Source organism: Brassica napus, chromosome C2 (genome assembly GCF_020379485.1).
Source record: "Brassica napus cultivar Da-Ae chromosome C2, Da-Ae, whole genome shotgun sequence".
Classification (NCBI taxonomy): domain Eukaryota; kingdom Viridiplantae; phylum Streptophyta; class Magnoliopsida; order Brassicales; family Brassicaceae; genus Brassica; species Brassica napus.
In genome coordinates, this window is record NC_063445.1 from 16,339,375 (window position 1) to 16,403,286 (window position 63,912).

Consider the following 63,912-nt stretch of genomic DNA (forward strand, 5'->3'; position numbering starts at 1 on the left):
TATCCATGAATTTTTTTTTTAACATATCCATGAATTAGTGTCAATAATATACAGTAAAATATGAATATATTTGAATAAAACGTTATTAGCAAATAAATAAGATTTATTTAAGGTAAAATAACAATAATAGAATTTTTAAAAAAGGTTTTCAAACTATACCAGGCAAGAGACCTCATATAAATAGAGCTAGCTCTACATGAAGAACCAGAACATTATATAAAACAATTATATATATTGTTTATTACTAGAAAATATGAGTGCCAGAAAAAAATTTGTTACATTTTTTCTCGTAGTGTTGTTGGCAATATCACTGTCAAAGAACGACGTTTTGGGCTTTGAACGTATGTTGTTTTTTACAAAAATTAATCTTTTTTTTTTGTTATGTAAACAACAACATGACCCTGCAAATATCATATATAATTGATAATAATTATTAGCCATGTACATTCATGTCTATATACTTATAATAATATTTTATTTAATATTAATAAATATATATATATCATATATGATATCATAATACTTATGTTTGATTGTATATGTGTAGAGCCAGAAAACTGCCTTGGTATCCAATGTGGGCCAACTGCGCACGGAAGATACGGAGCGTATGAGTGCCAGAAGGAATGTCAAGGCCGAGGATTCCACAATGGGGCTTGCTCTATTATTTCTACACATAATACTCAATGTTGTTGCAATAAGTGATAAAATAGTCAGTCAATCCCCTAATGATTTGAAGTTTCCGTGCTGAATGCATTTTTACTTTAGAAGATGAATCTCTTATTATGGTCACTTTTCATATTTCTTCATAAATGAATCTAATAAATATAAACTACTTTATTATACTGCTGATTTTATTCAATTGAAAATCTGTTCAATTTTTTTCAACTAGTGTCATGTTAAACTAAAAAAAAAATCATGTATGATTGGATTTCTTGTTTTTTTAACACTGGATAACTATGCTATTACAATTACGAGAAATATTACTGACAATTTTACAGTCGACAATTCTATCTGCCGTATGAGGTTTCACGCCTGATTGCATCACCTGAACCGCCATATGGGATCCATGCTTGACGATATTCCTTGCGCCATACTGCAAATCTCTTGTAAGCTTTTTCTTCCTTAATTCCCAGAATTTCGCATTTTCCGATATTTGGAATCCAGATCTCCTGATGTAGAAGCATCAATGAACCCTTAGTTAAACTACTGAACCAAGGAGGCTTCCAGAAGTGGATTGTTACGAGGTCAATAACAATTTTTATATATTACATCTGCTCTGTACATAGACGCCATTACTGTACATGTAATTATTTCAAATCTTATTATATAAAGGAGTGTTTTGCTCTCTTCTGTGCCTCCACGTCGGATCCAGCCTGGAAAGTCGATTTGTTACCGATTCAGCGAAGTGGGCTTTCGATTGTTCATATTTTGTATGGGCTTTCTGTTGCTGAGTATGTTCATTTTTTGGCCCAACAAACATAAACCGTCTCTGACCTAATGTTCTTCGGACAAGAGAACGAGAGAGGCGTCCCACATCCTTCGACGGCGAGATTCTGACGTTTCCGCTTTCCCTCGCCAAATGTAACGCTCTAAGTTAAGGTTTCGTGATTAATCCACTCAAATCGCTCCCCCACGATGTGTATTCAAAGCAATCTTCAAGCTCAGAGGCGGTGTGAAGGGTGAGATTTCTCCCTTACAACACATCCTCATACATTTTGATATGGCTAACTCTAGGGTTTTTTTCTCTGATCTGAAGTCCGGCGAGTGTACCTCCGTCGTCGAGGCTAGGCTCATGCGGTTCTGGGAGGCCAGGAACGTTAACCGCGGTGGGGAACTCATGTGGGTCGATATGCTTCTGGTGGATGTTAACGTAAGTCTGTTCTTCCTAATTTTTTATTTTTTTTGTAATTCAACAATATTCCGACGAGTTTCCTCGAGCAGGCTATGTTATTGTTTCACTTGAGAGAAACTTATTTGTCTTTGGAGGGTTTAAGGATTCTCAGAATCTTTGCAATTTTAATACAGTTTTTGATGATGATATGTAAAGCCATAACGGTGAAGGCTTCAATTGCTTTATCTGTCTTCTGATTTCAAAATAAAATATTATTGTCGGTTTTTCATGATATAAATGGGTATATTTTCCAAGGTATTTGACATTTAAGAAGGGTCATCAGCTACATTTTGTGATGCAGCAATTTATTTGTTCACGTCCTTACACTGCATGTTCTTTTTTCTTTGTCTTGAGCCGTTGAATGACATATACTACCTAAGCACATGTTTGTCTCGGCCTTTCTGTTGGTTATAACACAATTTCTTTTGTGCAAGGTTGCTAATTGCCGTCCTAATATTCTTTGCTTATGGCCATCAGATCGTGGATATGATAAACGGTTTGGTCAAACTCCAGGGAGGTTGTCTGTAAAGAAACAAATGAAGCAAAATTGTTGAGAGCAGAAATTAGTTGTGGCTGAAACCAGCATTGATGAATGTGTGTTGTTAACTCTTACGATTGAAAACATGTAGCCCTTTTGTAAATAAGAATGGATGTGTATGGTTCTATTGCTGGAAAAGAAAATACACAAATATGTAAGGCAAATTTCAGTCATATGTCGTTCGTGGAGCAAGATTAAAATTGTTACATGAGCACCAGTCAATAGAATTTCCAGCTTTATATATGTATCACGTGCTTTCCATTGCAATAGGGGAGGGCTCTCGCCAACGACGCAACGTACTGCCACAACATACTTACAAACATAAAGATATGAGAGGCCAAAAGTGAGAAATGAGCACAGACTAAACCCAATCCAGAGGCAAGAACTTACAGTTGCTGCTCTACCTCTGCTGAAGTAATTGCATCTGAAGCTATTACTAAAGTTCACCTCTTGCTTCACGACCAAGCTCAAGCTCTTCTCTATCCGGGAACCATCATTCCTAAGTGAGCATGTTTGCTTCTATCTAATGTTGTGATTAGCGTCTTTTAACTGCCAATTTAAGAAACGCTATTAGTCGCGGAAAAGTACAAGCTTGGTTGTTAACTACTGCTACCTTTCGTATTTCTAATATATAAAAAGAATCATTGTTTCTTTTCTACAGAGTTTTTGCTTTCCTTTCAAACAAACAAACAATCAACATATCATATAACAAAAAGACAATCTATACAGCCTACACATGTCTCCGCTCAAGAATAAAAACTGATAAACGCGAATATCACGAGACCACATGATGCATTTCCCTAAGAAAAAATGACTCACTCAACTCACCTCATCAATGCACGAACCTGACATTCCTCCCAACTTCAAAACTGGTTTCTCTCAAAAAAAACCTTCAAAACTCTTTAACCAGCGCTGAAATCATGTACATTACCCAGCATATCAAGTTAGAAAGTATAAAAAGAGAAAATAATTTCAAAGACCATTGTAATAATCTGATTGTTCTTACAAACAAAGTTAATGATTGTAAACAAAAATATGGTGAATAAAAATATTTTCTTCAAATTCCAAAATTTAAAAGTATATAAATCATCCAATATTCATTACAGAAAATTTATAAACATTTGTATGCAATTTTATTTAAAATAAATACAAGTATTAAAAACATCCTCAAAAATTGGTTAGTAAAAAATACCTCTTAAATTTTGGTCAACACTGGATTCGATTTATTCATGTGAAGATATATTTTGTATAATTACCAATATATAACCTAATAAAAAATTAATTTGAAATTTAGTCTAAAATTTTATAACTTAAATTTGTTTATTTTTGTATTGTTACACGTATATGTCACTTGAATTTGTTACTCTACAATTTTTCATTACTATACAATTTAATATTGGAAATTAAGGTTTTAAACAAAAAATTAAATATTTGGTTTTATTTTACTTCACAATAGTATTTGCTACATATGATACTATTCCTAAAAAATATGGATACACTGTATAAACATTGTAAATATTTTAATAAAATTATGATAATCTCAACTAATAAAAAACAATTAGTACTCATGTGTAAATAATATTATAATTTAATTACTTAACATTGGAAATTAAAAAAAAGTGAAGATGATATGGATTGATTATAGTATTGTGTAGACGAATATTATTGAGAAGCAGCTACAGTTTTCTCAAACATATTCGCTACAAAAAAGTATGTACGCATATATTTTCTATAGGCACATACACACTCATACATCTCTATAACACGTTGAGTTAGTGTTCACATAAATATATGCCTATTTATTGTAAGTGGTATATATGTTCATTACACTATTATATTGGTAGTCGGTCCATAAAGAGTAAAGACATTATTCTATTTTCGTATATTGGCACCAGAGCCGATCTGATATTAAGGGGGGTTTGAAACATTCTTTAAGAATTTGTATAAATATTTTTCTCACAATTTGAAAGTTTATGCCCATGTAAAAAATTTCTAAATATTTTTTGGGCTAATGCCAATGTTTAAACCAATTGTACCCATATTTGGTCCTAATTGACATGTAATTTGAAACAAATTATTTTCTTTGTTGTTCATCGTTAAGTACATATGGTACGGTAACTTTTAACGTCGATTTTTTAGATAATGTTTCATCAAATATCAACCCATTTGAAATATCTTCCACACTAACAAACGTAATCGCTCAATGTCTCTAACTGCTCTATAAAAAACAGCTCACGTACGTTCGAACTTATATATCTAACGACGTCAATTCCACCATCTCTGTCAAATATCTCATAATGTAAAATAATCAATACAACATGAAACTAAACAATCCTTTTTTTACAATTCTATTCATATGTTAACCTCATCCAACCACGCTACTGAGCAAACCTTTCACGACTTATGTCTTTGTTATGTGCTTTTGTATAAAGGGGTGGTGATCGTGAGTGATTGCTAAATCATAAACTCATTCTATAACTATGGCTGTGGCCTTTTTATAAGACCACCAATATAATAAAGTAGAACATATATCATTTTTAACAACAATAGAACATATATCTATACGATAAAATTTAGTAAACAAATTGAACTTGGTGAAATATTAATCAATAATTAAAATACACAATTTAATCTAAACTATATAATTTTAAAAAATAAAGATAGAAATTATCAAAAACAGAGGAAATCCCACTTACTATGTTGTTTAGTTTCAATTAAACTCAAGTCAACAAAAAGAAATAGAGAGAATTTCACAGAAATGTTTTCTATATTTTATCACCACACTCAAATTTAGGTCAGGGCAAAAAGTACCAACACATTCAAAGAAAAATATATAAGAATGAAAAATAATTCATAATTTATGTATTGAATTTAAACTGTAGTGTCAAATATTTTAATTTTACTTACTTTTATAATAAAAATATAACAAACGCTAAAAATGTAAAATAATTACATTATTGAGCCTTTTATTAATTTATCAAACCTTTGATTTCTAATAAGAACAACAGAAAAATAGTTAAAATTAAAATTATTTTTATTTTTGAGTAAACTACATATTTTTGCACGTATATGAAAATACAATGTATCTTTTAATTGATCTTCACTGGTTTAACAAAGTTAATATAGACAAAGATAAGTTAATAACAACATCAATTACAATAACTGATGTTAAAACGATATTTTGTATCATTTATTAATAAGTGTCTCAAATTGATACCATTTTTTTTTCTGATACTATTTTCTTTTTGATAACCATAGTATGATCACAAAGGCTTTCTAGGCCCAATGACTAATCACTACGAGGTTCACGAAAATCTGTATTTGCTTGCCACTAAAGGCGTCCATGAGTTGCCAAAAGGAATCGAAGCCAGGGCGGAAGCTCCGGCTAGATGACATGCACAAATCGACAAATGGTCCAAATTTTCACCATTTTATTTTAGTTTTATGGAGCCATGTAGTGAGCAGAAAGCAAGCTATTCTTTTGTCTTTTTGATACTATTTATGTGATGTAATGTGATTTTTTTTAGTAATGTATCATATTCATTTCTTGCAAATGCAAATCTAAAGCATAAACCGTAAAATCATATAAAAATAATACCTTAGATCACAAGTAAAATATATCCCGTCCGTAGGGCGGGCCGACCCTAATTTGTTTATGTAACCGAGTAAAATTATTTATCTTCAGTAACTATTTTACGAGTATTATTGGTTGTACAAGGTGAAATCAACTTCATTAAACTAAATAGATCAGATTTAAGATTTTTTATTTAGTTTTATAATTTAATTGCATTCTCTGACCGTCTAAGGCTAATTGGCCTTCCACGCCCGATCTCTCGATCGCCGGACCTTATTCCATGCGACAGGCGGTGCATTAGTTTTTCCAAAGCTTGAAAATTTTGTTTACTGATCCTCCAATCACCACATTATATTTTTTCGTGCTCTGGCCTCACTCACGCGATATCACGAATCATTTTCCGATAGGTCACCACACATTGTTCCACTACTCCAGCTCAAGCATACTTAACTTTAGAGTTCTAAACTGATGTGTGCCCAAAACAAAAAGTACACTTTGGTGACATAGGTAGTCAAATAAATTCTTTCAAGACTTTTCATATACCACAAACCGGAATGTTATAATTCACCCCCTCTCACAGAACGCTACGTCCTTGTTAGTGTGGGTCTAATAACACTTGTAACATACCGACTGCCTATGGTTAATGGGCCTGGACCCCATTTTATGTAACGGGCTGTGCGTTAATTTTTCCACGGCTTGAAACTCTTTTTTACTGATCGTACAATCACCACATCACTTTTTCCCGTGCTTTGGCCCACTCACACGATACCACAAATAAAATTTCGATAGGTCACACATCTTTCCACTATTTCAGATCAAGCACGCTTAACTATGGAGTTGTAAAAAAAATTCTGAAATTGTAAACGGATGTGTGCCCTAAAAAGTAAATGCACTGTGGTGACATAGATAGCCAAATTAATTATCTTAAATTTTTCCATATACAACAAACTGGTATATTACATTGATATATATTATTTATCTGGAATTTATTTTTATTTTAATAGAACTGATTTTTATTTTTAAAGGATTCTAATTTGAAATGTCATTTTTAATAAAAATATAAGAATATAAAATAATTTTAAAATACTAAAAAAATAAGACTATATCCATATTATTAAAATTGAAGTACAAATTGAGATTGTTTGGAAACTTGAATAGTAGTCTTAATGAAATTTGTTTGGAAATATGGATAACAGTTAAAAAAAAAAAAGTTTGTTTGGAAACATGAATAGTAGTATAAAAAATATAATCTAATATTATTAAAACTGAAGTACACATTGAGATTGTTTGGAAATTTGAATAGTAGTCTTAATGAAATTTGTTTGGAAATATGGATAACTGTTTAAAAAAAAAGTTTGTTTGGAAACATGAATAGTAGTATAAAAAATATAATATTGTTTGGAAACATGGATAACAATATATCAAGAAAAAAAAGTAATGGGTAAATGTTAATAATAAAAATAGGAAGTCCATTATATTATGATAAACTATCTATTTGAGCAAACTTTAAAATATACGTAAATTGACTAATCTAATTACCTAAAAGCATTTTTTGTCTAAACTAATAATAAAATAAAATTTAAACTTTATATACATATTTCATATCAAAATAATAATTTAAAGTTGATTTATATCAAATTGATTTAATATATATATATATATATATTCAAAAATTTATTTTTACTAAAATATTTTCCAATAACCATTATTAAAATAATATTTTCAATATATATAAGAAAAATACAATAAAAAGCTCAATTTCATATACCAACTTAAATTATGGTTTTTATATTTCACATTAAATTTTAAAAATATTATATATTATTATTTATACGATGAAACATATAAAATACTATTAATTATATGATTACTTATGGTACATATAAAATACGATTAATTATATGATGACATATATTTCAGACCCATTCAAATATTTTGGATTTTGGGTTTCAAAGATTTCAGACCCATTCAAATATTTCTAAATTTTGGTTCGAATTCTTTTCAGATCTTTACAGGTTCGGGTTTGGGTTCGGATAAGCTATTTAAATTATTTTTAAAAATTTTAAATTCATTATATACTTTAAATTTCTCTCTCTCTCTCTCCTAACACCCTATCCTAAGGGATACATCGAAGACGCCAAGAAACTACCAGAAAGAACTCAAACACGAAATAGAACTTTTACTGAAGGATCTTTCTAAAGGAAACAAATGAATTTAATGAATGAAATTTTGAGTAGGGCTACAATAGAATAAGTTAAAAGCTCAAGGCATCAGCTCAATCAGCATAAAGCTTTAGAATAAGAAATGAACACCTAAAAGCCAACAATGAAAATAAGAAAAGCACATATCCTACTCCTACGAAATGAACCCATATTTTCACCTAGCCACTATGAGATGGTGAAGTGCGTTCTTAATCGGATCCATGATTGGAAGCACGCGCAACTCTAACTGGCGATTCCGGCTCATCTTCCCCCTGCAAATCTTTGGACGGAACCTCCTAGGGATCGGAACTCGAGATATTAATGGCTCTATCAGTGATTAAATCCACTGATTCCATGGCTTGACGACCAACGATCTGCTTCACCAAAAAAAAAAATTCAAGGCTTCAAAATGCTATTAAATGCAACTGAAATGTCCTAATGGAATCTCGCCTTGTACAACTGGCAGCATTCCTTCATAGGTTTTGTCTTGCACCTCTAAGCCTTATCCAGGAATTCGTCAGTCAGTCTTTTACTGAACGGAATCTCTGCAACATCTGAACTACGGTTCCACACTAGCACGTCAGGAACTTTTTCTTGAGGTGCCCATATCCACAATCGGGATCTTCCACAGATGACTCCTCCGTGGACGACAGCTGCACCCACCCCGGCAGCACCGCACCTTCCTTGGGAGACCACGTCTTCTTTTGACTGGCGTCACTTTGGGGTCGGGTTATTGCAGAAACAACTAACGGCCTTGTTCTAGACGCCACTATTGTGCCATCATCTGGAAATGAGGCATCAACAATCTGCGTTTCACCGTTGACTTTGGCGGGTATGTGAAATGTATCACATTGCCATTTTTTTCATAAATGGGCTTACTAGCATATGCACGAGTTCGCTTCGGTCCATGAAGCATAAGATCATCTCCATAGTTGACTCCGGCTGGCGAAGACATCCTGTAAGTAAAAGGATCCGATCAGAAACATAAGTATAAGCATACACATGACATATGGTTGATGTATCAAAATATTTCGCTAAGTCTTAACAAACTAAAATAATGATTTGTAAAAGGCATTGATCCCTCAGGTTAGTACTGAGAGATCTTAACCTAGAACCAAAGTGTAAACCCGTTCACCCTACAAGACGGAGACACGTGTCTATACCATTAGGCAAGCCACTATGTTCCGCCATCTGTCCCAGAATACCCCGATGTGTTCCCTTTTGTTTAAGTTCACAAATCCAACCATATCCATCAATCCTACTTACAGCCTTGCATGCAAGAAAATGGAAGGAGAGGAGCGAACAAGTGGAATGCTTAGAGAGATAGCTTCTAGACCAGCCTTTCCGCATGAGCAATTATACTACTCAATGCAGAACATGGACTAATTAGCCGCAAATTAAACAACAAGATTCATGTACAACATTAAATTCACTACAAGTTATCACCAAACATGCATAATCACAATTATAACTCAATAGACTCTCTACTTCCCACTGCTGTGCCCCCTAGGCCAACCGCATGTACAGACAATATTGGGCCACTGCTGTCCCCCCAAGGCCATCACCCGTTCACAAAGTGCCCTAACATGCCCAACCAGCACTCCTATCGTTCAGACTCTTCTTCTTCACCGATCTTGACCTTTAACAATCACATACATCACATAGTCTCATCCTAACAATAAAAATCCACCAATATTTACACAAATATTTATTATTCTTAGATGCAAACAAAACTATATAAAATTTTGAAAGAGCAATTTTGTAAATAGAAATTTTAATAATAAAATGAGATTGTGAACAGTTTTTTCTCAACTTGAAAGGATATTATTCGTATCTTTATTTTTTATTTAAAATGATACACCATTAAAAAGGATTTTGTTTTTCTAAATGAAAGACCATTAGAGATGAGTTTTCCATCCCATTGTCATGACTCCTGATAATTTATTCTTAAATCTCTTATCTCAGACACAAAACAATTTAAACAAATATACAGTAACTATAAGAATCAAAATAAAATATTTATGTTAATAGAAAAAAAATGTTTTATTTTACAAAAATTGGTATGGGTGCAACAAATGGCTAAATTCAAAAATATGTACATCGTACATCATTATTTGTACTTGGTAATTAAACTCACACGATCTGAATCCATTCTCCAACGCTTGGTACACCATTGTAGACAGCATAGAGAAGATAATAACCAGGAGGAGCAACATTTCCACTGGGAGGAGCAACAGCCTGAATCTGATGAACGTCACCATGCTCCTTCTTGACATCAGAGATACCCAACAAGAGCAACCTCATGTTCATCGATACAGCATGTGTAGTAAACGGTGGTGCCAACATTGTAACCATGACATTCTCCTTTGCCACGTTCGCTTGTTTAAGCTCGATCTTCACGTTAAATGTTTGTCCGTACTTGATCTGTTTCGGTGTATCGGTGTTCACAATCTTTGGTCTCATATTGGCAAGAGCCGGGTCAAGGTAAGGTGGTGAGAATTTCTCAATGCGGAGCTCGGTCGGGTACTCAACGTCGTACCTGTAACCATCGTTGGTGTTGCTACCACCGATAAGAACTTTACCATCAGGAAGAGCGATAGCGATGGAATGATACATGCGGGGGATAGCGGAAGCAGCGAGCTCTTTAAAACGTTTGCCTATTGGTTTGTTTGGAGTGTACAAGAGTGGTGTGAAGTTTGGGTCTTTGGCTAAGCCCCATCCAGATGTTCCATGTTTCGCGCCGTTAATGATGAGAACTTCGCCATTGGGGAGGACCACCGTGTCGCTCATGACCCGCGGCGCTGGCATCTTCTCTATTTTCCATGCAGGCCTTTTACTGTTGAGGCTTATCCTTGCACAATCATTCAAGGCCGCATCGAAAAGCTTCAACCTGTCAGCACGGAAGTATCCATCTTGTCTGGCGCCACCACAGATAAGGACGTCAGCAGGGATGACAGGAGGGTTCTTGACGTAGAGGCGGATGGGTAGAAGAGCCGAGGAGGCGGAGCCAGGGTAGTTACGGGCACCGCCAGGGAGCTGAGGGAACTCTTTGATGACTTTATTCGTTTTCGGGCTAAGAAGGATGGAACGGTTGTTGGCGAACATGAAGAGGTTACCATCAGTGTTGAGCCAAACGAATGGGTATAGATTGTTTTCTTCTCGGTCAGTTGTTTCTTTAAGAAGATGCGAGTCGTAGAGTTTCTTGTTGTCCATTCCTTCCGGGAGGATGTACTCGTAGTTGAGAGCTTGTCGGCCTCCAACAACGATAAAAGTGCCATCAGGGAGAGTGGCTTGTGTTGAGTACCATCGCTGTGCAGCTAATGCCTTTGGATACTCCACCCAGTTGCAGTTATCGCATGAAGAAAGGTATCTGGCTGTGTTTGCTCCTCCTTGGAATCCTCCAGTGCTTACCAATGTCCCGTTTATGGTTAGACCTCCTGACGAACACCATGTGTCCGTTGTAAGCTGCCATAATAACAAGGTCCGTATTTAGGCGCGTGTAAGGTTTTACCAAAAACATTGGTGTAGATTAGGATCAAAAATAATTTATAAATTCTTGGTGTAGATTTGTATCTACAGTTTTTTTTTATATTTTCCTGTTTCAAATTAGATGATGTATGCAATTATCAAAGTAATTTTTTTTTTTTATATAAGACTATTGTATTTTCAGGTTGTTTTATTATTGTATTTATATAAATAACTGACATTTTTGTTTAAAGTAATAAAGATTAACTATATTTTAAACTCATATGCATAATCTTAAAACGTTTTAAGTAATAAAATGGATGACTTATATTAAACAAGTAATAATAGTAATAATAAACAGTAAATTGTTACCGATAGAGGCCTGATGTGTCCGGATTCGATATCAATTAGGACAGAGTGAGCCCAACAATCAACTTTGTTATGTACGTGGTCAAAAACGTGACAAGGTACGCCTGGAGGGAGCTTGATTTGTGAAATTCTCCAAATGGTTGCGTCGTAAAACTGTACTTTGTTGATCAATGGCAGAAGAATAGCGTGCATTGCCGATACGCCAGAGCTCTTCAGGAATAACTCCCATTTGCCGGGCCAATTCATCTCAGCAACTTGGGCGATGGCGCCACGACCACCTCTACCCTTACGGTTTCCTGCTCCCTGTGGTTGCATCTCGGCGGCTTCGTGTCCGTTCCCCGTCTCCGTTTCATCCGATGAACCAGTATCACCTGAGAAGGATGGTTGAGAAAAGACTGCTAACAAAACAATGATAGATAGTTTCCATAATAGGCTTCTTGACGCTCTCATTTTCTTGACTTTGTTTTTATTGTCTCAGGTTTAATTGGTTGATGATTGCTTTTGGAGAATAAGTTAGTATATTCAGAAATTTATAAGTTTACGTTTGTTTATTTTTGTCTTTTTTTTAATGAGAGGTTAGCAAATTATTCCTCGACCCATTGCCTTTTGAACGGTGGTTCCGTAAGCATTAGAATGACTGTTTTATGTTAAAGGCTATATATATTTACATGCGTATGGTGTCTTTTGTACGGTGTTCCCTTTTTCTCTATCGATTTTATTTGTTTATGCTCGCGTGGCTAGTTTTTCTTTCGAATGGTTGGTTAGGCTTTGCCGGTATATACTTTTACAATCTAGCTTCTCCAGCAGTGGGTATTTCACTCATTAAAAAATAGTCAGAGAGATAAAACCGATGTTTAAAAATATAGTAGGATCTAACTGACACTTAACGCAATATAAAAATGTGTTGTAACTGTTTAGACTTTTATCAAATATGGAGTGCATTTTTAGATAAACTTGTGGTATATGTTGTAGAGAATATATGATTCAATATATTCACAAGAGACGGCAATTGCCAATATATACAATACAAGAGGTGAGAACTCTAGGTTAAGTCATTAACTAAGTTTCCTAAAGTTATGGAATTGTAATCTCGACAATATATCTTGTATATCTCTAACACGCCCCCTCAAGATGAAAGGAGAGGGATCACTCCAATCTTGCTGATGAGATCAAGGAATCGAGCACGGGATAGGGGCTTAGTCAGGGCATCGGCAAGTTGATCTTTAGTAGTGACGTGTGAGACACACAGAGCTCCATGTTGTACTTGGCCCCGAACAAAATGGTAATCAATAGCAATGTGCTTCATGCGAGAGTAGAAAATGGGATTTGCACAAAGGAAGGTAGCTCTGACGTTGTCGCAGTAGACGACAGGTGCTGATGGTATAGCGACTCCGAGTTCAGTGAGAACATTGCATATCCAGCTCAACTCAGAAGCAGCATTTGCAACTGCCCGGTACTCTGCTTCAGTGGATGACCTGGCCACTCCCTGTTGCTTCTTAGCGCTCCAAGAGATAGGATGGCGACCCAAGTAAATGATGTAGGAGTTTGTGGAAACGTAGTCATCCGCATCACCCGCCCAGTCAGCGTCTGAGTAGCCATGAAGTATGAGTTTATTGTTTGCAGTGAAGTAAATCCCGTGTGTCGGCGTCCCTGCTAGGTAACGGAGAAGGCGCTTAGCTGCTTGCCAATGATCATCAGTAGGTTTATGCATAAACTGAGAGAGACGATTGACAGCGTAAGCGATGTCCAGACGTGTAAACTGAAGATATTGCAGGCTTCCTAACAATTGGCGATACTTTTTGGGATCAGCGAGTGGTGTGCCAGAGAAGAGTGTAAGCTTGGGAGCAGACGCCATAGGAGTTGTAACGGTTTTAGCAGTGATCATATCATACTTGTGAAGAAAGTCTAGTATGTATTTCCGTTGCGAGAGGTGTAACCCCTTGGATGTTCGATGTGCTTCTAAACCCAAAAAATAATTAAGCTCTTCAGGGTCTTTAACTGAGAACCGTGTAGCTAGTAACTGAAGAATTCTGTTGATCGCTGGTTTTGAATTTCCTGTCACTAGAATATCATCCACATAAACAAGTAGATAGACAAGTTCCTTACCTCGTTTTAGTACAAAAAGAGATGTGTCCGCCAGCGAGTTTGAATAACCAAGACTGAGAAGATAGGACTGCAGTTCATTGTACCAGGCCCGCGGTGCTTGTTTCAAAGCATAAATAGCTTTGCGGAGGCGACATACATGATCTGGATGATCTTGATCAATGAAACCTGGAGGATGGTCCATATAAACCTCCTCGGTTAGAGTTCCTTGTAGAAAAGCATTGTTGACGTCTAGCTGTTGAATTGGCCAGGAATGAGTCACGGCTATGTCAAGAACCAGACGGAGAGTGGTGGCTTTATTGACTGGACTGAATGTATCGGTGTAGTCGTAGCCAAGCTGCTGATTGTATCCTTTTGCTACCAGCCGAGATTTGCACGACTTGTGTGTTCCATCAGAGTTGTACTTGTTCTTATAGATCCACCTGCATCCAATAACATTTTGATCAGGTTTTCTAGGTACCAAATCAAAAGTACGGTTGCGAGCAAACGCATCCATCTCAGTAGACATTGATCCTCTCCACTTTTTGTCTTTAAGAGCTTGTATCAATGTATTTGGTTCAGCGAGAGCTCGTTCAGACAGTGTCGCAGAGTAGTTGTACTTAGGATTTGGTTTGACAATGTTGTTCCTCCTTCGCGTGAGCATGGAGTGTTGTGACGGCGGTGGTGGAGGAACAGGGGAAGCACTCGCTGTTGACGACGAAGTTGTCGTGTGGCCTGGTGATGGTGCTGGAGCTGTTGATGTAGACGCAGCCGATGTAGTTAGCATTTCAGGTGAGGCTGGTGTTGTGGAGTTGCCGTGCGAGTGCTCCATGCTAGGAGTCGAGTGGATTGACTGTACCTGCAGATTAGAATCAGAGCTCGAGGATCCAGTTTGCTCGACGAGTGGCGGAGCCTGGTTAGGAGGATGGTTAAGGTTTATTTTAGTAGATAGGGGTTCATGGATAGGGATTGGTTCGGGTGTGGCTGGTTTTGGTTCTTTCGGTTGAGCAAAAGGAAAAACACTTTCATCAAAGCGGACATGGCGTGAAACATATATTCTTCCAGTGCTAGGTTGTAGACATAGGTAAGCACTTTGTGTAGGTGAGTAGCCAAGAAAGACACAAGGAGTTGGTTTGTCTTGAAGCTTGTATTTGTTGTATGGGCGGAGCCATGGAAAACAGAGGCAGCCATAGATGCGAAGCTTAGTGTAGTTGGGTTGCACTCCAAAGAGTTTGTGATAAGGGGAATCCATTGCAAGCACTGCGGTTGGGAGACGATTGATGAGGTAAACTGCCGTGGAGAACGCATAAGTCCAAAACTGCTTGGGCATAGAGGCGTGTGTTAACAGTGTAAGACCTGTCTCCACGACATGACGATGCTTTCTCTCGGATATTCCGTTGTGTTCAGGGTTGTGAGGTGGAGAAGTGAGATGAGAGATGCCGGCATCTTGTAGGTATTTGCGCATTGCGATGAATTCTCCTCCATTGTCTGAGAAGAGAGTGGTTATCTTTGTTGAGAAAATATTTTCCACTTGAGATTTAAACGCCTTGAAAGTGTCCAGAACTTGAGATTTGAGCTTCAGCGGATAGAGCCATGTGTATCGTGTATGATGATCGACAAGAACCAAATAATATTTGTAGTTGTCGATTGATACAATAGGAGAGCTCCATAAATCAGTATAGATGTATTGTAAGGGTCGAGAGGAGGTAATGGTATTTGTGGAGAAGGGTAATTTATGAGTTTTATTGATGGCACAATCTGAACATAAAGTGGGTTGTGTTACAGATTTTGCAAAAGGTAAAGAAAATTTCGAAACAGTAGACTGAAGAATAGAAACTGCTAGATGGCCTAGGCGAAAGTGCCAATCGACCATGGTTGTTTTAGGTAGGGTGGTTGCAAAGAAAGATTGAAGGGTTGAGGATTGGCCAGGCCACTCGTAGAGCTCATCCTTGGTCTTGCCTTGGATTAACGGGATTCCCGAGCTGAGATCCTTCACCTGAAAGTAAACCGGGAAAAATTCCACCGAAACTTTATTAGCATTGCATAACCGATATACGGAGATAAGATTCTTCCGTATGTTAGGTACACATAAGACATTATTCAAGTTCAAAAAACGTGAATTGGAAGGTAAGGAGAGGGAACCCGTGTGACAGATCGAGAGTCCGGAGCCGTCTCCAATCAGCACTGAGTCATCACCGTTGTATGGGTGATGAAGCGAGAGGTCGTGGAGGTCACTGGTGAGGTGATGAGTTGCGCCGGAATCCATCAGCCAAGCATTGCTCGGGTTGTGAGCTGAGAGCGCCATGTTCGCTCTTGGCTGCCATGGACGGAAAGGTGAGGCAGGGTAGGCGTTTTGAGACGAGGGACCGAACTGAGGACATTTCCTGGCGCTGTGACCGAAGACGCTGCATATCTGGCAGCGACCCTGATATCCTCTGTTTTGGTTAGTGTCGTTTGACTGTGATTGATAGGACTGTTGAGACGCCTTGTTGTTGTTGTTGTTCCAGTTGCGGTTGAAGTTGCGGTGTTGGTGATTCTTCGGACGTGTGATTGCAACGTTAGCAGAGACCGGAACCGGAGTAACAACAGTCGGAGACAAGCTCAGCAGTTTTGCCTCCTTGTTGATGAGCTTCTCATGTATTTCAATGATAGACGGAGATGTGTCGCGGCCCTCGACCTGATCTGTGACAGACTTGTACTCTTCCAGGAGACCGTCAATAACATATTCAATCTTGTCTTCATGATCAAGTGGTTTTCCAAGGAGGGCAAGCTGATCAAAACGACTGGTTAAGCCGCGCATGTATTCATCAATGGATTTGTCACCTTTGGTGTATTGCTTGAGCTGCAAGCGAAGCTGTTGAATGTGTCCGCGGCTTGGTGTTGCATAGGTGGCGCTGAGAGACTTCCAAACATCTTGAGAGGTCTTTGTGCTGGTGACCAGGGTTTGGATCGATGGCGAGAGCGTGCCAATAAGGCCGCTGTAAATAAGACGATCTTGACGTCTCCATTTTGTATACTCGGGATTAGGAATGGATTCACCGTCAACAGTTATCATCTGATCCGGTGCAGAGATAGAGCCGTCAAGGTAGCCAGCTACGTCGTAGCCGTCTAGGAGAGCATGAACTTGAAGATTCCAAGTCATGAAGTTGGTGGTTGTGAGCTTTGTGATGTTTATCATGTTGATGTTGAGCACGCCTTGAACCACGTCAACCGCTGGAGCGTTGAAGGCCATGGTGGAATTGAAGAGAAGAAGATTTGAAGAAGGCGGCTCAAGAGAAAAATTTAGGGTAATCGTAAGCTGTTGATACCATGTAGAGAATATGTGATTCAATATATTCACAAGAGACGGCAATTGCCAATATATACAATACAAGAGGTGAGAACTCTAGGTAAAGTCATTAACTAAGTTTCCTAAAGTTATGGAATTGTAATCTCGACAATATCTCTTGTATATCTCTAACATATGTTTCATTTAATTATTTCAAAATTTATTTAGTGAAATTTCAAAATTTATTCAGTGAAATTTCAAAATTTATTCGTATGTTTTATATTTTTTTTTGTTTTAAAGTATATACATTAAATTTAAACTTATTTAAATAAATCATATTTTATTCATAAAATATGATTTATTTAAATAACCTGCCTCGTAATTATTTTACATATATTATAAAGTTTTAAAAGTATAATATAAATTTATTTTTACATTTTATTGTTGGTATAAATTGATTATATCATATTATTAATGAACTATATGTCATTCAAACCATACATGATAAATATTTACATATTTGTGAAATAATCTGAAAAACTGTAATTATAAAACATAATGTATAGTTTGATATACCATATAATCAAATAATATTAATGTTTTGGATATATTGTATTAACAATAAATACGATAAAATTACCAATTTAGAATATTAGTCAAATCGATTTATAAAATTTTTATATGTCATAAATCTTGGAATTGAACACACTACCTTCCTTGAAATTTTAAGTTTATGGCTTTTTTTTTCACCAGTCTGAAATTTCTGTTACGTCTATTTTAAAAACTTTGTTTATAGATTTTATTAAAATTAAATATTACACTATCCATATCTATACTATTATTTACGAAGTAAATTTTGGGAATCAAACTCTCACGTTAAAAGTTAGACTGGTTAATATCGTTGTTACCCTTAATAAATTTTTATATATAATAATTTAATTAAAAACGAATTTTATATTAATAATATTAAATTTCTAAAAAGATAATTCTCATATATTTTGTTGTTATCTTGAAATAATATTTTATATTTTTAAAAAATAAGATAATATTTATATGTTGTGTTGTTATCTTTAAATAATATTTTTATTATAAAAATTAAGATATAAAACAGTATATAATTAAATATTATGAAGAAAAAACATTGTATAAAAATATAGTCTAAAACATTTCTAGTATATGAGTGTTTTGAAAAATTTAACACAATAATTAGTATATATATTTTAATGAAATTTTCTGTCATATATAAATTATTTTATGTTTGGTATAAACTTGTTAAGAATATAAATAATAATTTAACATATTGTTTTTGAATTAACAAAATATAAAATAGTAAATATCTATAAGAAGATTATGCCCGCGTGTGCGGGCAAGACACCTAGTAAGAAATATTTCATGAGAAAAAATATATCTGCAACAAATAGTTCACGTATTATTATTTATAGTGCTAAATTAATTGTTACACCGACTACGTACTATTGAAACTTTTAGATCTTAATTTTAGGTTGAAATATTATTAAGTGAAAGTATAATATATAAGCTTTATGAAAACCATAGTTACATCTTCTTAAATTTACGCTGAACATTTTTTTGGAATAAACCCATGTATTATTTGGCTTGGAATAAATCTTTAGTAGAGATAATGTATAATTTATTGTTGACAATTATTAAATACATCATCTCTATTAAGATTTTCAACGTGTAGAAAGTTAGAAATGCTAGAATTAATTTGGAAAATCATAAATGCAAATAATATTGAAAGCTTGACTAATTTATAGTAATTTAGTTGAAAATAATAAATATTGTCATGCATAAAAATAGGAATTGCATTTGAATGTAAATATGATGGAACTCGAAGAGAAGAATTTTAGTAGAGATTCTGATTTAATAATATAGATGCATCTTGGTTTTTGGTTTAGAGATCAAAATTGTTTCTGCAACTTCTAATTTGAAGTATTTTAGAACAAAGTGATTTTTTTGTTTTTATGTTTTTATGACAAAGCATATATGTGTGGTCCAAAAATCTGAATTTTTTTTACAGAAATATTAGTATGATACAAAATCAATACAGTCGATATATGTCATGCTTTAGTAAATATGGTTTTTTCTGAGTTAAGTGTGATCTTTGAGAAATCATTTTTCTTTGAATAGAAATATTAATAAATTTTAAAATAAAAAAAATTCTGATTAGAAAAATTACACTTTTTGTATATATTTTTAAATATATCATGAATTTGTGTATAAAGATTAACATCTTAAGAATATTTAGAAAATCAATTATAGTTAAAATATATATAAAATTAGTAACTGTTGAGATGATTGATGTCTTGAGATTTTACATGATTTACTTACCATTTTCATACTCATTTGAATCACTTAGAATGCATTTAGAGTCCAATTAGGTGCATAGCATATGCATATGTGGTATTGTAGGTTTGGTGAAGTTCAAGTTGGAGATATGAAGGTTTGTGCAAGAGGAGTACACAAGATGGAGCAAAACTGGCCATGAAGCGCGGACATGTACTGTGGACGAAGGCAAGCCGCGGATTTTGATCCGAGAGACCCAACCAGACGGGACGAAGCGCGGCCGTTCAGCGCGGCCTGAGGTCGTCCGCGGTGATGGGCGATGACAAGGGACGCGGCCACACAACGCGGGTCGAGCCAAGCCGCGGAATTCGGCCAGAGACATCATGTTCTGAAGCGTGAACCGCGGCCGTGCAACGCGGCTGGGAGCTGTCCGCGGTGATGGGCGATGACAAGGGACGCGGACGATGGCGCGGGTCGAGGCAGGCCGCGGACGATAGCGCGGGTCGAGGCAGGCCGCGGATTCGAGTCCGATATGTCGTGTTCTGAATGCACGGACCGCGGCCATGTAGCGCGGGTTGAGGCCATCCGCGGCCGATACCAAAACTGTCTTATCGATTTGTCTTTCGGGTCAAACCTGGGTTTGTCGGGTTGACCCGGTTCGAGTTTTAAACCTCTATAAATACTTTTTAGACCTAATCTTAGGACTTATCTTGTTTTCTACCTAATAAAAAAAGCCACCATTAGGTGAAAGATCTAATCTTGATCAATTTCTCTTGTGCTTACTTGATTGCTTTGATCATCAATCATGTTTAGACTTAGATCAACAAATGATTTAGTGTCTACCATGATAATGAGTGAGTAGTCATCTTGGGATTCATGGCCTAGGATGATTAAGATGATTAAGTGATGATCTAGAGTGTTTTAGAGTAGATTAATATGTTTTCTTGCTTGATTGAGTGATCTTAATGCTAATCTAGAGTTGGCCATTTCAGATTAGAACTCTAGACATTTCATTGCCCGGAAGGTGTTCGATGAAATGTCTGAGCCAACTCAACATGCTCTTAACTTACCCTACCAAAGGGATTTGATGTTAGGGGAGTTTAGAAAGTTGAATGATCTGTTCTTAATGATTGCTTGATTGACACAAACCAAAGGAATTTGATGTTTGATCAATGAGAGTAAATGAGCTTTTGTCTTGGAAAAGAACTTGCTTAGAATTGCTATCTAGACTTAGGGGAATGTGTTGATTGAAACCTTACCATTTTAGATTAAATCTTAGTCATTTGAAATCAAAATCCTATGCCTATGATTCCTCCTTTATCCATTTGATTGAAAGTTGCTAGTTAGTTGCGTTAGAACCTTGTTAGTTTAATCAAACCACTTCATTGAACTGAATGCACATAGATTAAGTTTGAACCTGCATTCTCTTTGCATCAAAACTCTTAGAAATGGATTGACATCTTAATTACTACATGATTTGAATTAGGACCCTTGAAAAGTCCATTTAAAATTTGGCGCCGTTGCCAATTCTAAGTTGATTTTGACATTGAGATTTGGTCTTTACTTGAGACTAAGTCTTATTTTTCTTATATCTAGTTATTGATTCTCTTTCCTAGCCTTTTGTATCTCAGGTGCATGAACTTGCGGAGCAGAGGCCCAACAAACCTAGTTCCAAGAGTTGAAGACATTAGAGCACTTGAAAGGGAGATTGCAAGGAGGAGAAGAGAAGAAGAGCAACAGACTCACTTAGACAGATTGGGGTTTGTGATGGATCAACATCAGAATCAACCTCAAGATGGAGAAGGTAATCGACAAGGAGCTGAAAACCTTAGGCCACAACACCAACATCGCCAAGCTAGAGCTATTGGCACCCATGATGAGCCCAATATCCATGGGCATAGAGCTGGCATTAGAGCACCAGCTGTGGAAAACAACAACTTTGAGATCAAGTCAAACTTGATAAACATGATCCAGAGCAACAAGTATCATGGTCTTGCCTTGGAGGATCCACTAGACCACTTGGATAACTTTGATAAGCTGTGTGGAACTACAAAGATCAATGGTGTCTCTGAAGATGCATTCAAGCTAAGGTTGTTTCCATTATCTTTGGGAGACAAAGCTCACACATGGGAGAAGAGCCTTTCAAGAGATTCAATCACCACATGGGATGAGTGCAAGAAAGCTTTCCTCACCAAGTTCTTCTCTACTTCAAGAACTGCTAAGCTAAGGAATGAAATCTTTGGATTTCATCAAAAGAATCTTGAAGGCTTTGGGGAAGCATGGGAAAGGTTCAACCGCTACATCTCTCAATGTCCTCATCATGGCTTCAATATGGAGAGTTTGCTTAGTACTTTCTACAGAGGTGCTTTGCCCAAGTTTAGAAGCCAGCTTGATACTGCTAGCAATGGTTTCTTCTTGGAGAGAAGTGAGGCAGATGCTTTGGAGCTTGTAGAGAATATGGCTAAGAGTTATTCAGTCTACAGTGATGAGCATGATAGAAGCAATAGAGGCAGTGGAGGTGATGATACAAACACCAAGAGAGAGTTAAAGACTCTACAAGAAAAGATGTATATGCTTCTCTTGGATAGATCTAAACAAGAGAAGGTGAACTTTGTTGGTGAGCAGAAACAAGAAGGGATTGTTGTGCTTAATGAAGTTGATGGTCTAGAAGGTCAAGAAGAACTTTGTTTTGTTAATGCTAATGGGACTTGGTACAAGAAGGAGCCTAACTTTCAGTACAACAACTACCAACAAAAGCCCTTCTATAACAACCAACAAGGTAGTTACCAAGCTAGACAAAACTAATCTCAAGGCTTCCCCTCCAAAGGAAATCAGTCTACACAAGGTCAAGCAGGATCTTCTACCTCTACTACACAAGAGAGTAGCACTGATACAATGCTAAAACAAATCTTGGAGTCTCAAACTAGAAGTGAGAAGCACATTGGATATGAGCTGAAGAACCTTCACACCAAAGTTGATGGAAGCTACAATGATCTCAACAACAAGTTCTCAAACCTTGCTTCCAACTTCAAAGCTTTGGAGAACCAGTTTGCCTCAATGAGTAGTAACTCAAAACGTCCTATGGGATCACTTCCCGGAACTTCTGAGCAAAACCCCAAGGAGACAATGAAATCCATCACCCTTAGGAGTGGTAAACAGTTGCCTCCTAGAGCTCTCATTAGGGATAATGAGAAGCAAGATGGAGAGGTGGTCATCAATGTGGATGATGATGTAGTTATTGTGGATGAGAAAACTAATGAAAAGATCTTGGAGAAGATAGTTGAAGCTAAAGGGAAAGGAAAGGTTGGAGAAGATAAGAAGGTTGGGAACAAGAATGAAGCTGCTACTTCATCAAAAGGAGCTCCATTTATTCCTCCTCCATATGAAGCAAAACTTCCCTTCACTGGTAGATTCAACAGACGGCTTTTGGAGCAATACAAGGCTTTGTTTGAGAAGCAAATGAGTGAAGTTCAGATTACAGTGCCCATTATTGATGCCTTCATGCTAGTGCCTCAATACAGCAAGTTCCTAAAAGATGATGTGACCAAGAAGAAGAAAGAGATGGAAGGGATGGTAGTTCTCACCCATGAATGCAGTGCCATTATACAGCGGCTAACCATCCCTAAGAAGCTTAAAGATCCAGGAAGTTTCACACTACCTTGTGCCATTGGGCAATTGGCTTTTGAGAAGTGTCTATGTGATTTGAGAGCAAGTGTGAGCCTTATGCCTCTCTCCATTGCTAAAAGGCTTAGGTTTACACAATACAAGAAGTGTAGACTCTCTCTTGTGCTAGCTGATCGCTCAGTGAAGATTTCCATTGGTATCCTAGAAGATCTCCCTGTTATGGTTGGAAATTGTGAGATTCCTACAGATTTTGTGGTGTTGGAGATGGATGAAGAACCAACAGATCCTTTGATATTAAGGAGACCTTTCTTGGCTACAGCAGGAGCTGTTGTGAATGTTAAGGAAGAGAAGATTGATCTTCATCTTGGCAAAGGGAACATCCTGCATTTTGACATCAAGGAGGTGATGAAGAAGCCCACTACCCAAAGCCAAGCATTCTACATTGAAGAGATGGAAGCTTTAGCTGAAGAGTATTTGGAGAAATTAGCTATTGAGGACTCTTTTCAACATGCCCTGACAGTTGATAGAGAGACTCAATTGATAGAAGATGAGGAGAGTGCAAGGTATGTGAGTATGCTAGACTGCCACAAGGAGAAAAGTGGAGAAGACAACTTCATAGAGCTTTCACAAGAAGTTCATCATGCTGCCTCGGTTGATCAACAAGAGAACCTCCAAGAAGATGATTGGAGTGAACTCAAAGCTCCAAAAGTGGAGCTTAAACCTCTTCCCCTTGGTGTAAGGTATGCCTTTCTTGGACCTAATGAGACACACCCTGTCATTGTGAGTAGTAATTGAATGAAACTGAATTGTCTACACTTTTGAATGAACTTAAAAAGTATAGAAAGGCAATAGGCTACTCACTAGATGGTATTAAAGGGATATCACCATCTTTATGCATGCATAGAATACATCTAGAGGATGAATCTATGGCTTCTATAGAACATCAAAGAAGGTTGAACCCCAACTTAAAAGATGTTGTTAAGAAAGAGATTCTAAAACTCCTAGATGCAGGTGTAATCTATCATATTTCAGATAGCAAATGGGTGTCTCCTGTGCATTTTGTCCCAAAGCAGGGTGGAATTACCGTGGTTAAAAATGATAAGGATGAACTAATACCAACAAGAACAATAACAGGACATATGATGTGCATAGATTATAGAAAACTTAACTCAGCATCTGGAAAAGATCATTTTCCATTGCCATTCATTGATCAAATGCTAGAGAGACTTGCAAATCATCCCTATTATTGTTTTCTTGATGGGTATTCAGAGTTCTTCCAAATCCCCATACATCCAAATGATCAAGAGAAAACAACATTCACATGCCCTTATGGTACATTTGCTTATCGAAGGATGCCATTTAAGCTATGTAATGCTCCAGCCACTTTCCAAAGATGCATGATGTCTATTTTCTCTGATCTTATAAAGGATGTTGTGGAGGTGTTCATGGATGACTTCTCTGTCTACGGATCTTCGTTTTCTGCTTGTTTGTCCAATATTTGCAGGGTCCTAAAGAGATGTGAGGACACCAACCTTGTGCTGAACTGGGAGAAGTGTTACTTCATGGTTAAGGAAGGGACACAAAATTTCAGAGAAGGGGATTGAGGTGGACAAGGCCAAGATTGATGTGATGGTTGGGTTAGCTCCGCCAAAGACAGTGAAAGACATTAGAAGCTTCCTTGGTCATGCCGGATTCTATAGAAGATTCATCAAAGACTTCTCCTTGGTAGCTAGACCATTGACTAAGCTTCTATGCAAGGAAACTGCTTTCAATTTTGATGTGGAGTGTCTTGGAGCATTCAAGACATTGAAGGATAAGCTGGTTAGTGCCCCCATTGTGCAGCCACCAGATTGGGATCTTCCCTTTGAGATCATGTGTGATGCTAGTGACTATTGTGTGGGAGTTGTCCTTGGTCAGAAGAAAGACAAGAAGACTTATGTGATCTACTATGTAAGTAAAACTCTTGATGAAGCCCAAATGAAGTATGCTACAACTGAGAAGGAGCTGTTAGCCATTGTCTATGCCTTTGAGAAGTTCAGAAGCTATTTGGTTGGGTCAAAAGTCATAGTCTACACTGATCATGCTGCACTGAGACACCTTTTGGCCAAGAAGGATGCTAAACCAAGACTGTTGAGGTGGATCCTACTGCTACAAGAGTTTGACCTTGAGATCAAAGAAAAGCTAGAAGTTGAGAATGGTGTAGCTGATCACTTGTCTAGACTGAAGGTTGAGTGTGGGATCCCCATTGATGAAGGGCTTCCAGAAGAACAAATAATGGCTATTAGAGTAGTAGTTGCAGTTTGTAAAACTGGAAAGAAGCTTGAAGAGGTGAAGGCAACTGAAGAGAAAGGTCTTTGGTATGATGATTTGGTGAACTACATAGCTTGTGGAAGAGAGCTATTGGGTCTTGAGAGAAATGCCAAGAAGAAGTTCTACAAAGATGTGAAGAGACACTATTGGGATGAGCCTTACCTCTACATACTTTGTAGGGATGAACTTTATAGAAGAGTAGTAGCTAAAGAAGAGGTTTAAGGGATCCTTATACATTGTCATGGATCATCCTATGGAGGTCACTTTGCTACATTCAAGACAGTTTCCAAGGTTCTACAAGCCGGGTTTTGGTGGCCTCATATGTTCAAGGACACTCAAGATTTTGTCTCTAAGTGTGATTCATGCCAAAGAAGAGGAAACATCACCAAGAGGAATGAGATGCCTCAAAACCCAATTCTCGAAGCGGAAGTGTTTCATGTGTGGGGTATTGATTTCATGGGACCATTCCCATCATCTTTTGGCAACAAATACATCCTTGTAGCTGTTGACTATGTCTCCAAGTGGGTGGAAGCTGAGCAAGTCCCACCAATGATTCTAGAGTGGTGATCAAGATGTTCAAAAGCATCATCTTTCCAAGATTTGGGGTCCCAAGAATTGTGATCAGTGATGGAGGCTCCCACTTCATCCACAAGCTGTTTGAAAGTCTTCACAAGAAGAAAGGTGTGAAGCATAAGGTGGCTACACCTTACCATCCTCAGATAAGTGGGCAAGTTGAGATCTCCAACAGGGAAATCAAATCTATCCTAGAGAAGATTGTGGGAACTAAAAGGAAAGATTGGTCTGACAAGCTTGATGATGCGCTTTGGGCTTATAGGACGGCTTACAAGACTCCTTTGGGAACCACACCTTTCAACCTTGTGTATGGAAAGGCTTGTCATCTACCAGTTGAGCTTGAGTACAAGGCATTGTGGGCTATTAAGTTGCTGAATTTTGACATCAAGAGTGCCAAGGAGAAGAGACTTCTCGAACTCAATGAGCTTGATGAGATTAGACTTGATGCTTTTGAGAACTCAAGGATCTACAAGGAGAAAACCAAAGCTTTTCATGACAAGAAGATCTTGAAGAGAGAGTTCAGTGCTGGAGATCAAATGCTTCTCTACAATTCTAGACTGAAGTTGTTTCACGGGAAGCTCAAGTCAAGATGGTCCGGTCCTTTCAAGATCAAAGAAGTAAGGCCATATGGCGCAATTGTGTTATGGAACAAATATGGTGGAGACTTTACAGTCAATGGACAGAGGGTTAAGCTCTACATAGGAACCACAACAGAGGGGGAAGGAATCTCGGTTCCACTCTCCGAACCCATTCCCGCCTAGCCAAAAAGAAAGGAAGTCAAGCTAGAGACTTAAAACAAGCTCACTTGGGAGGAAGTCCCATGTTTATCCTTGTACATATTATTTTTATTTTTATTTTTCTTGTTCTTGCTACGTTTCTTTGCTTTATTTCTGGTTGCAGGTTCGATTTTTGGAATTTCCCGGCATGATTAGCGGAAACCCAAAAATCTCAGGTTTTAGGTGGTCGACCGCGGACGTCGACCGCGGCCACGCCCGTCCGCGAAATTCAGCCAGAGACACCAGTTTCCTCGCCCAATCCCGCGGCCTATCTTCGCGGCCTGGTGTTTTCAGTGACATGACGCTGTCCAAACTCCACGGCCAAACCCGCGGCCCCATCCCGTCCGCGGAAATCGATCCGAGCCAGCCAGCTCTCGCGCCCAGTCCCGCGGCCGTCCGACGCGGTTTACTCCCGTCCGCGGCCTCGCCCAGGTAAGTCCCACTCTCCTTGGTCTGGTTTGGTTAAAATGAACCAAAACTAAATTGATTTTCGACTGGGGCCCGATTTCACATATCCATTATTCTTTCCTCTTCACCAAAGTAAAGCTCTCATCTCTCATATTTCATATCTTTCACACACAAGAACTCAAATCCATTAATTCTCCATAAAAATTCGAAATCTTTAGTGCATTTTGAAAAGTATCTTGTACTCCTAGTGAATCCTAAGCTAAGCCTCTCTACCGTTCACTTCACAATCCAAGGTATGGTTTTCAAAATTCAAGATTTTTGAGTGAAATTTGAAGTTTCGTGAATTTCGAAATTCTTGCTCAACCTTGGTTCCTAATGGTATTAGAAGCTTATTAGAATCGTTTTGGGTTGAAACCCATATCAATTTCACTAATGAATTGCTTGAATTGAGAATATTAGCAATTAGGGTTCTTGAGAATTGGAGATTTGTAAAATTTTGGGGGAAATTGAAATTGATAGCTTGAATAAGTGTTATTGAGTGTGAAAATAATATATGAGAGAGTCTTCTCAATTTGGACAAACTTCATTTCACAAATTTTTGAAAATTCACTCTAGGCAAAATTTAATTATTTAACATTTTTGTATGAGTGTGGTAACTTGTTTTGAGTTGTTTCTTGATAATTATGGTGATGAATGAGGATTATAATCATACCTTTACTTTCTTTTCAAACTTGTTCATCACTTTATGCTTGCCTTGAAAATATTCTCACACTCTTTTGAGATTTCTAATATAGGCGATAACAAGAACAACATGTGATTTACCGAAGAATTTTGGTGCACCAAAGAAAGTCTTAATTGATGGGGGAGATGCAAGCACTTCGAATAACAAGAATGGTTAAGCTCAAGCAAAGAAGAAAGTTGATAAGGGAAAGGATGTGGTTATTGAGGCTGAGGATTCTGATCATAGTTCGAGCGGAAGTGAGGGGCAGGTTCAAGCCAAGAAGAGGAAGAGAGTAGCTACGAAGCCAACCGTCAAAGTACCATCAGCCACCGCAATCAACAATAAACTTAGAGCCATGGAGCTTCAGCCCTCTCTATTTGTTGATGAGGAAATACTTGAGAAGTTGGGGATTTTCTCCGATGTGCAGCTTCTTCTTGGGAACATGGGACTTTGGAAAATGATGTCTACATGCCAAAGAGGATACCCGGTACCAGCATGTCAATTCCTATCAACCCATGAAGCCACATTCCACATCTCTCATGATCCACATGAAATGGAGGGTCATGGTTTTATCACTTTCAAGTTGGATAGAAAGTCTTACAAGATGGGTTTCAAGGAGATTGCAAGCGTAATGGGGCTTCGGGACAGAAGGAGGCATAAGTTCAAGAAGTTTGAGGGTGAACTCAATAAGTTTTGGAAGGTGATTGGAGCCGGTGAGTACGACATTAGCGCTATCAAATCCGCTGACATCCTCCACTCGGCTCTTCGCTATGTTCATAAGCTCTTGGCAAGCACCTTATATGCAAGAAAATAAGTGGGGAGGATTGTGCAAGACGAACTGCACTTTTTAATATTCGGGATTAACTCGGTTACAAAAGAGTATAAACAAGGGCGCTATAAGCATCAACCGGGGACAGTTGGGATCTTTATCGAGCGTCTTATCTACTACAAGAAGTGGGCATGGACGAACCATGACAAGAAACCGAAGTTGTTCATCTTGGGATTCATCACACCCAAGCTTGAAGCGATGAATATTTCACTAGTCGGGGACGAAATTGAATTCATGTGATGGACGAGGTACATTTAGACCCGACTGGTTTCTTGGATGGGATCCTTGATGGGAAGTATATCTATTGCTACAAAAAGGGTCGAGGAAAGAATCTTGCAGTATGCTTCTCCCATGCCTTCCTTCAACCTCATTGCGACACAGGGAAAACCTCACATTCAACCCTCCTTCTTCAGCGCTTCTTCACCCAGCCACACAAGATATGCCCTTGAAGATTTCAAGGAAGAAGAAGCAGCCAGGTGATAGTTCTTCTCAGTCCGAAGATGTTGAGCAGCCTCTTCCGAGCACGGTCTATTGGAGTACCCGTTACTACTTTGAGCCACGAACGGCTTCTCTCCCCGAAGGTCCACTTCGAGATGCCCACAACCAGATCCGAGCACTTCAGCGAGGTCAAAAGTATCAAGATAGGACCATCTCAAGGCTACTAAAATCAGTAAACTACTTAGCGGGAAAGCTGAAGAAGTTGACCATGAGGACAAGGAGATCTCATGCTTCCACAACAGAAGCAAGTGAGGAGGAAATCCGGGATGACATGCAAACAGAAGCGACTGAGCCGGTACAAGATCACCGACATTCTTATCATGGAGACGCCACTGCCACTCAGTCCTACCATGAGGTGCCTCGCTCATCAGTCCGCGAACCACGTGAGCGTAGAAACCAATGCCAAAGGCATCCAGTCCCTTCACTACCTTCTCCGGACACTGACAACGAGTCGCCCTTTGTCCCTACCTCGGACACAGATGAGCAGCTCGGTCACACCGAACCATGAGGTACCACACCTCTTTCCTATCATTGTATATACCGTTTTTCATTTTATATTATCCTTAATTTTGGTTTCTTTCTTGATCTTAACCACACAGAAACTGTGTGATTTAAGTTTGGGGGAGGTATCAAGTGTCTAATGTTTGTTTGATTGAGCCTTGAGTCATGCATTGTTAATAGATATTGCATTAGAAAAAAAAAATTTGAATTTTTTTTGAAAAATCACAAAACAAGCATGTAGATTCATTTCTTGCATTGTAGATATATTTATGCATTAGAAAAATCCAAAAAAAAAAATTGAAAATTTTGAAAATCACAAAACAAGCATGTAGATTCATTTCTTGTTTCATTTGCATTATTAGGATCGAGTCTAGAGCATTTAGGATTGCATCATGCTTAGAACTCAATTTGATATCCTTTGTAATCATGGCAAGTAGCTTGAGCATCCTTTGAAAGACTTGTAGACTTCGAGCCTTGAAAAGTCCTCTTGAAACTCATTGATTGTTGAAACCTACTCATCTTTGAAGCCAACTCCAATCTTAATTGAACTAAATGAACTTAATGATTCTTACTTATGGTCTTTTCAGTGCTAAGTCATGGCTTCATACACACTTGAGTTTGTCTCTCTATTTTTATCATTTCCACCTATCTTTTGACAACTCAAGTGGTAGTCCACTCCTTAAACCCTTCCTTCATTTCAAGCCATCATTAATTGTTGAGTGAGGTCTTTTTGGAAAGCTTTACATGTGTATAATGTTGAAAGTAATCGGAACGACAATGTTTGGTCTCCATTATTGCTAGCTATAAGACTCACATTGTCTAGCTTCTAGGATGGGATGGGTTTGATTTGAGAGTTTGATCTTGGGAGTGTGAAGAAAGTTTGAAAATGAGTGAAAAGGAAGAGTGGTAAGGAGTGTATTAAAAAAAAAAAAATCTGTCACTAGGGACAAGTGAAAAAGAAAAGAAGTGAGCTCAAGAGAGTATAAAGATTGAAAACCCCATAAAGAAAAAAAAAGAATCAAAGTGAGGGGTAAGAGTCAAAGAAAAAGAGAGCTTAAGGTAAGAAAAGAGTAAAGAGTCCCTAGTAGACAAAGAAAAGGAAAAAAGAGTTCAAGTGGAAAAATAGTCTAGTAATGATCTTGGGAACTTTGGGTGAGTGAAAAAGAGTTTGTCATTGGGAAATGAGGGTAGAACTTGTATTATATTTGGGAAAAGGGTAGAACCATGGAGATTGCGCATTGTATGCATAAGTTGTTCCTTTTCTTAGATATATTATGCATAATGTCAAAGCTACTAAGGTTTTGAGAGTAAGTCACCTTAAAAGATCATTTAAGCTTCTTGATTCATTATGCATTCTAGCCATTTCTTACCTAACCAAATGATTTGGACCAATTGACCATTTGCAAGAATTCACTTATGATTTTGCTAAATGAATGTGAGAGTTGGTTGATTTGTTTGTTTGTGGATTCATGATGATGAGTGTAGAGATAAAAGGAGTTAAGATAGGCCTAGAGAAGTTAGAGTTGGAAAAAGTCTTTGCTCTTGCTATTTGATATTATTACACAAGGATATCAAGTTGATGGCTAAGAAGAGTTCTTTTGGTGATGAGCCCCCACCTTCAAACTTATTCTCCTTCTTTGCCTTGAAAGTTTACTTGTGGACAAGTAAAGGTCTAGTTTGGGGGAATTGATGTCTTGAGATTTTACATGACTTACTTACCATTTTCATACTCATTTGAATCACTTAGAATGCATTTAGAGTCCAATTAGGTGCATAGCATATGCATATGTGGTATTGTAGGTTTGGTGAAGTTCAAGTTGGAGATATGAATGTTTGTGCAAGAGGAGTAGACAAGATGGAGAAAAACTGGCCATGAAGCGCGGACATGTACTGCGGACGAAGGCGAGCCGCGGATTTTGATCCGAGAGACCCAACCAGACGGGATGAGGCGCGGCCTGGTCGTCCGCGGTGATGGGCGATGACAAGGGACGCGGCCACACAACGCAGGTCGAGCCAAGCCGCGGAATTCGGCCAGAGACATCATGTTCTGAGGCGTGAACCGCGGACGTGCAACGCGGCTGGGAGCCATGACAAGGGACGCGGACGATGACGCGGGTAAAGGCAGGCCGCGGATTCGAGTCCGAGACGTCGTGTTCTGAATGCACGGACTGCGGCCATGCAGCGCGGGTTGAGGCCATCCGCGGCCGATACCAAAACTGTCTTATCCATTTGTCTTTCGGGTCAAACCCGGGTTTGTCGGGTTGACCCGGTTCGAGTTTTAAACCTCCATAAATACTTTTTAGACCTAATCTTAGGACTTATCTTGTTTTCTATCTAATCAAAAAAAGCCACCTTTAGGTGAAAGATCTAATCTTGATCAATTTCTCTTGTGCTTACATGATTGCTTTGATCATCAATCATGTTTAGACTTAGATCAACAAATGATTTAGTGTCTACCATGATAATGAGTGAGTAGTCATCTTTGGATTCATGGGCTAGGATGATTAAGTGATGATCTAGAATGTTTTAGAGTAGATTAATATGTTTCCTTGCTTGATTGAGTGATCTTAATGCTAATCTAGGGTTGGCCATTTCAGATTAGAACTCTAGACATTTCATTGTCCGGAAGGTGTTCGATGAAATGTGTGAGCCAACTCAGCATGCTCTTAACTTACCCTACCAAAGGGATTTGATGTTAGGGGAGTTTAGAAAGTTGAATGATTTGTTCTTAATGATTGCTTGATTGACACAAACCAAAGGAATTTGATGTTTGATCAATGAGAGTAAATGAGCTTTTGTCTTGGAAAAGAACTTGCTTAGAATTGCTATCTAGACTTAGGAGAATGTGTTGATTGAAACATTGCCATTTTAGATTAAATCTTAGTCATCTGAAATCAAAATCCTATGCCTATGATTCCTCATTTATCCATTTGATTGAAAGTTGCTAGTTAGTTGTGTTAGAACCTTGTTAGTTTAATCAAACCACTTCATTGAACTGAATGCACTTAGATTAAGTTTGAACATGCATTCTCTTTGCATCAAAACTCTTAGAAATGGATTGACATCTTAATTACTACATGATTTGAATTAGGACCCTTGAAAAGTCCATTTCAATGATATGTTCTGATATATCTGAATTCATACTGTTTAAATTTGTTTGATTTGAAATTAAAATTTATTTAATTATATAATAACGGTTAATTTTCAAAACATATAATATATTATTGTATCAAATAATTTAAATGTGTAGTTAAAAATAATAAATTAAACTTATTAATACTCCCTCTGTTTCAAAATAGTTGATGTTTTGGTTAAATGCACAAGAATTAAGACATTCACTTTTTATTTAAAAATAACACTAAAAATATAAAATAAAATTAATTCAACCAATCATCACAAAAACTATAAAACATCATTCGTCACACAGTTTTCAATAAAACTAAAACTAATATAAAATATTAAAACATCATGTATTTTGAAACATCAAAAACTCTCCAAAACATCATCTATTTTGAAACGGAGGGAGTAATATTTTATGGTATAACTAATACATAATAATAACACATAATGTATTAATGTAGGGCATAATAAGTAGTACCGAACCCGAACCAAAACTGGTTAAATATCCGAACGGATTCAAAATTTTGATATCTAGAGAACCGGAATAGAACACGATCCGAACAAAACTATTACGGATATCTGAATCAGATTTATATACTTAATTATAATAGTTATTTTTAGATTTATTATCAAATCATTTCATGTATTAGTATTATATATTATGGTATAATTAGATGTGATTTAAATATCATATATTCTATGAAGGGGTGTCTAATAACATGTGCTACTAGAGCGGTCGGACAGGGGCCTAGGTCTAAAAATAAAATAAAAATATTGAGAAATTTTCCAAAATAAATACATAAATTTGATTTAAAACTTCAAAAAGTTTAGTGAATTATTAAATTTATAGTTTATAATTCGAATATAAATCTCAAATATATATAGGTAAAGCTATTATTTTTAAAATTATTTCATTACACAGTTAAATATATAGTTGATATTTTTTTGAACATGGTCTTAATATAATTTGAGCGGCCCTGATTCCATGTATGTATTAGCTTCGTAGTATATGGTATTTATTTATATGACCCAAGAATGTTTCTTATTTTCTTTTACCAAATTAATCATTAGTGAATAATTTAAATTAATAGTAAACATCTGCGGCATATCTTGTAATAAACACATCAATTAAAGTTTTCTTTCAGATTTTTTTTATTTTAATAGATTAGATTAAATATAGTTTAGAAGGTCTAAAATCGAAGGAGTAGGACAGTACGCGTTCGTGCTATTGGTTCGGCTGACCCGACAGCATTCATGAGAAATTTGGTTTCCGATTTTTGGATCGTAGATAAAAATATTTTAAATAGGTCTATAAAGTAAAATACAATACAATATCTAAAGGTTTAGTCCAAAATAGAATTCTACATTAACAAATAAGATACAAATCATGAAAACACATCTGTCTAATTAATCAAATTTCTATAAAATAAAATCAATATATACCAATAGTGGATGCATTAAATATTGAACAGACAATATTGTTGGCAGGAACCAGAAAAGCGAAGCATACTGGAGTAAAATTTCTGAGTACTGTAATGAGCATTACTCATTTGATCCTTCCCGTGATGGAGCTTCATGCAGAAATCATTTCAACTATATGAATAAAAATTTGAGCAAATGGAGTGGCGCTTACGATAACGCTAGGCGTATTCAACAAAGTAGATGGTCAGCGAATGATGTAATGGCAAAATCGCACGAATGATATTCAAGTGGTAAGAATGAATATTTCAATTTAATGTCGGAGTGGCTTGCTGTTCGTGATCAACCGCACTATAGTAGTCAAGTAGGAGGAAATACTGGCTCTACAAGTAGTGGATCTAAGAGATCCCGAGAGAGTGATGTCAGTGATTCAAACTCCGTAGGATCAAACTCTGTAGGATCAAGTGCTCGTCCAATGGGGAGAGAGGCATAAAAAAAGGCAAAAAGAAACGCAAAGGAGCAGCTTTGGAAACCGTCAACGAAGAGTGGAATGAATACAAACAATTCAAAGAGCAAGAATTGGAACGATTGGACAAAATAGCCAAGACACAAAAGGAAGCAAATCGATTGATGAAAGAAAAGACTGAAGCCAAAAAAATGAAGATGTTCATGAAGCTAAGTGAAAAAGAACATCTCAATGACAAGAACAAACAGCTGTTAGAGAAGTTGAGCAACGTTCTATTTGGAAATTAATAATGTGTGTTTGTGTTTTTCTTTTAATAATGTGTGTTTGTATTTTCTTCTTTAATAATGTACGCTTTTTTTCTTTTAATAATGCATGTTTGTTTTTTTCTTCTTTAATAATGTTTGTTTGTATTTTTCTTTTTAAATAATGTGTTTTTGTTTTTTTCGACTTTAATAATGCGTGTCCTTTTTCACTTTAATAATTTTTGTTTGTATGCAATCCGTGACTTTCTGATTTTGTAAGAGAATCCAATCGTTATCTATTATTTATGCCAATTTAATGTTTGCTTGGAGTCCATAATTTTCATCTACTTAGTTTTTTTATAAATGGAAACTCATTTTCGTAAATGTATCAATAAGACAATAACACAATTTCATCTTACAAAAAAATATCATGGATCCATAAGAATATCCTTTCGATATCGAAGTGTACAAAAAACAGTGTGAACTTGAAGAGAGGTATATCGTACACCGGTTTAGAGAGCGCCAAAAAAAAATTGAAGAAGACCATATGTCTCGTAGCAAGAGAAAATGCTTCAAGAGAGATCATGTAGCAGCGAATCAAAGGCTGATTGATGACTACTTTGCCAATCAACCTACATATGACGCACAAATGTTTCGCGCCGATTCCGGATGCGAAAACATGTTTTTCTTCGGATCGTTGGAGACCTATCAAGCAGTGACAACTATTTCACCCAACGAGTTGACGCAGCAAATAAGGAAGGTATTTTTCCATTAGCAAAATGCACTACTGTCATGCGAATGTTAGCCTATGGTGTTGCTTCCGATGCGATTGACGAATATATAAAAAATAGGAGGTACTACAGCATTGGAGTGCTTGCGCCGCTTCTGTAAAAGAATCATATGGTTGTATGAGCAAGAGTATCTCAGAGTTCCAACTCAAGATGACTTGCAAAAAAATTTGCATGTCAGTGAGATGAGGGGGTTTTCAGGGATGATCGGGAGTATTGATTGCATGCATTGGGAATGGAAAAATTGTCCAACAGCATGGGAAGGTCAATATACTCGGGGAGATAAGGGAACCACCATGGTTATACTTGAAGCCGTTGCATCTCATGATCTATGGATTTGGTATGCCTTTTTTGGATGTCCAGAAACATTAAACGATATAAATGTTCTAGATCGTTTCCCGGTGTTTGATGATGTTGAACAAGGTATTACTCCAAGAGTTATTTTTTTTGTAAACCAACGTCCATATGACATGGCATACTATCTAGATGATGGTATTTATCCTTCTTATCCAACTTTCGTCAAATCAATCTGACTTCCTCAAAGTGAACCAGACAAGTTATTTGAAAAATATCAAGAAGGGTATCGGAAGGACATCGAGCGCGTATTTGGAGTATTACAGACTCGGTTTAAAATCATTCGTGAACCAGCTCGCATGTGGGAGATATCGGATCTTTCTATCATCATGCGGTCATGTATCATATTGCATAATATGATTGTTGAGGATGAACGAGATACATATGCTCAGAATTGGACCGATTATGATCAATCTCAAGCAAGTGGTTCGAGTAAACCACAACCATTTTTTACTGAGGTGCTACCAGCATTTACAAATCATGTGCGTACTAGATCTGAATTACGTGATTCAAATATACATCATGAATTGCAATCAGATCTAGTCAAACATATATGGGCAAAATTTGGAATGTTTCATGGTTAATTTTTTAAAAAATATATATATATATATGTATGTGCTTTAAGAGTTTTAATGTATTTTAATTTTGTGTGCTTTGTATCGTGTGTGTTTAAAATTTCTTAATAATATTTGTTTGTATCGTGTGTATTTAAAGTTTCATAATTTTAGTTGTTTTAATAATAATAAGTTTCGTATTTTTGAAAATAAAATTTGGTAAATATCTTACTTAAAAAAATATGTTTTTAATTTTGATTGTTTTTTAATACAAATTTTAGTATTATTTAAAAATTAAGCTAAGTATAATAATTCAAAATATATATTTTAAAAAATTATGTTATTTTAGTTTTTAAGTTAATTGTAAAAAGCAAAAATATGAATTAAGAGTTGTGGGCTAGAGTGTTGAATTTTTTAAAACAAACCGTGTAAAGGTTTAAATTGAAGTAGGTGTTGAATAAATGAGGTAGAAGAAAGAGAAGATGATGTGGAAGAGAGCGAAGATGATGTGGAGTGTTAAAAAAAGAAAATAAGAGTCTTGAATGTGGAGAGGGCGTTGAAACCATCGTGGATGGTCTAATATCACCACGCGACACCGATTTTATATTAAGAAGAAAATTGATATTAGTGCAAGCATTGGCTTTCTGAAACCCATATTAGCTTCCTGGAGCCCAAACCTGTCTTGAACTTGAGCATTCAAAAAGCGAGTGATGAATCGATTCTTCATCCATACCACACAACTGGCATCTTTCATCCACCTTCATTCCTCGAGCATTGATTAGATCCCACACAGGCAGGGCCTCACTCAGAATGATTAGTCTTAATCTTCACATCTCTAGCCAACTAGTAAGCAGATTGCACCGTCAAATTTCTACTTCTATTATGTTCTAATCATTCTGATGTCACCGTCAGAAACGAAAGAGGGGGTGGAAGAGCTCGAATCGTTCCGACGTCACCATCAGAAACGAAGATCATCCACCCCAATGACGTTGCGATTTTTAGGGTTAGAGAGAAAAAGGGGGCGCATGGTCTCACACCTCTCAAAGTCTCTATATATAGAATTAAAATCTTGTTCACGTGATATATTTCATGCACCATATCCCGTCTTGTATCCTTTCTCCATGATCGACAATTCGGGCATTAAGCAACCCAAACTCTTCTTCCTCTTGAAGCTTCTTCTTTTTCGACATAGGTATATCAACGCAGTGTCTGAAGCACTGATTATGGATCTTACTCTGCTACAAGTTTCAAGCCGCTTGAATTTTCGTATGCAAATGTTGAGACCAGATTTTCTTAGCGGAACTTCATACAGACAGCTACATTTTTGGGACAGATGGCAGCCTTGTCTCTATGGATTCCAGTCCATAGCATAACTGGTTGCTAAGAAGTCCATCTTTTTGGTGTCTACACTACCAGCCCAACATCATATCCTACTTAAAGCAGAGATTTTTTTTCTTTGTCCTTTGAATGAGTATGCAGTATTTTTTTTAACTTGGGAGTATCTGGACCGAAGTCCAACTAATCCCCCAAAGGAGATAGTACCGACCACTAAACCGGCTCCAAAATTTATAGTGAGACCTAAGCATAGCTCTATCTTCGCCCAGCCAAGAAAAACAACTTAGTTTTTGATAGGATTCGAACCCATGAATGATTACGTCTTACCCCAAAACTAGGGGTGGACAAAAAAACCGAACCGAACCGAGTCAAACCGAGTCAAACCGAACCAACCGAACCGAAACCGATTCAAACCGAACCAAACCAAAGTCTATTTCAAATCTTTCAGTTGAAGATTTTCCCAACCCGAATGGTTCGGTTCGGTTCGGTAACCGAGAAACCGAGGTGTTTTGTAATTATTTAAATTAAAAATATTAGTAATAACAATATACTAAAATTCTAATATTATATCACATATTTTTCATTTATTAACATATATTCTTCTAATTTAATATGTAATCATCAAAATATTTGATTTAAAAAATAGAATAGTCTATATGTTCAAATTTTTATATATGTAAACGTGGATGTTATATCTAAATCTAAAACCTAAAGCAAATTTTATTAAAAACAAAAGTTCTTCTCCACGGCGCCGCACGGAAGATATTCATTACAGACTTTTTAATAATGATATAAGAGACATTACTAATGATTTTTTTTTTTAGTTAACTTTCATTTGTTTTAATTCTTATATATTTTTGTGACTTAAAAAAAAATGTTTCAGTTTTATATTGAATTTAATTCACATAGTTTATGTTTACATAATTTATGTTTTAAAATGTAATTTCTCTTAAAAAATAAACTAAAAATAACCTAATTAAACTAATCCAAAAAACAAACCGAACTGAACAATACAAACCGAATTAAATATAAACCGAATCGAACACAAACCAAACCAAACTAACTATGGTTTATTTCAGTTGGAAAAATACTAGAACCGAACTAACCAAACCGAACCGAACCCGAACTGAACCGAGAAAATAACCGAAGTGCCCACCCCTACTAAGTAGCACCAAATTTTGATCGGTGGTCCACTTAGGGCTTTTGCAGCGAGCTTGAGCTGATTCATTTGCATTTGCGTCTGAAATGGGTTCGCTAGCACCGCCAAGAGCTATTTGGGTAGAAAATTCGGGAAATTTAGTTGCTCTCGGAACATTTTCATCACCCGTTGGAGTAGAAGAAAGAGGAGGTATTTGAGAAAAATATTGCATCATTGATCCGTAATTTGGAGGATAATTCGGAACATATGATGGCATGAAGAAATTTGGTGAACCATAATTTGGTATATTTTAGGGCTGGTTGGAAGTTTGATTTTGAAATTGATAATTGTTGGGATTTTGGAAGTTAAAAGGAAAATTAGAAGAGTTTTGGGTGTTGAAAGGATTATTATTGGGATCCATTTAACAAAAAAAAAAGTTTAAAACACTAAAATAGTTGATTATAGTGAAAATGATGGTTTTTTTGTATCCAAACGAAATGAGAGTAGTCTCTATTTATAGATAAAAAAAATTCTTGAATTTTGATATAATTTTTATTTTTGTAAAAATAGTTTTATTATAAAACAAATGGGTTTGAATTATTGGATGAGGATAAAATAAAAGGAAATCTGCACAGCCAATCAGAAGACATCATTTAAATCTTAAAAAAAAAACAATGTGTGTCAGCCCGCGCGTGCAATCACGCATCCAACAGTTTCAGCCACTCACGTTGCGACACGTGGCGGTCCGGGTCCACAAAAAAAAAATTCAACAGCTGAAACTTTCTAACGCCTGTTGAATACACGTAGATTAACATAAAAATTCAACACCCTGACTGCATGCTATTCAATTGTTGAAAGTGAGATTCAACACCCTCATTGCTCATGGTCTTAAGGATAAAAGATCTTGGCCATGGATAGTGTGGTTTATTTGGAAGAGCATAAATGATTTCTTGTTTAATGGCATAAGATGGTTGCCAATGGAGATTCAGCTCAAGGCAAAAAAAGGAATCGACAGATTGGTGTTTTGCTCAGCTAGTGGAGAGCAAAGTATCAAATGAAGCTGATACATCAATGGTTCAGAACATAGGTTGGTGGAGACCTCCTCATCAACGGTGGTTGATGTGTAATGTGGCTTTCGAGTGGGATAAGGAGAAGGGGCTGATGGGTGGAGCGTGGGTGGTTAGGAATTACAGAGGGGTTGTTCTAATTCACCATAGACGAACCTTCTTTAATGTGCTTAGCTTGGACGAAGCTAGGCTGAGAACCATTCTGTGGGCAGTGGAAAGTATGACAAGTTTGCATTTCAATAAGATTATATTTACTGGTGATTTTGAAGAGATGTTCTGTGCAGTAGAAAAACCTCATCAGTGGTATGCGTTTAGGCAACAGGGCGAGGAGATTAAGCTGAAGCTTAACTTGATGGAAGAGTATCAGCCCAGGGTGGTCCTCAACATGTTATAAACAAGGATTGGTTCAGTCGTATGTGACTAATGGATATCCTTCATGGCTCTTTGAGATTTTTGTTAATGAAAGCCGTTACCTCTAATGGTTCCTACGATTGGAAGTTTGCGTGGAGGCATTTGAGGGAGGGTATTTTTTGGATTCCAATTATCTAAGATTGCTTTCAAGAACTGTAGTAAGTCTGGCATTTAAATGTTGTCTTGTGATGTACTTGCTTTTTAATATTCTAATGAAGAAAGGAAAAGAAAATACCACGTCCTTTGTTTGGTTCTCTACTCAAAGACGGCTTGGAGATACCCCCGTGCCACCTCTATGTTAGACTTGCCTGATTGCCTCTATAAAACTTATGATTTATCTTTTTTGTTTTTTTTCCTTTTACAAGAAAAATCCATTTAAGCTTTTATAAGTTGAGCAGTCATTGGCGATCATGATGGCGATTGACACAAGGCCACTTTTTCTGCAATTCTCAAGAGAGATTTGACTTTATATATCTCTTTCTGGCTATTTTTTTCTTCTTTTCACGATTCTCAACACCTACATAATTATTTTTCTCTTTTAAAGATCAAAAGAAACGTGAGTTTCCCTTATGGTATCTCGCGATTTTGTTATTTGTGTTTTGCTCTTCTCTTTGTTAGCGGAGAAGTTCATATTTATTCACAGCGAATGGGATGATAATCACTTCTCCCAGTTCGTTGTTACAATCTCCGACATGGTTCTTATGGTCATGGTCGATGACAACACAAAGACAAATATTTTTGTTGAAACCAGATTCAATCGGTAAGGAACTCATCCTAATCGCCTAGGTTGCACGGGTATTCCAAGTTGGTGCCGTCTCACGTATCGGGTTCGTCGGGAGGACGGGGACGTCTCGGGTACGCCTAGGAAACGTCCCCAATATGTGTGAGGTGAATCCGGGACGTCAAGACTCATCAGGTACGGGCTTGGTCAGAGAAGGAGACGTTCCGGAAACGTTTATGCAGAAAATAGACTTTATATCCATCTGAATTTTTGTGTTATAAGAAGTGTAAAAAATTAAACCATATATGTTCTTAACCTTTAATGTGTTTATTCTATTAATTTTGAAAAGATCAAAAGTTGTAATAAAAAAAAAAAAAGTGTCTCTGTCTCTTCGATTCTTCCACTCTCACTTTAGTCTCTTGCACTTCCATCTTCTTTTTCTTTGAAACTCAAGTCTCGACCATATCTCTCTCTGTGATATATCAGTAACAGAACACATACGCACTTTCCTTCCCTTCTTGTCTCTTTGTTGTTTATATCACAAGCAAAACACGTAAGCATTTTCTTGCAATCTTATCTTACGAAAATAATTCATATACAATGTTTCTGTGTTTTTTATGCAAAGATGTGATTGTCAGTTTATATGTATCATATATATTTTTAGCTTATTCTGTTGTTTAGTATTTTGATCAAGTGTGTTTGCTGCTGTTTTTGTTGTTGTCTAGTATTTTTATCAAGTGTGTTTGTTATTGTTTCTGTTGATGTCTAGTATTTTGATTAAGTGTATTTGCTGCTGTTAAAACTTATGTTTCAGATTTTAACATTTTGACTTATGGATATTTTTATATTTTTTTTATAATATGGTCGCCGTTTCTATATCGTACCCGTATCTACAAATTTTAAGTTTGACGTTTTCCGTCCCCGCTCCCGTCCCAGTTTCCGGTCCCCGTCCCGGTCCCGGGGCTGCTTAGTTAATCGCTTTACTCTGGAAACAATCACCCTGGAAGCCACCATGGAAAAAATGCATCAAAGATGGGGTTATAAGATGATGGACATTATCATAATCATAATTGGGAATTGTTTATGGTGATGCAACCACAAAGGTATTCAACGGTCTTGAAAATTATAATTCAAAATATTTATGGGTGGTTCTTCACTGGAGATTTGTTTTTTTTTTTTTTTTGTGTATGACGATGTTCTTAGAATCGTTGAAGATTGGCAGATTCTCTTACTATTTCTTTTGAGAGAATCAATAAAGTGTATTTTCTCTAGCAAAATTCCTATAAATCCTATTTGGAATCTGGCCAATGTTATACATCAAAGAAATCTTCAAAGAAGAATTTGGAATTTCATTAAAAAGATGGGAGCCAGATACAAATGGTATTACATGAAAAAAAACAAGATGGTTCAAAAGAAAATTTCTTCAGTTCTTACTCTTTGTGTTGTAATGTTTTCTAGGTTTAGTTTTGCATTTGATTGTAGTTCTATTATTTTATATATTCTTGTTGTAATTTTACATTTTATTTAAATAAAATAGTTGTTAAAAAAAAGCTTTTATAAGTTAGCCGCGAGAGAGAGAGAGAGAGATCATTTACAAACACTCGCAACTAATAACAGCTTTTCCCACTTGTTTTCTTCTTCTTCAGTGCAACACTCTACAAAACTACTTTCACTCTTGAAACTTCATAAATCTACAGACTATTATTATTATTATTATTTAATACCTCTAAATCCACAGTTTTTTTATCTAGCTGCCTGTCTCTTTCCCTCTCAAGGCAGTGTACGCAAATTCTCATATTGCATATCCGCTATGTCCAGCAACACATTATCATCCTCATCACCACCGTATGTTCCTAATGTCTCTGTTTTCCCAAGCTCAGCCTTCAAACATTTAAAGATTCATTAAAAAAAAAAACACCTCTCAAACGCATTCATCCCCACACTAACTTATTAGTTACTATATCCTCCGAAGTTAACTAGTACTCACCTTTGTCTGACAATATCTCTTGAGCACGCGCTGGTATTGCTGGCGAGCGTCCGGAGAATTAGTCATCGATAGAACACGAGAGAAAGCCTCGTTCACTGCTCCGTCTACTTTCTCCTTGCGGAACACTTTGAGAATGTCTTCATCTTCACTCTCCTCCTCTCTACTCTCTACATCTTGCCTAAACCCTTTAAGGCCAACACCTTTTCTTCTCCACCTCAGTACAACCTTATCTAGAATTCCTACTGCCCAGCAGATAACCTTGTAATGCTTCCTTACTTGGTAACCTCTAACATAAGCCTGACAAGAAAATAAAGAGCTACAATTAGACACCAAGGGCATCTCCAACCCAAACTTTCTTTTTTTTTCCTATATTTTCTTCTAAAATAGAGATTAAAGGGTAACATGAACATCCCTCTATATTCTCCTCTATGATAAGAGTAACTCTATTATAGAATCAATACCAATGGAGTACTCTATTTTAGAGAGAAATATAGAGAGAGAAAAATAGAGTGCCATTCAATGGTCTAACAAATATAATCGTACCTGTATCTTCACAACTTTCTGGCGCTTGGCAAGAAACTCTTTTCGACCTTTATAGCCACGGTACTTCTTCTGGATAGACAAAGCTGCTGAGTTGTAGTTCTTCACATTTCCAAACGCTAGCTTCGACATGGCTGCGATCCCTTCGATATCTGCGTAGATCCCGTACTCCTGATAGCAAGCAGCCATAGCTGCTTCTCTCTCTTGTCGCTTTCTGAACGAATGCGCACGAAACGCTGCCTGGATTCTCGCAGCTGCTTGAGCTACGTTTCTCAACGCTGCCCGTGAATGTGGATCGTCATTACCGGGAGGACTTCTTCCTGAGATGGAATTCACGATCATCTCAGCTTGCATTTGAGCTGAGCCTAGAGAGTGTTCTGTTTCCTCGAGTGTGAGCGAGGAGAGATGGTTTGTTAGCGCCACCTCGGATAAATAACCGGCGAGACCCTTGTGGCCGTTAGCGGCAGCTATGGAAGCTGCGGTTTTACCAGCAGGGTCTTGCGCGTTGGGATCAGTCACTGCTCCAGCTGATGCCCTTGAAGCTATAAGGGCAGCCACCATTTTTTCTCTGCCACAGCAAAGACAATAGTATCGGTTATTGAATTCAGATGAAGCTATTATCTAAAAAAGATGTAGTCTTAGGTTCCGAATGTTGTAAACGGCGCCGCAGTTTATAGTAACAAAAATCTACATATACCTATATATCTATATGTTTTTGTTCCTATTAGAACCGCACCGCAGTTGCCATTCGGACCCTTAAACTCTTTTGACCATTATCAAGTGAAAGCAATATTTGACTTATGATGCTATAACAATCTTTCACTCTATTCAAATAATAAAAGTTGAAAGAACTGTGTTGGTCTACTATTTATAGGCTGCTCACCTCCCATAGCGCGCAGCCCAATGAAGAGCGCTCCATCCGTTACTATCACGAAAATCCACACTGACTCCAAGACTAAGAATTGGATGAAGTGCCCAATCGAATCCAAGGCCTGCAACCATATGAATAATGCCTTGTTCTTGCTTTGACAAAGAACAAGATGTTTGATCTTCATCTTGTGATCTCGAAGACAGCCACGCATCCAGTTTATCTTTAAGCAGTTTTTGTAGAAGCCAATCAACTGTACTTGATGGTGTTGCAGTGTCATCTAGAATCGTGTCAATGATATGGCTCCATTCCTCATCATCATCATCAGCTTTGATTTTCTTCAACTTATCACTGCCCGGTTCTATGTTACTTTTCTTATCTGATAGAAGAGTTTGCACAAACCTTACAAGTAAGAAAAGCTCATCTCGACTGCACCTAGAGCAAGATGTGTCAGGCTTGTCACGATACTCGAATTCTTTTATTTGACTACAAGAGAGTCCATCTCCAGAAGTAATGCGTAAGTTCACTTTCCCAGGGCCACATGGAGGGGCTTCGCAGCGTATGACACCTTCCTTAATGATCTCAAAAGGAACTTCAACGCTTCCAAACATGCAAGACCATGTTGATTCAGTTGGATCACAGAGAAATGATCCAATGATTATCACCTGCATTGTCCAATTAATCACCAACCATTTATTCTAAGCATCATTTTCTGTATATCACTTATAAATAGTAGATTTATCAACTCCCACATAGACCAGAATCTCATCTAAATATTTAAAAAGATGGTGCAAGAGATCACACCTTTGTAGTTTCATTGGCGTAACCCCACTCTGGTGAAACGTCCTGGATAGTAAACTCTTGCTTATGTGAAACCGCCGGTCTCATTTCTTGCTGGAGAGGCATCCTGTTAATCCCTTCATCATCCATTACTCTACTGTACTCGGCATTATTCTCTGGAGCTCCTAGCTCAGGATAACAACCAGGATGTTCGAAAGAACCAAGTTCTTGAGGCAACAACAATGTACCTGAAATTTTAACACAACTATTAGAACTGAACGACGTTCAAAGCTTAACAGTATTCTTTTCCCAAAGCAGATGACATACCTTGGTCAGCCTGGTTGCTGTAACTCCAGTTAGAATCTTCCTGCATCCCAGGTAGTAATCCTTTCACCGAACTTGGTGTGCTTCCCTGTTTTCAATAAAACAGTAGATTAACTCCCACATTATAAACTTTTTACTTACTAATTTGAAAATTAGTTAACAGATACAAAACAGTCTTCCTTGCTTGAATTACCTCAGAGTTAAGAGCTACAGAAGCCTCACATGCCTCCAGCACATCTTTCCAAGATTCAGACTCTTGATCTCCACTCCCTCCATTACCACCTGTAACAAGAATTTTTTTTACTCTTTCCTAATAACCTTATCCAGTACCGGGTATGGACAATATCATAAAAAGACAAACAAGGAAGCTATACAGTCTGCTACAATGAGAAATAGAAAGAAAGAATAACCAAGTATCGGAAAACCAACGTTTTGTAACTTTAGGCGTACCTGTATCATTCTTTGCGAGGGTGAGATTGTTAGGATGATAGTCGGCTCCAATATACCCTCCGTAACTTCTCTCTAATCTATTATTCTCTGGTCTCTGATGTCCACTTGCTGGTTGAGCATGGTGATTGATGTCCTCAGTACAGTCCAAAGATAAGAGACTATCCAAACTTTCATTTTGACTGTAGAGTGGATCTACATTATATTGGGCTCCAACATACCCTCCATAACACCTTTCTAGTTTGTTATTCTCTGGTCTCTGATACACAGTCCCTGGCTGAGCAAGAAACTGGAGACTATCCAAACTTTCGTTTTGAGCGTAGAGTGGATCAACAGTACTAACAATGTCATCACCGAGACTCAGCTGTTCCTCAAGCCTCTTTATAGCCTGCCTGTTTTCAAACTCATAAGAGCTTCCACTGCCTTGAGGGGTCTCAACTCCGTTACTGTTAAAGACAGCTTCAGAGTTAACCTCCGGAGAAGTAGATGAATGCTGCTGAAGTAGATCAGTAGAGTCACCAATGTAGTGATTGTATCTTGCATTCTGAGTCCCAATGGAGCTTGGACTTGAAAAGAGAGTGGAAGCATTCTGTGAGAACTGCAAAACAGTTCCACTACTTTGTCTTCCCTGAAAAGTTAAACCCAACCAATAACTTCATACAACGATACCGAAAGTTCGGCCTATGGTATAACAAATATAGGCTTATAGGAGAAAAGTCTACCTCTTTTCCGTCACTTATGTCCCTGTAATGAACAAGGACAATATGGTCGTACTCCCTGATATAAAGAGCAATAAAATCCATGTGAGAAAACATTAAGTACATCACAAATTAGGAAGTATGGAGTATGAGTGCAGCACTCACGGATCTAGCATCCAGTAGATACGTCTCTGGAAAGTAGGGTCATGCTCTCCATGCACATAATAACAACTCAAAGCCTCGACGTTACCCACCTGTTCACAACACACACATCAAAGGAGTCATTAACAACCTTAACATATCTAAAGACTGGAATAATCTTAACCACTAGCAAATTAACATCTAAGAACTTGAAGATAAGTATCCCTAAAACAACCTTAAGGCGTTCGTGTGCTTCAGCAATAGCTCTACCATCCTTCTTTCTGCGCCATTGATGACCATCTTTACGGAAGAACTTAAGAACCCTTCTATTGAAAAGATACAAAGACCCACCTGAGACAGCAAAGTTGCAAACCCTTTTGTATCAAAACCTAAATTCGTTTAATCTCAAAACTAGTAAAGAAAGAGTAAAAGTCAAACTTACTGGTAGGGTTTTGAGGTGGCGTATGTGCTAGCTGATAGCGTTCATGATTCTGCAAAATGAAGTGCACCTCAGGGGGTTTCAACCAACGAGTATGAGCTTCTTGGTACAGAGTACTAATCTCGTATTCTATACAAACAAACAAAAGGTTTAGCCTTTAGTCATCGGAAGACAGAAGAAAACGAAAGGTTTAACCTTTAGCCTTTCTGTGTTGAGAAACTCACCGGACTGCATAATGATCTGTGGATTTTCAGACGGATTGAAGTAGTTGATCAATCAATCTACTACGCTCTCGACACAAACATGAGGATCAGAGTTTGGTCTTCGTTCCTAGGATGTTCGCAATGATTGATTAAGATAAGGATCGCAACTAAGACAGAGAGGAGTCGGTAAAGAGTATTTAAGGATAAAGAAGATGGTTTTTAAGAAAGAAGGAAGTAAAGGTGTTAAAAATTGACTATGGACTGACCAAGTTTCTCTGGGAACAGAAGAGGACGCTTCCCACAGATTGCCACGAAGATGGATGTTATGTTTATGCGTGATCCTCTGTGGCGATGCCCATGCTATTGAAGCGACCCTATTGGTCGATAGGTAGTTAAACTAAATTACGGAATCACCCCTAGCCTCGTTTGACTTTAGTTCATGTAGAGAGACTGGACAGCACGACGACAAAATAATTCAACTTGTCATTGACAATTTCCCAGGGTATGATTGTCATTATTTTTAAGATTCTTCTTTTTAATATTTATTTATTCTTTGGCCGACGTTACTGAACTGGGGATGATACTAGTCCAAAATTGTAATGAACACCGGATATCCAAAATTGTGGTGCTACTCATAATTAATTTCGATCTATTTAGATTAATAATTTGTATTTATTTAGATATCCGGTGTTCATTACGAATATTTGGTAAAACTTAAATCTTTAGTAGGATACTCACTTTATAAAAATATAAAAGATTTTAATTAAGAAGAAAACAAAACAAAGAATATTCTGATAAATTTTGACAACACAACCGCTGAAGTCTATAAAATATATGAAAATGATTACTGCATGATGATTTGAAGTTGGGAACTTGGCTTATTTTAATACCCTTAGGACATGTTGATCATATGCAAAGACTCTAATAGTGCCACTGAGATGAAGGTTTTTAAATGTGAAGCCATGCCACTGAGCTGGTAAAATAAGACCCGAGTCCGAATCCAATGTATAATGCTGGCGAGCGAGACATTGCGTGAGAGAAGAGAGAACCATATTTGGTTTGAATATTGGTGTACTTAAAGCCTAAAGGTTTATGCATGCCATGGTTTTTAGGAGTTGAAATTTCTGAAAAAATTAGATTCTAATTGAACACAAATCCTCATCGTATTCATAATTTTAAACCGGAGCAGGGGGCGTCTTGGATTTCAAAATCTTCTGACTCTCCTCGAAGTATTGGTTCGGATGATTGATACCAGCATCACACGATGTACCATAAACAGCTTCAAAGGTCATTGTGCATGCAAGCTTTTTAGTATTGTTGTACATGCATATAAAGAAGACCACGTTAGTGTTTGCTCGTAAAAAAGAGATTTAAGGTTTAGTTAGAGATACAAAGATGAATCACCTGATAATGTTTGTTCCGCACTTGATCCATAACACCTTCCATTCCACGAGAACTCAATCCCATTCTACCAAGTGCTGCTCTCAGGTTATCCTCACTGTCATTTTTAGCACCATAAATCCATAATCCATGAGATACATACATTACTCTGATATTCACCTAACACATCTTTACTTCAATTATTGTTTCGCTTTATAGCTACACTAAGAGGAAATAGCAACAACTTCTGCTCGACGAAAGAGTCTACGTTTCTCTAAGATATACTCCCTATGTTTCCTAATTAAGATATAAATGAAAACTATAGCTAAAGCTCAAAATGTTTGCAAGCCGCTAGCAACGGTTTCTATCCAGTAACAATAATACTTGCAGGGTTGGTAGATACAACAACCTATATGAAAATTATAATGCTTTCCTAATTCTTTTCTTTCACAGAAAGAGAGTAAATTTTTACTAAGAAAAGTGACCTGAAATGTCGATAAGGACAGCCATGATGATCCCCAGCACCAGGAGCAGATAAGATGATCTTCTGACAAGCATAAGGGGTATAATCCTGTAATTGCAATGTGAAAATTAGGTATCAGAAGCTCATCATTGCAGCTTTCGTTGGCATGTAATAAAATCATAATAAGCATCTTACCGTTCTCTTGCCTTCCTTCCCGTAGTTATGGCGAATGGAGTAGGCGTACTCTTTATCGAATCTCTCAGAGCCAACCTAAGAATAAAAAAGGAAAAATAAAGAAGTATCCATAGCTCAGTAATACTTAGTTTCTGCAGATAATAGTCTACCCATCCCCTCCTTATTCAAATATGCTAGCACGAAAAAACATGACATAGTACACATTAACCTCTAGGAGAGAACAGATTCGAAAACTTAGCAGATAAAACATCTGGGAATCAAGTTACCTTTTTGGTGAATTCTGCTCTCCAGAATGCTAGGGCGTCATCCAGCTTCAGACCCACACCCTACACATCAAGAGACAACTTAGTGATGTACAAATAGAAGACAAGGCATAAGAAAAAATAACCGGTGTATATTTACTAGCCCCAACTCATTATGTGAAAACATATGGGAAAAGGGAGAGGGATTAAAAGAGGAACCTTCAAAAATAGACCCAGTTGCATTCTTCCTCCATGTTTTAGATGATGATCTTCTCGAACCTGTGTGTGTAAAGTGTAAACGTTCACATGTTACATTGCATGGGAGCAGGATATGTAAACAATGATGAATAGAAGATTTGAAAGCCATGAAGCAAACTTACTTTTTCAAAAAGATGCCTCATACAAAGTGGGAAGGAACTCTTGGCAACTTGATCAATATCCTTAAGTGATATCTCCGCGTACTCAGTTGACTGTTGAGGAAAATTAATAGCTTCGATGATTCCATATCTATGAATGTATAATAATATGACAAGTTTTAAAGGACTATCCTTACCTGAGAATAATCGGGACCCAAGTAGCTTGTAGATAAGGCTTCTACTATCTGAATGATTAACGATAATAAAGTTAAGGAGACAAATGACGGTGAATAAAGCAGTTGATTTCAAGTCCAAGTGCTTACTGGAGTTAGTCTGTCTTTCTCTCGCTCTTGAATGGTCGTAGTCCATTTTCTGCAAAAAAAAAAAAAAAGTCTTGTTAAAGCAAAGCCCGACCTAAAAAAATGACACGTAGAAGAGGAGCTTGTAGATATTCATATAACCAGGCAATAATAACCTGTTTGTCAAGATGAGGGCCTTTGATATATGAGATCGAAATTGTGTGACAACAAGAGAAACCAACTGATAGGAGAAATAAGGAAATCCAAATGAGAAACTACTATTAACTGAAGAGACGTTATATTTTGAAACTGGAAAGGGAAACCAATACTTACCTGACTCCCAGCAACAAAGGCATACCCTTTCTGTATAAGTACTCTCCGGCTAGCTACAAGGTCAGGAACCTCTTCAAAAGGAACCTTTTTTTTATAACGAGTAAATGAATAGTGGATTAGATAAGTGAAATTCGTAGCTTTTGGTATATGAACATATACAAAAGAAGATGCAGGCGTACCTTATAGTATACGGCTTCAACTGCAAAGAATAAAACAAGAAACTTTCCGTTAGAAAAAGTACAAGTCTTACTGCTAAATAGTTCAGAGATAAAGGTAAGAAAATCATATATAAATGCAACAAAGTTCATCTATGACTAGTTATTGACACCAGGCACGCCGCTACTATGTTATGCTGATACTAAAGGATAACATCACTAGATGTGAAAAGAGATATAATGGGATTATTACCGGTAGGTGAAATTTGACCCAGTGAACGTACCACTTGCCCCAACCTCTCCTTCAAACCCTGCAAATAGTCAAAGATATACGATTTGGATCCTGAATAAGCACCATAAATAAAACTCTAAAACGTTACCTCAAGTTCTGCTCCTGTGACTGCCTTATACGGTAATCCAAACTCTCCCACAATTGCTCTCTGTGAACAAGAATAGAAAATTAACTTTTATCACCAGATACATCCAAAAGCTAACCAAACCAAAAAGAAGGAACAGAGTACCTGAGCTTCAAAGTTCTGAAGCCGGAACCTATGTCGGAAAAGAGCAGTCTCCATGCTAAGAAACCATTTCTTCAATTCATCCCTTTAAAAAAAAAAAGAATCAGCTTTGGAAAGCAAAACAAACAAACTGAAGATAGAAAATAAGACAAGAATAGAGCTTACGATCTGCAATAAACGAGACGTAACACAAAATGTGAGATGATATCCTTGTTGAACATTACGGACGCATCCGGATCTCTCATATGTTCTTTCCACAAAGTGTCCACCTTTAATCGCAAAAAAAAAAAAAAAAAACAAATAGGATTGAGACAACAAAACAATCTAGAAGCAATCGAGTTTTCATGGTGAAGCTCACCAGATCATCCATTTCCTTAGGGTTTCTCCCGCGGGCTAATCCATCTGAGACCCCTTTTAGAACTAATCACAAATCAACAAAATTGATCAGAGCCCAGATAGATTTAACGAGAGTTTGGTAAAGTAAGGGACTTTGATGGAAACCTCGGAGGCGATCTACGGCGAAGAGCTCGAATTCTTCTAATCGGACTTCCATCTGTGGAGCTGTGAGGTATAGTGGGATCTTGGGATTTGAAACGGTGTCGTTGGAGGGAGTTCGTTTCTGAGATCGTATCACCTCCATTTCTAACTAGTTCTTCTTTCGACGTTCTCTGTGTGGTGTTTCCTCTCTCTCTCTCTCTCGGCAAAGCACTTCAAGCACAGAGGGGGCGGCGCTAAACAGAAAAGGGTTGTCGGTAAAAAGCGCGGGAAAATATGTAGGCTGGAGAGCGGGACTTTCTTTGATGGGCCTGTTAGAGGGCTTTTGTCTGGAATAATATTTGTTTTTTAACAAATTTTGTTGATGAAAATTTATATGAAAAATATTTTGTGATATGTAATTATTTTTTAAACATAATTTCACTAGGAAACACCATAGCCTATTGATTAAAGTTTAAAGGCTTTTACATCCAAGTCTAGGGTTCGAATCCCAGACTATGCAATTTCTTGCAGATTACAGAAAATCTAGGTTTCAAGTCCCGGAGATAGCGATTTATTAAACAATTATGCAGACTACGGAATAAAGGCTTACAAGAGATTTTCAACATGGTGCAAGTAAATCTGGTCATGCGTGGATCTTTATAGGACGGTTTAGGTGATGCAGTTAGGCGTATGTCCTCATAAGACAGGTAGTATTGTCGGTTGTCCAATCCTATGCAATCTTTCTCGTATCATAATTGTAATATCATAATAAATCAATGTAAAAAAAAAATAATTTCACGTTTCGTTCTACGAATATTATAAAGTTGAATCTACCGTCTATGGGTACATAAAATGTAGTTTCATCTAATTTCATAATTATCTACAGTTATTACCAAAAGTATAGTGTTTTATTATAAATAAAACTATACATGTCATAAAATCCTCTCGCAAAATCATATGCGGTAATATGTGTAAGATTGGACAATCTTCAAAATAAGGACAATCTTAAAAATGTTATTTCAAATTAGATAAAGTTTTAAATTTTCTATGTAAAATTTACTAACAATTAATTTCGTGTGACCAATAATCTTATACTTTCTATTTTATTAATGGTTAAAATGTAGTTAGATAAATGATTAATGACATTTTACTTAGAAAATATATAAAAAATTAATGTTTTCTTAATATACGTTCATAATCATAAAATGACTTATTTTAAAAATGGAGATAGATAACCAAAAGTAAGAAAATTTTAACGATTTTCTGAATCTAATCTATGTGAAAAGAAATTATTTATGAAACTAAGAGAGTATAAGTAATTATTATCTTTGTTCCACAAAGATAAATTTTTAGTGTTTTCACACGTATTAAAAATACATTAACTTACTATAAACAATATATCATTTTTTGTAATTTTCAATAACTTTAACCAATAGCTGACAAAAAAAACACAATAACTTTAACCAATAATAATTCAATAAATTCAATAAATTTTCTTGCATATACAACTTTTTAATAGAAAACACAAAATTATCGTTATGAAACGAATGTTTTTTTCTAAAACATCCATCTTAATTCAATGGAGGGAGTATTAATTTCATTTATATAAATAAAAATGTTAGTAGCATTTCGTACAGCTGTAACTAAATCTTTTAGGAGGTGTATTGAATCTAAAATTTGAAATGATTTAATTTTAGTGAGTTTTTAGATGATTTTAGGTGAATATTGGAATTTGGTGTGATTTTTGTTAAACAACTCTAGAATCCCATCTAAAACCATTGGATTTGTATTTTTATTTTTATAATTATGAAATCTCTCTCAAGCACCTTCAAATTATTTAAAGCACTCTAGAATCTCCAACTAAAACTATGTTCAATAACAGTGTATTTCAGAGTGTTTTATAAAATGACAAATTCAATAACAGTGGATTTGCCAGTTTAATACAAATCATTTGAAACTCTTAGTTGAATACACCCCCTTAGCATTCATCCTTTTCGTCATAGTTTTGTATTATTTTCATTATACTTTCAACAATATTGGGTTAACAAGCCGTAAAGTGAATGGTTAAATTCACTTCGATTTTTATAAGGGTAATTCTGTCAAACAATTTAAAAAAAAAAATTGTCACAAAAATAAACTTCAAGGAGAGAAATAACCAAAATAATCCATTTTTGTTTTGAAAATTTTAATATTGTTATAAATCATATTGTGGATGTCCATAACCGGCCCGGTCCATAACCGGCCCATACATGAGAGAGAGAGAGAGAGCAGGCGCCTAGAGAGAGAGTCGGTCAACCCTACTTTCCTTTTCCTTATTAGTTTATGATTTGTACTTTTTTCATATTTGTATTTCCTTTCTCTAGTATTTCCATTATTCTATGACGGTGTAATTCTCTAGATATAAATGGCTCCTTATGTTTATGAATAATACATAAACATACAGATTCTATTCTCTTGTTTCACAACACGTTATCAGCACGATTACGCTCTAAACCCTAAGCTAAAGCCCGAACCCTAAAACCCTAATTTCATCCCGGCGATAAACCCTAAACCCGACAACAAACCCTAATCTGATCGAGAACCTAAAACCCCATGCTCAAGGCGTTCCCGATCTCAGCACACGACCTCAGTCCGTTCCTCAGCTCGCGACTTCAGGCTGTTCGCGAGACACGATCTCAGCCTGCTCGACGCGACCCAATACCGTTTGATAGCCAGCACGTTCACGACCCGATAGCTGCTTGCTCCCGTTCGCGACTCGTCTCAGCTTCAATCCGCTCGCGACAGACAGCAACCTGTTTGCGACCTGACAGCAACCTGTTTGCGACCCGACGGCAACCTGTTTGCGACCCGACAGCAACGATCAGCTTGCGTTCTTCTCTATTCGGTGGTCCATTCAACCCGACTTTAGGTTTAGGTAAAACTAAAACCTAAGAACCAAACCCTAAGGCAATAGATCCAATCCCTAATAACCTAAATTGAATCTTATTGCTTGATTAAAATCGAAACCCTAATTCCCTAAAGCCTAGCCGCATGCATACCATGCAAACCCTAATCGAAATTTGATTTGATTGTTTATGTGATTGAATGTTTTGAATCTGATTATCATCACATAGAACCGATTGCTAGGATTGATTAATCTCATACTTGAATTTGGTTGATTGAATTGATGAACTAATTGAATGTTATCTTGCGATAGAAATCGCCTAAGTTAATTAGTTCTCATCTTGTTTAAAACTTGAAACCGACCGGCTTGTTCATATTGAAACCCTAATTGCATTAATCCCATTGAATATGATCGTTAGGTGGATAGTAACTAAACCCCTTGATGCATTGCTTGATTGTTTTATTGAGGTTTCATGATCACTTAGAATCGTTCTTGCTAAGATGAATAACCGATGGCATTAAGATCATATAGAAACTGATTGCTAAGATTGTTCATACCCTTGGCCGTGCGGCTTATCTTGCATTATGCATGTTCGGATTGTTTGGCCGTGCGGCTTGTTAGCATATCATGCATGCATAATCGTATGAACTAAATGCATCATATATGTTTTGTCGTGTGACCAATTTGCATTATATATCTGATTGTCTTGTATGCATTATAAGAACATTATAATTCCTAAGAATGAAATATATGATTTTAGATGTCGAAAATAAACAACTTGGATTTTGCTGCCCTAAATCTCTCTGGAGATAATTACTTGCAATTGGCACTTGATGCTAAGAACATCCTAAAATCCAAGGGACTCGGTGAATGTATCACCGAGGGCAATAATGCAAGTGAGAAAGATAGATACAGTGCGATATTAATTATACGCCATCATCTTATTGAGAGTCTCAAAGATCAGTATTTGACTATTGAGAATCCTCTAGACCTTTGGACAGAGTTGAAAACGAGATATGATCACCAGAGAACGGTGTTATTACCAAAGGCTATGTATGATTGGAGGAATCTCAGAATCCAAGACTTCAAGTCCGTGGACGAGTATAACTCGGCCTTGTTTAAAATAGTTTCAAAATTGAAACTGTGTGGTGAGGATATAACGGATAAGGATATGCTTGAGAAAACCTTTTCCACCTTTCACACAAGCAATGTGTTGTTACAACAACAGTACCGTGAGAAGGGCTTCACAACTTATGCTAATCGGATCTTTTGTCTCGTGCTCGCTGAGCAGAACAATGAACTGTTGATGAGAAACAGTGAATTGAGACCTCCTGGAACAAACTCATTACCTGAGGCACATGCGACCGTAGAGGCTAAGAAAGAGTCGAACCATGTCCAGAGTGATAGCCAACACAACCATGGTCGTGGAAAATGGCATGGACGTGGCGGTCGAGACCGAAACTCATTTGGTCGAGGCCAAGGCAACTCATATAGTCGTGGCTCTTATGGAGACCGTGGACATGGCCGAGGCCGTGGTACATCTTTCAAGCCACAAAACTCGACCAAATCCGTGTGCCATAGATGTGGTATGGATAATCATTGGGCTAAGACATGTAGGACTCCCAAACATCTCGTTGACCTCTACCAAGAGAGTTTGAAAGGGAAGAATCCTGAAGCTCATATGACTTATCAAGATGGTGAAGATGATTTCAATCATGAACGAGACGATCTTATGGATTATGAAACTTCAGATTGTTTAAAAGAATGAAGTTGAATTCGACATCTATGTTTTTGTGTTCTTTGCTTTATGTTTTCTATGTTTTGATATTGCTTTGAACTTGTTTTCTTATTATAACTTAATGAATGAAAGTTTTTGATATAAAAGTCTCTAAAGCATCATGACTATACGTCTTGATAATGCTGCTGAGTTCACGTGCCAAGCGTTTAATGATTACTGTATGTCCATGGGGGTAAGTGTGGAACACTCCGTGGCACATGTACATACACAGAACGGCTTGGCCGAATCATTCATAAAACGAATTCAGCTAATAGCTAGACCATTGCTTATGAGGTCTAAGCTTCCGACCACAGCTTGGGGACACGCGGTCTTGCACGCGGCCTAACTGATTCATATGAGACCGTCTAGTGAACATAAATGTTCTCCATCACAATTGCTTACGGGTCATGAGCCAGACATATCCCATCTTAAGACATTTGGCTATGCCTTCTATGTACCAATTGCTCCACCACAGAGAACAAAGATGGGACCTCAAAGGAGGATGGGGATATATGTTGGATATGATTCCTCCACGATTATAGAATACCTTGAACCAACTACAGGTGATTTATTTAAGGCCAGGTATGCGGATTGTTATATCTTGCACATTTGCATTGTTTTAACTCTTCATTCTCGCATATTTTGATCATTTAGATTAGGAATTATGCATTTTAATTTCCCTTTCTGCATTGCATAAGTCTTTATCAGGTGTTGGAGTGTCCATTCGAGTTCCTGGAGATACTTATAGGCATTTGGGATCAAAAAGGGAGTGGAAAATGTTGTTTGAGAAAGCAGAGCACCGGAGCGGGTTACGGGAGCGACCTACGACACCCGCTCCAGACGAAACGAAGACAGCGCGACCCCTTTGCACCGGGGTGAGACACCCGCTCCGAGCTCAACCTCTCGTCGACAACTTTCGAGAAGTGGAGCGACCTGGTGGAGCGACGTCATGAACCCGCGCGCGACTTGAAGACGTGAAGATGGCGTAGAGAGCGACGTCGCGCAGCGGGGTTATCAACCCGCTCCAGATGTGGAGCGACCTGGTGGAGCGACGTCATGGACCTGCGCGCGATTTGAAGACATGAAGCAAACATATTGGAGCGACGTTGCGGAGCGAGGTGACTAACCCGCTCTAGATGTGGAGCGACGTGGCGGAGCGACCTGTTGTACCCGCGCCTTGTACTTTCTTCTAATCGATAATTTATGTTTTATTTGGGCCTTTCAGGTTGTGGACTGAGCCCATTAGGTTTTAGAAGTCATATAAATACCCTCTAAACCTAATGTTAGAATCTTAATCTTGTTTTTCTATCAAATCACAAAAACTTTTAGGTAAAAGATCTAATCTTGATCATTATCTTGTGTGATTGCTTGCTTAACCTGATCACTAATCATGATTAACACCAAATCACCATTGATTCTTGGTTTCATCATGAAGATTAGTGAGTAGTCATCTTTGGATTCATGGGTTAGGGAGACTAAGGGTGATTAAGCTAGATCTAAGGTGTTTTAGTATAGATCCCCATTTTGTTCCTTGCTAGTAGAGTGCTTCTAATGTAATTTTAGAGTTGGCCTCTCTAAAGTTGAGCTTTAGGCATTTCCCACCTGTTAGGTGTTCGATGAAATGCCTGAACCAACGCTACTATGCTTTTAACACTATTTACCAAAGAGATTTGATGTTAAAGGTGTTAAGATGGCTAATAGGCTTGAAATTAATGATTGCTTAGATAATATTCAACCAAAGAGATTTGATGCTTGAGTTATCTTATTGAATGAGCATTCATCTAGAGATAGAGTTTGTTTAAGATTGTGTCTAGGTCTAAGGTTAATAGATTGATTGAAAGATACCACCTTTAGATTGAAACTTGATCACCCAATGTCAATTCCCTTAGCCCATGAGTTCTTCCATTCCATAAGAAAGGAAAGCTTTGTTCTTTATTGCATTTTAATAGTGTTCTAGTTCAAAATCATCTCACCAATTGATAGCACTTAGATTAAGCATGGTCTTGCATTCTCTTTGCTTTAGAATCACTTAGAACTGGTTTGACATCCTTTATACTATAACATTTGATTGGGAGCCTTGAAAACTCTCAACATCAAATTGGCGCCGTTGCCAAATTCTAAGTTGATTGTGACATTGGGATTTAGTCACTTGCTTGAGACTAAGTCAATTTTTGTTTAATTGTGTTATTGCTTCTTTTTCTTTTTCTCCCTTTGCATTTCAGGTGTATGATCACAAGAAGCAGAGGTGCAACAAACCTAGTTCCAAGAGTAGAAGACATTAGAGCACTTGAGAGGGAGATTGCAAGACAGAGAAGAGAAGTAGTGCAACAGGTTCACTTGCAAAGGTTAGGATTTGATATGGAGAATCTGCCTCAAGATGGTGATGCCCTAGGGGACATTGATCCAAGAGATGATCACCTTCGACCACAGCGCCAACCACAACATCCACCACGCCAAGCTCGTGTCATTGGAGCCTATGATCAACCTCACATTGATGGTCATAGGTTGGGAATCAGAGCACCACCAGTGGAGAACAACAACTTTGAGATCAAGTCAGAACTGCTCAACACCATAGAGAACAACAAGTATCATGGCCTTGCTGCTGAAGACCCTTTTGATCACTTGTACAAGTTTGATAAATATTGTGGCTTGTCCAAGACAAATGGTGTTTCTGAAGATGCTTTCAAGTTAAAGATGTTCCCTTTCTCTTTGGGAGACAATGCACACCAGTGGGAGAAGACTCTCCCAAATGACACTGTCACTACTTGGGAAGAGTGTAAGAGAGCTTTCCTAGACAAGTTCTTCTCTACTTCAAGAACATCTAAGATCAGGAATGAAATCTCTGGGTTTCAACAGAAAGATCTAGAGAGCTTCAGTGAAGCATGGGAGAGGTTCAAGGGCTACTGTTCTCAACGCCCTCATCATGGTTTCAGCAAGGAGAGTTTGCTTAGCACCTTCTATAGAAGAGCTCTACCACAGTGCAGAAACATGCTTGATACTGCCAGCAATGGTTTCTTCTTGGGAAGAACTGAGGAAGAGGCAGAAGAGCTGGTAGAGAACATGGCCAAGAGTGACTCGGTCTACAGTGAGGAGCATGATAGGGTCAACAGAAGTGATGATCAGCAGACAAAGAGAGAGATCAAGTCCTTGCAAGAGAAGATGGATTTGCTTCTTTCCAACCAAGCTAAACAGAAACAGATGAACTTTGTGGGTGGTCGTAGTCAAGAGGTTCCTCCTAAGGTCAATGAGGTCGATGGTTTTGAAGGCCAAGAAGAGCTATGCTTCATCAACAACAATGGTACTTGGTACAGGAAGGAACCGAAATTTCAGTACAACAACTACCAGCAAAGGTCTTACTCCAACAACCAACAAGGAGGATACCAACCAAAGCAGAACACTCAGCAAGGAAGCTATCAGCCGAGGTAAAACATCCCTCCTGGTTTCAACAATCACAGCAATCAGTCTACTCAAGCTCAAGGAAGTTCTTCACAAGCTCCAGCTTCAGATACAAGTGTGGATGCAATGTTCAAGAAACTCTTAGATTTTCAGGCAAAGAATGAGAAAACAATGGGCTATGAGTTCAAGAATATTCACTCCAAGATTGATGGAAGCTACAATGAGCTCAACAACAAGATCCGTAATTTGGAGAACCAGTTTGCTTCTATGAACTCTCAGCCAACTCGACAACAAGAGTCATTACCTGGAAAGCCAGAGCAAAATCCCAAGGAAACAATGAAAGCAATCACCCTACGGAGTGGTAGAGAGTTGCCTCCAAGAGTTCTCACCAAGGATGGTGAAAAACAAGGTGGGGAGGTGGCCATCAACATTGATGATGAAGTGGTGATTGTAGATGAGAAGGTTGATGAAGAGATTCTGGAAAAGATTGTTGAAACTAAGGGTAAAGGGAAGGTTGGAGAGGAGAAGAGAACAGTGAAACATAGTGAAACAGCTACTCCAACGAAGGAATCATCTTTTGTTCCTCCTCCCTATGAGCCAAAGCTGCCATTCCCTGGAAGATTCAAAAGACAGCTATTGGAGAAGTACAAGACACTCTTTGAGAAACAAATGAGTGAAGTTCGGGTCACAATGCCCATCATTGATGCTTTCATGTTGGTCCCTCAGTACAGCAAATTCTTGAAAGATGTTGTAGCTGCAAAGAAGAAAGAGATGGAGGGAATGATGATCCTTACCCACGAGTGCAACGCCATTGTCCAGAGGTTAGATGTTCCAAGGAAGCTAGTGGATCCATGATGTTTCACCTTACCTTGTGCTCTAGGACCCATGGAGTTTGAGCGGTGTTTGTACGATCTTGGAGCTAGTGTTAGCTTGATGCATTTGTCTATTGGAAAGAAGCTTGGATTTACTCAATACAAGAAGTGTAAACTCTCTTTGGTGTTGTCTGATAGATCAGTGAAGATTCCTGTTGGTATCTTAGAAGACATTCCCTTGATGGTTGGTAACTTTGAGATCCCTACTGATTTTGTTGTGTTGGAGATGGGGGAGCAAGCCCAAGACCCTTTGATCCTTGGAAGACCATTCTTAGCCACAACAGGAGCTATTGTGAATGTTAGAAAAGGAAAGATTGATCTTCATCTTAGACAAGGGAACATCCTCCATTTTGACATCAATGAAGTGATGAAGAGGCCAGCCATCCAGAACCAAGTTTTCTACATAGATGAAATGGATGCTCTAGCTGATGAGCTTCTAGAGGAGTTGGCACTTGAAGACCCTCTACAGCATGCTTTAACAATTGAAAGAGAGGTCCAAGTGATTGAGAACAAGGAAAGTGATGCCTATGTGAAGGTGCTGGATTCTCACAAGGGGATTGGTGGTGAGGATCAGAATGAGGAGCTTACACATGGGATTCAACATGCTGCCTCAGCTACTCAACACAAAGAAAGTCACCAAGAGGACTGGAGTGAACTCACGGCGCCTAAAGTGGAGCTTAAACCTCTTCTCCAAGGTGTAAGGTATGCTTTTCTTGGCCCTAATGAGACTTACCCTGTCATAGTGAGTAGTGAACTGAATGAAAATGAATTGTCTAAACTTTTGAATGAACTTAAAAAGTATAGAAAGGCAATAGGCTACTCACTAGATGATATTAAAGGGTTATCACCTTCTTTATGCATGCATAGGATACATCTAGAGGATGAATCTATGACTTCTATAGAACATCAAAGAAGGTTGAACCCCAACTTGAAAGATGTTGTTAAGAAGGAGATTCTAAAACTCCTAGATGCAGGAGTAATCTATCATATTTCGGATAGCAAATGAGTGTCTCCTGTGCATGTTGTTCCAAAGAAGGGTGGAATAACTGTGGTTAAAAATGATAAGAATGAACTAATTCCAACAAGAACAATAACAGGACATAGGATGTGCATAGATTATAGAAAATTAAACTCAACATCTAGAAATGATCATTTTCCATTGCCATTTATTGATCAAATGCTTGAGAGACTTGCAAATCATCCCTATTATTGTTTTTTTGATGGGTATTCCAAATACTCATACATCCAAATGATCAAGAGAAAACAACATTCACATGCCCTTATGGTACCTTTGCTTATCGAAGGATGCCATTTGGGCTATGTAATGCTCCAGCCACCTTCCAAAGGTGCATGATGTCTATCTTCTATGATCTTATAGAGGATGTTGTGGAGGTTTTCATGGATGACTTCTCTGTCTACGGATCTTCGTTTTCTGCTTGTTTGTCAAATTTGTGCAGGGTCCTACAAAGATGTGAAGACACCAACCTTTTGCTGAACTAGGAGAAGTGTCAGTTCATGGTTAAGGAAGGGATTGTACTGGGGCACAAGATTTCCGAGAAGGGGATTGAGGTAGACAAGGCTAAGATTGAAGTGATGGTTAGTCTGCCTCCACCAAAGACAGTGAAGGACATCAGAAGTTTCCTTGGCCATGCTGGATTCTACATAAGATTCATCAAAGACTTCTCTATGATCACTAGACCTTTGACCAGGGTGCTGTGCAAAGAAGCTACTTTCAGCTTTGATGTAGAATGTCACGAAGCCTTCAAAAAGATGAAGAGCGAACTTGTTAGTGCTCCTATTGTCCAACCACCTGATTGGGATCTCCCTTTTGAGATTATGTGTGATGCTAGTGATTATTCTGTTGGAGCTGTCTTGGGACAAAGGAAAGACAAGAAGACCCACGTGATATATTATGCGAGCAGAACTTTGGATGATGCTCAGATGACATATGCCACGATAGAGAAGGAGTTGTTGGCCATAGTCTTTGCTTTTGAGAAGTTCAGAAGTTACCTTGTGGGTTCCAAGGTCATTGTGTACACAGACCATGCAGCTTTGAGGCATCTTCTACCAAAGAAGGATGCAAAACCAAGACTTTTGAGATGGATCCTGCTACTTCAAGAGTTTAATCTAGAGATCAAAGACAAGCTGGGCGTTGAGAATGGTGTAGCTGATCATTTGTCCAGAATGAGAATTGAGTGTGATATCCCCATTGATGAGGGACTTCCGGAGGAGCAGATCATGGCTATCAGAGCAGTGATAAAGGTTTGCAAGACTAGCAAGAATCTTGAAGAGGTAAAGGCAACTGAAGAGAAGGATCCTTGGTATGCAGATTTGGTCAACTACTTAGCTACTGGAAAAGAACCATTGGATCTTGTGGGCTATGAAAAAAAGAAGTTCTACAAAGATGTGAAGATATACTATTGGGATGAGCCATACCTCTACATTCTTTGCAAGGATCATCTCTATAGAAGAGTGGTAGCTAATGAAGAAATTGAGGGGATCCTTACACATTGCCATGGATCTACCTATGGAGGCCACTTTGCTACCTTCCAGACCGTTTCAAAGGTGTTACAAGCTGGGTTTTGGTGGCC

The 63,912-nt window shown here is 37.5% G+C and overlaps 3 protein-coding genes, 2 non-coding genes and 1 pseudogene across 5 annotated transcripts; 1 reads left to right on the forward strand and 5 right to left on the reverse strand.

The window, feature by feature from the left end:
• Positions 1-10,155: 10,155 nt before the first annotated feature.
• On the reverse strand, positions 10,156-12,552 carry LOC106372949 (aldehyde oxidase GLOX1-like). Its single transcript, XM_013813200.3, has 2 exons — positions 12,042-12,552; positions 10,156-11,669 (listed from the first exon to the last, which is right to left on the reverse strand). The coding sequence occupies exons 1-2, from the start codon at positions 12,486-12,488 to the stop codon at positions 10,338-10,340; spliced, it is 1,779 nt and encodes a 592-aa protein (XP_013668654.1). The 5' UTR covers positions 12,489-12,552; the 3' UTR covers positions 10,156-10,337.
• Positions 12,553-21,912: 9,360 nt separating this feature from the next.
• LOC125582636 lies at positions 21,913-22,019 on the reverse strand. Its single transcript, XR_007320093.1, has one exon. It is a non-coding gene; the product is annotated as a small nucleolar RNA R71 (small nucleolar RNA).
• Positions 22,020-34,787: 12,768 nt separating this feature from the next.
• Positions 34,788-42,830, forward strand: LOC125582213 (annotated as a pseudogene).
• A 251-nt stretch (positions 42,831-43,081) lies between these two features.
• Positions 43,082-48,270, reverse strand: LOC106375626 (calmodulin-binding transcription activator 4). The gene is made up of 13 exons (XM_013815585.3): positions 47,996-48,270; positions 47,775-47,900; positions 47,568-47,683; positions 47,357-47,445; positions 47,216-47,270; positions 46,497-47,121; positions 46,240-46,328; positions 46,050-46,134; positions 45,747-45,970; positions 44,958-45,607; positions 44,078-44,642; positions 43,535-43,831; positions 43,082-43,428 (listed from the first exon to the last, which is right to left on the reverse strand). The coding sequence occupies exons 1-13, from the start codon at positions 48,003-48,005 to the stop codon at positions 43,318-43,320; spliced, it is 3,042 nt and encodes a 1,013-aa protein (XP_013671039.1). The 5' UTR covers positions 48,006-48,270; the 3' UTR covers positions 43,082-43,317.
• A 757-nt stretch (positions 48,271-49,027) lies between these two features.
• Positions 49,028-52,664, reverse strand: LOC106375627 (probable DNA primase large subunit). The gene is made up of 18 exons (XM_013815586.3): positions 52,417-52,664; positions 52,274-52,335; positions 52,081-52,184; positions 51,919-52,000; positions 51,778-51,837; positions 51,651-51,708; positions 51,422-51,441; positions 51,243-51,326; positions 51,086-51,150; positions 50,934-50,982; positions 50,808-50,855; positions 50,635-50,724; positions 50,474-50,533; positions 50,279-50,338; positions 50,013-50,087; positions 49,840-49,925; positions 49,379-49,472; positions 49,028-49,278 (listed from the first exon to the last, which is right to left on the reverse strand). The coding sequence occupies exons 1-18, from the start codon at positions 52,553-52,555 to the stop codon at positions 49,150-49,152; spliced, it is 1,365 nt and encodes a 454-aa protein (XP_013671040.1). The 5' UTR covers positions 52,556-52,664; the 3' UTR covers positions 49,028-49,149.
• Positions 52,665-59,876: 7,212 nt separating this feature from the next.
• LOC125582872 lies at positions 59,877-59,983 on the reverse strand. Its single transcript, XR_007320313.1, has one exon. It is a non-coding gene; the product is annotated as a small nucleolar RNA R71 (small nucleolar RNA).
• Positions 59,984-63,912: the final 3,929 nt, after the last annotated feature.

Excerpts from the sequence above, each read along its gene's own strand:
- LOC106372949 (XM_013813200.3), bottom strand. The coding sequence starts at position 12,488 with ATGAGAGCGTCAAGAAGCCTATTATGGAAACTATCTATCATTGTTTTG. Across the intron at positions 11,670-12,041 it reads GACACATCAGGCCTCTATCG|CTTACAACGGACACATGGTG; the intron begins GTAACAATTTAC and ends TTATTATGGCAG.
- LOC106375626 (XM_013815585.3), bottom strand. Across the intron at positions 45,971-46,049 it reads CAGCAACCAGGCTGACCAAG|GTACATTGTTGTTGCCTCAA; the intron begins GTATGTCATCTG and ends TTAAAATTTCAG. Across the intron at positions 44,643-44,957 it reads TGGGCTGCGCGCTATGGGAG|AGAAAAAATGGTGGCTGCCC; the intron begins GTGAGCAGCCTA and ends TTGCTGTGGCAG.
- LOC106375627 (XM_013815586.3), bottom strand. The coding sequence starts at position 52,555 with ATGGAGGTGATACGATCTCAGAAACGAACTCCCTCCAACGACACCGTT. Across the intron at positions 50,725-50,807 it reads TGGGTCCCGATTATTCTCAG|TCAACTGAGTACGCGGAGAT; the intron begins GTAAGGATAGTC and ends TTTCCTCAACAG. Across the intron at positions 49,473-49,839 it reads TGTCCTTATCGACATTTCAG|TGAGGATAACCTGAGAGCAG; the intron begins GTCACTTTTCTT and ends TAAAAATGACAG.